Here is a 72,089-nt window from a genome sequence, read left to right as displayed (position 1 = left end):
AATGAGCTAGAGAAGGAAATGGCAAACCACTCTGATGTCTTTGCCAAGAAAACCCAAAAATGGGGTCACAAAGAGTTGGACATGACTGAAAAATGACTGACCAACACGTCCTCTGAAGTGAAGAGATACAGGGTCCCTCATCACGCAATCCCAGAAGCAGTCTCACCAAATACGTACATCTCTAGGCCAGTCCCTGGTCACACTAGGATTTCACATCTGATTAGATGTATGGAGAGAGTAGGAAGCGTCAATACATGTCAGACCTGCATCGTCCTAAGGGGGCGGGGGTACAGTCAAAAGAAATATGAAACAGGGAAGAGGAGTAGGTTGAGGGCATGAAGGGGGAGGAGAGATGATGAAGTCAGCTTTAGGCATTTAGGTTTGTCTAGAACAGATGGGGATAATCTAGATTCAATGAAGAGATTATTGCTGCAGGTAAAGATATGGGAGTCACCAGTCCTCATCAGAGGTCTGGGGTTGGAAGGAACTTTAGACATCGTTTGAGCCATCGATTAGCAGATGAGGATGGCCCAGAGAGGTAGGTGATCTGACTAAGGTCATAGAAGCAGTGAGTAGCATGGCTAGTTTTAAATCTGGGTCTGCTGACTCCAAACACGACTCTCCTTGCCCAGCACCTTGATGCCTTCGAGAGGGGAGTGAGGATGAGGTCAACCCTCTGTTTAAACAGAGGAGAAGCTTAGAGACCCATTCTAGGCAGTCCGGAAAACAGCCAGTCAGAGATGAATTGCCACAGAGCATAAGGTGGCATAACATGAATTTATACTGTTCCTAGAGCTCTCAACGGCTCAGGACTGCATCCAGTTCTGGAGGTAAAAATGTTCATTAAATAATTTTGTTGTTGAGTATTTCAGTTGTGTCCGACTCTTTGTGACTCCATTTGGAGTTTTCTTGGCAAAGACACTAGAGTGCTTTGCCATTTCTTTCTCCAGCTCATTTTATAGATGTGGAAACTGAGGCAAATAGGATTCAATGACTTACCCAGGGTCAAACAGCTAGTAAGAGCATCTGAGGCCCAATTTAAACTCAGGTCCTCTTGACTATGGGCCCGGCACCACTTGGCTGCCCCCATGAAATAATTACTGACATATATATGTTGTCTTAAAATTTGCAAAGTCCTTTAAATATATAATCCTACTTGAAAGTAGAAGCATCCCATTTTACACATGGTCTAGGGTTATCAAAAATGTAAAAGGATCAACCAAGGCCCCTAGGTGGTACAGTGGATGGAGCATTGGGCCCAGAGTAGAAAAAATCTGAATTCAAATCCCTGCTCAGATGCCTAGTTGTCTGACCTTGGGCAAGTCCCGCTGCTTGCCTCAGTTTCCCTATTTGTAAAATGGGGATACTAATTTCACCTACTCTGCCCCCCAGGGGTGTGGTAAGGATTGAATGAGATAAGAATTGTAAAGCGCTTAGCACAGTGCCTGGTACATAGTAAGTACTATAGGAAAGTTAGCTATCATTATTTACAGGTAATATTTTGTAAAACTACCACCATGTTGGCTCATATTTTGGCCTTATCTGCAATTTACCTCAGGAATATCTCCAAATATGGCTCAGGAATAGCTCACATCTCAGTTTCCATTCAGATTCTTACTTCCACCCTCACCCTGTATGACCCAGAAGAAAACACATTCACAAGATAGTTTTGAGTATCTTTTACTACAGGGAAGTAAATCACAGCATAGCCCTCCCAACCAGCAGCCATCCTCCATGGCAACACTATCAGGCCAAGCTCTACAGAGGCGATGCTCGCCGATGCAATATGGGGTAAGCTAACACATTTACTCTTCTTGAGGAACCACAGTGTCCCAGTAGAGGAAGGCTCTCATTTGTCTCCACCCCACGCTCCCACACCACCCCTAATCTCACAGTCATAGAGTAGAGAAAATACTCCCTCCCTCTCTTCCTTTCTCTCTCTTCCTCTGTTTCTCTTTCTCTGTCTCCATCTCTTTTCTTCTGTTTCTCCCTTTCTCTGTCTCTTTCTGTCTCTCTCCTCTGTCTCTGTCCTTCTTTCTCTGTCTCTGTCTCTCTCTTTGTCTGTTTCTCTCTGCCTCTGTCTCTTTCTATCTCTCTTTGTCTCTTTCTTTTTCTGTCTTTGTCTCTGTCTCTCTCTGTCTTTATCTTTCTTTCTCTGTCTCTCTCTTTTTCTGTCTCTCTTTCTTTGTCCCTGTCTCTCTTTTTCTGTCTGTCTGTCTCTCTTTCTCTGTCTCCATCTGTCTTTCTTTGTCTCTGTCTCTCTCTGTCTCTCTCTTTTTCTGTCTGTTTCTATGTCTCTTTCTGTCTGTCTCTCTGTTTCCCTCTTTGTCTTTCTTCCTCTGTCTCTGTCTCTCTTTTTCTGTCTCCGTCTATCTTTGTCTCTGTCTCTCTCTCTCTCTCTGCCTCTGTCTGTCTTTTTTTGTCTGTCTCTTTCTGTGTCTATCTGTTTCTCTCTCTTTTTCCATCTCTCTCCTATCTCTGTCTCTCTGTCTCTCACTCTTTCTCTTTCTCTCTCTCTTTCTCTCTGTCTCTGTCTCTCATTTGGTGGTTTGAGATAGAGACAAACAGTCCAGTCTGTCTTTTAAAAAAGCCCCACTCAGAACAACGATTTAGGATATTCCTGTCTCTTCCAGGTCTAGGCATTCCTCTTAATGTCCTTGTCCTGCTTCCCAATGATAATGATAAAACATATATGGTCCTTTAAGGTTTGCAAAGTGCTTTATGAACATCATCTCATTTGATCCCCACAGCAACCCTGGAAGGTAGGTGTTTATTGATTATCTCCATTTTGCAGATGAGCAAATTGAGGCACAGAGAAGTTAAGCAACTTTCCCAGAGTCACACAACTATTAAGCCTCAGAGGCAGAATTTGAATTTAGGACTTAATGACTCCAAATATATCACTATCCACTCTGCCACCTAGCTGCTAAGCCTAGTAAAAAGGAAGAAAGAGCAGCTGTTTGTGTGTGTGTGTGTGTGTGTGTGTCTGTGTGTGTGTGTGTCTGTGTCTGTGTGTGTGTCTGTGTGTGTATGTGTCTGTGTGCGTTTGCATGTACATGCATGCATTGTGCCCACCAATGGAAGGTTCTGTAGGACAAGGTCACTGCCTCCTTGTCATGACTACATTTCTCACCAAACATCCATCCACAACAAGGAGGATTCGTGGGGTCAAAATGTTCCTTTTCTTTATCTCAGATCAGAAATCTCCATCTTTTACCGTGAAGAGCTTCACAATAAGTAGGACGTTATCTAACCCCTAATTCCTCCTCCCCATCGTGTCTCCACATTTCCAGAAGGCAGATAGCAGGGGAATGCCTGAAAAACCCCTTCCCTTCACCAGGGACCAGTCTGCAGGTTCATAGGATCAAAGATCCAGAAATGGGATGGACCTCAAAGGCCATCTGCCTCTCCCTCCCTACTCTCCCCATTTTATAGCTGCATAAACTGAGACCCAGTAGGGTTAATGGCAAACCCAAGGTCACACAGAAAGTAGATGTCAGATGGGATTTGAATCCAGGACCTCTGAATATAGGAACAGTTAGAGGTATAGAGACACTAAAGCGACATTGCCGGGCAGATATAGACATGTAAGACCATGGTGACTCAGAAATGGAAGGGCTTTTAAGGATTATCTACAAATGCTTCTTAACCTGGAGACTGTGGACTTAGGTTTCTATTTAAAAAAAACAAACAAACCATATTTTGACAACTGGATTTCAATATAATTGTCTCCCCTTGTAATCCTAGGTATTTTGTTGTATGCATTTAAAAACACTATTCTGGGAAGGGGCCCAGGACACAAAAGATGGTTAAGGATTGTTGATCAAGTCTACACCACACCCCATCTTACAGAGAAGGAAACTGATGGCATTGACAAAACTTGCCCAGGAGCACACGGCTCTAACTGGTAAAGCTGGGAGCTGAGCCCAGGACCTCTAGCTCCAAATGCAATGCTTTATGCACTCATTTTGAGTCCACACATGATGGAGAACAGAATGGATATCTCCCAAAATTCAAACTCATTAGGAGCAATACTGAAAAACATGAGTTCAAATAGGATCAATCAATAAGCCCTTCCAGAGTGCCTACAAAGGGCCAGACTCCAGAGATTCAGACAAAAACAAAATGCTCCGCACCCTCAAGGAGCACACGTTCTCTTCAGGGAGATGGCATGGATATTTGCAAATATGTACGGAATATATACAAAACGAATACATGGCAATTTGGGGAGGGAGGAGCTGAGGGTATCATATGAGGAAAAAGCTCATGGAGAAGGTGACTCAGGACTTGGGTCATGAAGGAGGCTTGGCATTCTGTGGGGCAGGGGCGAGGGGGAACAAAGTAATGGAAATGGAAATGTTTACATTTATTTTGTCCTGTCTCCAGCATGTGAACTAATATCCCCAGAGAGGATAATTTAATTGATAATGATGAGGCTGACTTCTGCCTGGCAACAACGAGAGCCTTGCCTAGATTTAAACCTGCTCTATCTGTTGTCGAGAGAACCTTGCTATTTTCTGTGTACGTGACTAACCCCTATGGTTTGTGCCCACACCCTTAGGCATTGCCAGTTAAGTTTCCAGTTTTGTGACCACATCCCCAAACTGTTTTGTAAAGTACCCAACATGCCTGCTTCCCCTTTCTTGCCTCCCCTTACACACCTGCTTCTCCTTCCAGACAACCTTCTCTGTGGTTAACTGCCCAGGTAGGAGCATACCCCACTCCTTGCTGACTTGTGTACAAAAGCAAGCCCCTGCCTTTCCTCCAGTTGCTACTCCTCCCAGAGCTAGCCCACTGTTTCTGCGTTAATAAGCCCCTCTTGACTAGGAGAACCTCTGCCCCCTGAATTCTTTCCGGACAAGCTGACTCCGAACCTCATCTGCGTTGTCAATAAGAAATGCTTAATTAAGAGGAGTTTTTCTCCTCCAGAGTCATTCCTGTAGCTCCCTGTGGGTTAAGGAAGTAGAGGCGGTCACGAATGCCCAGATTTTATATATGGAAGAGCTAAGAGTTGGTGGTTTACTTAACCAAGCTCAGAGACAGAATTAGCACAGAACAAAAGGGGTTTTGTCCTAGGCAGTTTGTCCTGGAGTCTGGGGCACAGCTCTGCCTTCCACGCGGTGCTTCAAGGTTTCCTCCCCAAGGTAAACAAACAACTCTGTACCTCCTCTCCTGGCCCTCAGTGGTACGAGCAGCAGCCTGCACAGGACTCTGTGGTGGGAGGCAATTTTCTCCAGGAGGTGGGACTATCCTGTGGTCTGCTCTGATCCCTTAGTTGAGCCATCCCCCTGCCTCAGACCCCTCAACCCCTCCTCCGCACCACCTCCATCCTTGTCAGACCATCAACCGCACTGCCATACAACCTCTTCCCTCGATTGGATTTTTCCCAGACATGATGAACTTGAGCTAATTAAGGCTCTGCTAATTAAGGTCATTGGTTAAATAATGGTAATGCCAGTTCACATTTCTAAGGCATCTTAAATTTTACACAGAACTTTCCTCACAACGATCTCATGACTTTGGAAAACATGAGTGTTTATGTTCTCCATTTTATTATACAATAGGAAACAGTCCCAAAGAGGCGAGAATCCTACAGCTAGCAAGATTTGGACCCGGGTCCTCTGAGGTCCCCGCCGTTGTTCATTTCACTACTGCATGTGACCTCTTAGCAAATCAATCAGTCAACACGTATTCATTATGAACCTGCGGTGTGTGCCAGGCTCTGTGTAAAGCGCTGGGAATTACAAGGACAAAGAAACCATCCCTACTCACAATGAGCTTAGAGTCTGTTGAGGGAGACTGCAACAAGGATCTAGTTAATAAATGCAAATATGTACATGCTTGCATGCATACTAGTGAAATACAAGGCGGTTTGGGAATGGAGGGCACTAGCAGTTGGGGAGGGGGAGAAGGTTGGGGTCAGGGTCAGGAAAGGATTCATGCAGAAGATGGCAGCCGAGCTGTATCTCAGAGGAAAAAGAGGAACCGTGTAAGATAGAAATAAGGGAGGAGTGTGCTCTGGAAATGGAGAATGGCCTCAGAAAAGCCACAGAGAGAGCCGCCAAAATGATCTTCCTCCAACACAGATCTGACGAAGTCTCTCTCCCACTCAGTCAGCTCCTGTGGTTCCCTATTATTTCTAGGATAAATGACAACAAACTCTTCCATTTGACGTTCAGAGTCCTCAAAATCAGGCCACGGCCTGTCCTCCCCAGGCTCTTTGATAGTTTCTCTCTATCTTGCACTCTTCGATCCAGCTAAACTGACCTTTCTTCACTCTTCACACATTCAATCCCGTGTTTGTACCTTTGCCTCTGTGCTGGCCCTTCCCCAGCCTGGAATGTGATCCCTCAACTCCGACTCGCAGAATCGCCCTCTTCTTGGAAGATGAAGTTCAGGGACCCATCTATAGGATACCTTTCTTGGTCTTCCAACCCCTCATGCACTCCTTCCTAAATTACCTTGTAGTCAATTTCTTTGTTTTTATTGGTATTTATTCTCTTTATATTTATTCTGTATATGTATATAAATATATATGTGAGTATACACACATGTACATGTACACACATGCACACACATATTTATATACATTGTGAGAAATAAGTATTTTTCTCTTTTATTTAATAAAACATTATTATATTAGGACCAAGGTTTTTCCCCTTTTCTACTTCCTCATCCAGAAACCAACCAGTGTGAGAAATTTCTCTTAAAGATTTTCCCAGGCTAATCCGACAGTAAAAGGAACTCTTAAGTTTGGGCTAATGGGTGTATTCCTGCTCATTGTGTTTGCAAAGACAGGTCTGGGGAAGGGTTGACTCTCCCCATTATCAAGACAGGTTATAAGGAAATTAATGTCTCTTTGACTAAGATTTGAGTGACCTAAGTCACATACCCCAAGACCTTCATTTTAGTATAGCCTACACCTCCCATTATGTTAACCAGTCCGAGTTGATTGCCATCCCTCAGGAACACCTCCTCTTGGAAGGGCATATAAACTGTAACCCCACCACTACTGGGGTCTTTGGTCTAAGAGAGATGGCTGAATGACCATCCTTTTATTAATAATCTGCTGGCCTTATCAATAAAATGATTAAATTACCCAAAAGCTATGTCTTTTTTTTACTTTTTTTATTTAATATATTTAGTTTTCAGCATTGATTTTCACAAGAGTTTGAATTACAAATTTTCTCCCCATTTCTACCCTCCCCCCACTCCAAGATGGTGTATATTCTGGTTGCCCTGCTCCCCAGTCAGCCCCCCCTTCTGTCACCCCACTCCCTTCCCATCCCCTTTTCCCTTTCTTTCTTGTAGGGCAAGATAAATTTCTATGCCCCATTGCCTGTGTATCTTATTTTCTAGTTGCATGCAAAAACTTTTTTTTTGAACATCTGTTTTTAAAACTTTGAGTTTCAAATTCTCTCCCCTCTTCCCTTCCCACCCACCCTCCCTAAGAAGTCAAGCAATTCAACATAGGTCACATGCGTATCATCATGTATAACCCTTCCACAATACTCATATTGTAAAAGACTCACTATATTTTGCTCCTTCCTAACCTATCCCCCTTTATTGAATTGTCTCCCTTGACCCTGTCCGCTTTCGAAAGTGTTTGCTTTTGATTACCTCCACCCCCATCTTTCCTCCCTTCTATCATCTGTCCTTTTTTATCTTCTTCTTCCTCCTTTTTTCCTGTGGGGTAAGTTACCCAATTGGGTATGTATGATATTCCCTCCTCAGGTCAAGTCTGATGAGAGCAAGATTCACTCATTCCCCCTCACCTGACTTCTCTTCCCTTCCTACAGAACTGCTTTTTCTTGTCACTTTTACGTGAGATAATTTACCCCATTCTATCTCTGCCTATCTCCCTCTCTCAATATATTCCTCTCTCATCCCTTAATTTTATTTTATTTCTTTTAGATATCTTCCCTTCATCTTCACCTCACCCTGTGCCCCCCTCTCTCTCTCTAGATATATATATACATATATACACATACATATATACATACATACACACTCACATATACATATATATATACATAAACATATATATATATATATGCATATTCCTTTCAGCTACTATGATATTGAGGTCTCATGAATCATACACATCATCTTTCCATGTAGAAATGTAAACAAAACAGTTCAACTTTAGTAAGTCCCTTGCAATTTCTTTTGCTTGATTACCTTTTCATGCTTCTCTTGATTCTTGTGTTTGAAAGTCAAATTTTCTATTCAGCTCTGGTCTTTTCATCGAGAAAGCTTGAAAGTCCTCTATTTTATTGAAAATCCATATTTTGCCTTGGAGTATGATACTAGGTTTTGCTGGGTAGGTGATTCTTGGTTTTAATCCTAGCTCCATTGACCTCCGGAATATCGTATTCCAAGCCCTTCGATCTCTTAATGTAGAAGCTGCTAGATCTTGGATTATTCTGATTGTGTTTCCACAATACTCAAATTGTTTCTTTCTGGCTGCTTGCAATATTTTCTCCTTGATCTGGGAGCTCTGGAATTTGGCTACAATATTCCTAGGAAATTTCTTTTTGGGATCTATTTGAGGAGGCGATCGGTGGATTCTTTCAATTTCTATTTTGCCCTGTGGCTCTAGAATATGAGGGCAGTTCTCCTTGATAATTTCTTGAAAGATGATATCTAGGCTCTTTTTTTGATCATGGCTTTCAGGGAGTCCAATAATTTTTAAATTTTCTCTCCTGGATCTATTTTCCAGGTCAGTGGTTTTTCCAATGAGATATTCCACATTGTCTTCCATTTTTTTCATTCCTTTGGTTCTGTTTTACAATATCTTGATTTCTCATCAAGTCACTAGCTTCCATTTGCTCCAATCTAATTTTTAAGGTAGTATTTTCTTCAGTGGTCTTTTGGACCTCCTTTTCCATTTGGTTAATTCTGCCTTTCAAGGTATTTTTCTCCTCATTGGCTTTTTGGAGCTCTTTTGCCATTTGAGTTAGTCTGTTTTTTAAGGTGTTGTTTTCTTCAGTGTATTTTTCAGTATTTTTTTGGTATCTCCTTTAGCAAGTCATTGACTTGTTTTTCATGGTTTTCTCGCATTCTTCTCATTTCTCTTCCCAATTTTTCCTCTACTTCTCTAACTTGCTTTCCCAAATCCTTTTTGAGTTCTTCTATGGCCTGGGGCCAGTTCATGTTTTTCTTGGAGGCTTTTGTTGTAGGCTCTATGACTTTGTTGACTTCTTCTGCCTGTATGTTTTGGTCTTCTTTATCACCAAAGAAGGATTCCAGAGTCTGACACTGAATCTGGGTGCGTTTTCGCTGCCTGGCCATATTCCCAACCAACTAACTTGACCCTTGAGTTTTTCAGTGGGGTATGACTGCTTGTAGACTAGAGAGTTGTATGTTCCACGTTTGGTGGGGAGGTGCCAGCTCTGCCACACCAACACTCCTCCTTCCCCAAGAATCCCCAACCCGGACCGGGCTTAGATCTTCTGCAGGCTGTGCACTCCTGCTCTGATTCCCCACTTAATTCCTCCCACCAGGTGGGCCTGGGGCCGGAAGCAACTGCAGCTGTGGCTGCGCCACCTCCGCTGCCCCCTGGGCAGTAGCCAAACTGCGAACTCCTTCCACTCCCTCAGCTTTTTCCCACTAACCTTCTCTGTTGTCTTTGGTGTTTGTGGGTTGAGAAGTCTGGTAACTGTCGCAGCTCACTGATTCAGGGTGGTAGGGCACATTCCGCCCGGCTCCTGGTCTGGTTGGTCCGAGCAGCTCACACTGGGCTCTGCTCCTCTCTGCTCCCAGCTCCCAGCTCCCAGCTCCATGTAGGTTAGACCTCACCCAGAGACCATCCAGGCTGTCCTGGGCTGGCGCCCTGCTTCCCTCTGCTATTTTGTGGATTCTGCAGTTCTAGAATTGGTTCAGAGCCATTTTTTATAGGTTTTTGGAGGGACTCGGAGGGGAGCTTATGCTAGTTCCTGCTTTTCAGCTGCCATCTTGGCTCCGCCCCTCTGGAATTCCAGAAGCTATGTCTTGCAAAACCTTCTTAGTCATCTCAACATACACACACACACACACACACACACACACACACATAGACACACACACATCCACGTGCACACACATGCACACACCTGTACATATATACAACACATATATGCATATGCATATACACATATAGACATACATACACCAATGTGCACATATATAAATGCACAAATATGTACATATATACACACATACATAGACACACCTGTATGCACACGTATGCACACATGCACACGTATACACATATATACACATGGATACACCCATATGCACACATATACACACATGCACACATATGTGCATACATACATACCTATATATATACACACATACCCATATGCACACACATATGTACAGGCATACACACATATATCGACACACCTATATACACACATGCACACACATGTACACACACATATAGACATACCAATGCGCGCACACATATGTACATATATGCACACATATATGGACACACCCATATGCATACATATACACACATGTGTAAATATACGCATGCACGCACACACACATACACACACATATGCCCTCCCCTCCCCTGGAATGTAATGCAATCTTCTTGAGCGTAGGAACTACTTCATTCATTCCCTTTGTACAGCACAGCCTCTGACACATAGCAGACATTGGATAAATATCTGTGAGTTGATAGATTAATTGATCACAACATTTTCCTGAGCGAAGTTCCCACGGCCTGGGCTATGGCCCCAGTGCTATGGATGGGACTTTGGCTCCATTTGCACTTTGTTTTCCTTGTGTTGTATAAATCAGTGAGACTGTGGGAAGTAACCTGGGAAGCTTATTTGGTGTAAATATTTTCCAGATAAGGACAGCACTCTGTGGCTGGCCTTTTATTTCTGTACTTTTTTTTTAAGTGGGAGGGGAGAACAGTTAAGACACACTTGAGGTTCTTTATCATTGAGCCTGATACACAATGATGATAGCTCCCATCTTTAAAGGGCTCTAGTTAGGCAGCACAATGGATAGAGCTCTGACCCTGAAGTCAGAAATATCTGAGTTCAAATCCCAGCTCAGACAGTTACTAGCTGTTTGATCCTGGACAAGTCACTTAACCCTTATTTGCCTCAATTCCTCCTCTATAAAATGAAGATGTGCTGGAGGAGGAAATGGCAAACCACTCTAGTATCTTGCCAAGAAAACCCCATGAACTACATCCATGAAGAGTTACAGCTGAATGACAAGAAAATGACAACAACACCTTTTCTTGCAGCAGACCTACTTACTCAGAAGGGGTGGGGGCTCTAGGTCTGTTTGTGAAACTCTCGACTTGGGGAATTCTCTCCTTTTTCTCCCTTTGCAAAGAGTCCCAGAAGCTCAGGAACTTGTTGGTTCCCATACCACATCGGACAACGCCTCCCATCTTTATTCCCTTTTATCAACTTTGCAATTTTGCTGGGTGGGAGGTAAAACCTCAGAATAATTTTTATTTAAATTTTTCTGATTGTTAATGATTTGGAGTAATTTTTATGATTGCAAGTGAGTCAGGGAGGGAGACTTAAAGTGAAACCCAGGTATTGGTGAGAGACACAGAAGAGCCAAGGAGATGAAGGAGAATTCATGAGAAGCCATGTGGAGCTGAGAGAGAGGAAGAGTAGGCAAAGGCAGATGCCACATGGGACAGGACAAGACAGGAAGGAAGGAAAGGAAAGGAAGCACTTAAGAGGATATCTTTCACCTACACTGAAGTAAGGAAGAGATGGATGCCTCCATCAGGATTCCTCAGCAGACTGAGTATATATTGTTGTAGTAATTGTATAGATTGCCTTCCTGGTCCTACTTGTTTTTCTCTGAATCAGTTCTTATATATCGTTCCATGCTTCTCTGAAGTCTTAATATGCATTTCTTATGTTTCTTGTTTATCTATTCCACAAGCCACAGACACCTTTGCTTTCCATTCTTTACTAGCATGAAAAGTACTGCTGTGAATTTTTTGGTACGTATAGGACTTTTTTTTTTTTTGGTTTTCTGTCGTTGACCTCCTTGAGTTCTTTGCCTCACAGTGGGATCCATAGGTCAAAATTCAGAGATATTTTAGTAACTCTTTCAGCATAATTCCAAAGCGCATTTGAGAATGGTCGGACCAATTCATAGCTCTTCCAAAAGGGTATTACTGGGCCTCTCTTCTCACTGGCCCTCCACTACTGAATATTCTGACTTTTAGTTGTCTTTACATATTTGCAAGATATGATGTGAAGCCGTGTTATTTTGATTTATATTTCTCTTATTATTAGTAACTTGGGCAAGCTTTCACATAGTCATTAATACTATTGTTTTTCAAATGTTAAAAAAATTAAAAAATCGTTTTTACATGAGACTGGGAAATAAGATATACAGGAAATGGGGTTTAGAAATCTATCTTGCCCTACAAGAAAGTTAGGGGAAAAGGGATAGGGGGTGGAATGGGGTGATAGAAGGGAGGGCAGACCGGGGAAAGGGGCAATCAGAATACATTACATCTTGGGGTGGAGGGGGAGGGTAGAGATGGGGAGAAAATTTGTAACTCAAAATCTTGTGGAAATCAATGTTGAAAACTAAAACTAAATTTAAAAAATACTATAATTTTTCATTCTTTTGAAAATTATTTATTCATATCCTTTGACCACTTATTCATGGAGGGATGTATCTTGACCTTATATGTTTGTGTTAATTCCAAATATGTGTTCATACATATATACTATATATGTAAATATTGGATGTAAGAATAAAACTGGAGATAATAAATGTAAATAATTTTTCCCCCAAATAAATGGTTTCCCTTCATATCCTAACTGCATTGGCTGTATTTCTGTAAAACCTTTCAATTTCTCATAATGAAAATTATCTATGTTTATTTTTACCTGCCAACATCTCTCAGATCCATTCTCTTCTCTCTACCTACAAAGCTACTGGCCTAATTCAGGCCTTAATCACTTCTTACCTTAACGATTACAATAACCTGTTAATAATTCTTACTAACTACCTTAAGTCTCCCCCCACTTCAGTTCATCAATTCATCTTCCACATAGCTGCCCAAGTGATTTTCCTTAAGAGCAGTGTGATCTTTTTATTCTCCATCTCAATAAATTCTGGTGACTCCCCACTACCAGTAGGAAAAAAATGTAAATTTCTCCCTTTGGCACTTAAAAGCCCTAACAAACTAGCCCTGCCCTACCTTTCTAGACATATTATACCCCATTCATGCAGTCTACCATCTTGTCTGGCTCTTTTAATGGTTCCTCATCCATAACATTCCATTTTCTGTCTTCATGTTTTTTTCTCCAGCTTTCTCCCATGTACTCCTTCATCCTGGCATTCCTCATTCCTTTGAAGACTCAGCTCGAGCCTTTCCTGATCACCGCAACCATCTCTCCCCCCAGATCACCTCCTATCTCTTTTGATTCTTTTTTATAGCTCATCTCCAGTGATAGAATGCAAATTCTATGAGGGCAGGAAGTATTTTTGTTTTTTGTTTTTCTAACCCAGTGCCTGGCACAGGGTCTTGAGCATGGCAGATGCTTAATTAGTGCTTGCTGGATGATTGATAAGAGATGCAAAAGGCAACAGCATGAAAAGATGCTATGAATTCTCTATGACTGAAAACAACTCACCCTGAGGACAGGGTACACCTTAAGAATCATAGCTCCTCCAGAAAAGCATGGCAAATCAAGATACCATGTCACAAATTAAATCAATTATTCATGTGAGGGTTATTTGTCGTTGTCGATGATGATGATGATTTGGGTTTTGTTTTGCTTCATTTTAAGAAATTAAGATTGGCCTGTCAGGTAACAGAAAGAACAAGGAAGTACCATCAAGGGGGTAAAAAGGACACAGGGTAACTTCTACGACTATGCTGGGATTATTGTTGTTTGTCCTTCCTTCCTGAAGAGGACCAATGATATCACAAGGGTGATGCGTGGACTTTCCCATGATTGGATTTAAGCGGGGCAGAGCTAGGCAAAGCCATCAGCCTTGCTCTCTTCTTCAGAGTCATTGGAGTCCAGTGGCAAGACAAAAGTCAAGACAACTGTAGATGGCCAAGGACTGGGATTAGTCTTTTAGGTCTAAATTCAGTATTTTTATGTTTCATCCTTTCCTCATAGCTTTTGTTTCTTCATGGATATTCTCCATCATGGATTTTTCTTGTTCTATTCTGATAATGTATTTCTTTTTAATTCTGCATTGAAAACTCTAATTTCTGATCTATATGTATTCCTAATTTTTATTTTGGAGAATTGTATTTCCCTTTTGAAACATTCTAAAATTTCCCATTGTCGTTCAATGATTTCTGTGGTGTTCTAAGGATTCTGCCTTTCATCAGAAATTCTTGGTCCACTTTCATTCATATTATAATATTTGCAAATTGATCTATGGGTAGCTGGGTGGTACAGTGGACAGAGTGCTGGGCCTGGAGTCTGGAAGGCTCTTCTTCATGAGATCAAATCTGGCCTCAGACACTTACTAGCTGTGTGACTCTGGGCAAGTCACTTAACTTTTATTTGCCTTAATTCACTGGAAAAGGAAATGGCAAACTACTCCAGTATCTCTACCAAGAAAACTCCATGGACAGTCTGATCCACAGGGTCATGATCCGTACAACTAAATGACTAAACGACAACAAAGGGCATTTACAGGCACCCCCAAAGAAGAACAATGTAAGAGATCTGTAAAGATGACCGTAACAGAATGCTTTCAACAACAAGTGGGACCATGACCCTCGGACCCCTAACACCACAATCCCAAATGCGTTAATAAGAGAAGTAGAAATAGTATTAAAGAGATCAAGGAAAGGGGAAAGCCGCTGGATTAGACCAAGGGTAGAAAGAGGGGATCTGTGGTAGAGACACAGTTATGAGAGTCCTAAGGAGTAGATATACAAGGTATCTGAAGGAGGAGAAGATACCAAAGGAGCAGGGGGTAGGGAGCAGGTGGAATAAATCTCAGTTCCTTATTAATGCCCCAAAGAGGCAGCCGGGAAAATGCTGACGACTCCTAGCCTATACAAAATACACAACTACACATGAGTCAAGGACACATTCAAAAGAGATATTCAGCACTGTATCTTATCTTTACTGTCCTGCATTTGATCAAAAGATGTATAAGAATATAATAAGATCCAATTATATTAATTGCCAATTAGGGTGAAAATGTATTTGATTTGGTAGAGTAACACACCGCTTTAAAAACTCTTCTCCAACAAAGTTTCTCTTATTTATATGAAGCATCACTCAGGATTCCTTGGAAGATTTAACAACAGAAATAATCCTGTTCTATGACCGCTATAATCCTAAACATGGCGTGAGGCTTAGCACACCAAAGTTTGGGGTTCGCCACTGGGAGGGTGAAGGAGATTCAAAGCAGAGTCAATCCAGATTCAGGGTGAGCTGGAGAGGGTTTCTCTGTAGATGGTGAGGTTCTCCAGGGGCTCCGGTTTGCAGGTGACAAGGTGCTGGTTGCATCAAACCCTGGAATCAACCAATCAAACAATAATTATTCTTATGTGCCAGGCACTGGATTCGCAAGCACAGAGAATCTTGGTAATCTTTATAAGGACCTCACATTCTAATGGTGGAGATGAGTACACATATAAATATACACCCAGTAGTCTGCTTGTACCAAGCAGATTATTAAATGTTCGGTTTAAGCCTTTGAACCTTATAAATCAGTAAGCCCAAAAAAATTTGGCCTTGATTTATTGTTTTGCTGATTAACTAGACTTAACAAAGGGATGAGGAAAAATGTTAATAATGAAGATTAAATTTGAAAGTAAGTCACTTATAATTTTTTTTTGGTAGAGCTAGCTGTTAAACATCTACCAGCATACTCTTGAATACATACCACAAATATAAAGTGAATAAATACAACACACTCAAAATAATTAAATATAAAGTAATTTTGTGAAGGAGAGCACTAGCTGTTGAGGGGATTAAGTAAGACTCCATGTAAAAGACGGTGCTTGAAATGGAGGGGAATGTCCTGGAAAAGATTAATAAGCACTCAAAAAATGTTAAGTCTGGCCATCCACACAGGGAAGACTAAGTGGATGAAGAATGTTTTTGCCCAGAGTATGATATACATTTGAAGGAAAACTTGTAGGGCTTTTCTCCCTGTCTCTTTGTCTCTGTTTCTGTCTATCTGTTTCTGTCTCTCTCTCTCCACACACACAAACACACACACACACACACACACACACACACACACACACACACAATCTGTCTCTCTATATATCCATCTGTATATATATATATATACGCACACACACATATGTATGTGTATTTGTGTGTACATATACGTATATACATATATACATACACATGTGCATATGTGTATATGTGTATGTATATATGTGTGTGTATGTATGTATGTGTATATACATATATACATATATGTGTGTGTGTGTATATATATATATATATATAGAGAGAGAGAGAGAGAGAGAGAGAGAGAGGGAGAGAGAGAGAGAGAAAATCTGGAAAAGAGTACAGATGAACAACACATAGGATTGCAAGCCTTAGAACTGGAAGAGACATCCAGTCTGTACTAATTCCCTTATTTTATGGATACTGAAATGACCTGAGAGGTTAAAAGGTTGATTTAACATGTCAAAGACATCATTCACACTCTAGCCTTCTGATGCAGAGTCTGGCGGGGGGAAGGACCAGCTCGTGCTAACACGACCCCTTAATTTGTTCTATACTACCGGGTGGTCTTGATAACCCATTTTCACTGGCAGGTCTCAGTTATCTCTTTTGTAAAAAGGTGATTAGATAAGATGATCTCTAAGATCATTTGGTGCTCTAAACCTATATTCCAATCATCTTTGTTTTCTCCCATAGTGTCAGCCTGGAATAGAGCCTTTAGCATAAGTGACAAGGGGGCTCATGTGTGCCATAATTAGAATAGAGATAAACGGAGGGAAATGGAGAAAAGGTAGAATGAAGGTTTCTTTCTCCATCTGTCATCCTTGACTGTCTCTGCCACATTTCTACACCTTGCAAAACCAGAAAGTGAGGACTGAATAGAAGCGAAGAATTTTAATACGAAATAAACCTTGCTATTCACTTGTTTCAGTCATGTCTGACCCTTAGTGACCCCACTTGGGGTTTTCTTGACAAAGATACTGGGGTAGTTTGCTATTCCTTCTCCAGCTCATCTTACAGATGAGGAAACTGAGGCAAACAGGGTTAAGTGACTTGCCCAGGGTCACATAGCTAATAACTGTCTGAGGCCAGATTTGAACTCAGGAAGAAGAATCTTTCTGATTCCAGGCCCAGCACTCTCTCCACTGCACCCCCTAGCTGCCTCAAAATAAATCTTAGCTAGGAGTGGAAAAGGAATATAAAAACCTTCACTGTCACTAAATCTAAAAAGGAACGCCAAAGGGCATATTATTCAACTTGATTTGATCAGGCTTGAAGATAGCCCTGACAGTGGTCATCCAGCCTGAGACCTCTGGTGACCTGCAATGCATTCCCTGCTGAGGCATCCCATTCCCCATCAGTAAAAAGGGGCATCTGTACCTCCCAGGGTTACTGTAAAAATCAAATGACATTAAGTCTGTAAAATGCTTTGCTAAACTTAAAGTGCTCTGTGAAAGTGAGTTGTTAGTATTGTCATTAAAATTGTTATTGTTATAACAGTCTGTCTCCCTACGACTTCTAGTTTTGGTCTTGCATAGGTCAAGCAAAACTAGCCTAATCCCTCTTTGAAACAATAAGTCCTCAAATATTTGAAGCTAGCTATCGCTTGTCTACTAAGGCCCCTCTGAAAAGTGCCCCTGTTTCTGTTTCATCACAGTGTCCAATGCCCCAGGTTGTCTCTCTCCCGAATGTTTTCAACACGAGCTTGTTTCAGGGGATTTTCACATTCCTCCTCCTCCTCCTCCTCCTCCTCCTCCTCCTCCTCCTCCTCCTCTGCCCCTTCTAGCTCAGCCATTCTGCATTCTAAGGTCTCTCTCATCTGAGATGTTCTGTGCTCCAAAGTTCCCTCTCAGCTCTGAAAAACTGCGTTCTAAGCTTCCTCCTAGCTCTGACATTTTGCATTCTAAGGTCTCTCTTACCTTACAAGTTTTGTGTTCCTAGGCCCCTCTCAGCTCTGACATACTATGTTCTAAAGTTCTTTCCAGTTCTATAAATATGTTCTAAGGCTCCTCCTTTCTTCCTTTCTGAGTCTTCTTGTACAAAAATGACATATATGGAAATGTTTTATGTGATTGCACATGTATAACCTATATCCGATTGCTTATTGTCTCAGGGAAAGGTGAGAAGAGGGAAGGAAGGAGGGATAGAATTTGGAGCTCAAAACTTTGAAAAACATTAAAAATCGTTTTAACATGTAATTGGGGGAAAATAAAATATTACATATTGAAAAATGTGTGTTATCTCTTCCCAGTTATGAAATACAGCCAGGCAATTCTTTTCCTCCAGTCCATCCCCCTCTCAGATGCCAAAGTGGGTCAGATCAGGTTACTGCTCTCACTCAATAAACACCAGTGTCTCCTTATTAGCTCTAAGATCAAACCTAACATCCTCTGTTGGGCATTTGAAACTCTTACTACTTGGCCACTTTCTACCTTTCCAATCTTCTTATCACTACTGTCCATGAATTCTGTGATCCTGTAATCCTGGTCTGCTCTTGCTCTCACATACACAACACTCTTGTTTCCCACCTCCACATCTTTGCACCGTCTCCTTTTCTTGCGCCCAACACACTTGTTCTTTTCTCTCTCTCTGCCTCTTGAAATCGCTGGTTTTCTTCAAGATGAAGCTAGCGCATCCCTCCCAAAATTTCCTTGTATTCATTTTGTATTTCTTATACAAATATGTGTGTGTGGTTTTCCCCCTCCCCAAAGAATGGGAGCTCTCAAAGGCAGAAATAATTTCACTTTTGTATTTGACTCTTCATTTCTTAGTAAAGTGCCAGGCACGCAATAAGCCCTTAATAAATACTCTTAAATTTCCATCAGGGGCTGTGTTTGGTTTTGACTCTGCCAGCATCATGCCTCCCCCTGTATATGCTCATCACTTGAAATCTCATCTTGCTTTTCAGCATCCCTGTGGCCTCTCCCCTTTGACTGAAGGGCTGGAGAGTGAAGCAATAAACCCTTCCCAAAGCCTTCCTTTATAGAGGGCTCAGAACTTTGCAAGTAACTTCATTCAAGCATCTAGCCTTGGCCTGGGGAGCTGGACACCCCCTGGTCCTTCCCTTCCACCTTTTCAGCTCCCTTTTATTTATTGTCTCCCCTACTCCCAATTAGATTACAGCTCCTAGAAGGCAGAGATGGCCTTTCTTTGTTTTATTTGTATCTGAAGAGCTTAGCGCAGTGCCTGGCATATAGTAAATAATTAATGTTGATTGACTACTGACTACTGAATAAATGCTTTTTAACCAATGGCTTGCCAGATCTTGATACTGAAAATTTTTATTTTTGTTTTGTCTGAAAGCATGGGGTTTGGGGATTCACGGAATCCACCTTTCTCATTTTTCTACCTTCTTATTTCCATTCTGTAGGCATGTTTAATTTTAATATTTGTCTCTTCTGTAGGCGTGTTTAATTTTAATATTTGTCTCTTGCATAAACCTGATTGTTGGGTTTGTTTTCTTAACCCTTCTGTCTCTAGCTTGTTTTATTAGATTATTTGGAATCCTTTGACATTTAAAATTGCAATTGTCAGACATATTTATTTCTTCAGTATTTTTTTAAATCTCCTTCCCTTAAGTCTGTATTCTATGCCTGTCATTTGTTTTGGTTAAATTATTTTGATGCTAGTATAATCCCAGCGGTTCTCCTCCTCCCCACTCGTTTGCCTACCCTTCCTCTTTATTTAATGGTCCGTTTCCCCCGCTCTTATCTTTGCCCACTCAGTAAAGAGATCAGTTTAAAATCTTTTCCCACCAACTTATTTTTAATAATATTCTTCCAATGTTATAATACCTCTGTTTGACATTTAGAGCTCTGGGGTTCCCTCTCCTACCCCCACTCCCGCCCTGAAACATCACAGTCTTCTTACACCACACTCTCCCCAAGAAGACTGTTCTATGATTCAAGGATACTGGCCTCCTTGCTTTTCCTCACTTAAGACTCACCCAAGTCCCCAACTCTGACATTTTCCATGGCTGCGGCACTCTCTCCCTCATCTCTGACCCCTGGCTAACCCTGGGCTTCCTTCAGATCCCATGTAGAACCCCACCTTCTTCTACAAGAAGCCCTTTCAGATCCCTCTTTATTCTAATGCATTCCCTCTGCTGGTTGTCTCCTACTGATCCCGTATATACTTTGCTTGTACATGGTGGTTTGCTCTATAAGTGCTTGTTTTCTGCCTCCTTCCTCCCTCGAATACCCTCCCCATCGTATGGAAGGCAGGGATAATTTCATTTTTGTCTTCACATTCTCACTGTTTAGCACAGGGTCTGGCACACTTTTCATCAGGGACTGTGCTTGGTTTCAACTCCAGGAACATCACACCTCCTCCTGGAAAATCTCGTCACATTCAGACTATGAACTCTTTGAGGACAGGGATGGTCTTTTGCCTTTTTTTTTCTTTTTTTTTTTCATCCCCAGCACTTAGCACAGCGCCCAGCACATTTGTTGTTCAGTCGTTCAATCATGTCCGATTTTTCATAACTCTATGTGGGTTTTCTTTTTTTGTTTTGTTTTGTTTTGTTTTTGGAGGGGAGAAGACAGGGCCATTGAGGTTAAGTGACTTACCCAAGGTCACACAGCTAGTAAATGTGTCAGGTGTCTTGGGTTTTCCTTGGCAAAGATACTGAAATGGTTTGCCATTTCCTTCTCCAGTGAACTAAGGCAAACAGAGGTTAAGTGACCTGCCCAAAGTCACACAGCTAGTGAGTATCTGAACCTGGACTTGAACTCAGGCCTTCATGACTCCAGGCCCAGCTCTCTTTCTACTTAGCCATCTAGCTGCCTCTATAGCTGGCACATAGTAGGTGCTTACTAAATGTTTACTGACCGACAGATCCTTTTCTAAGAATTTTTTTCTTTGCTTCCTTTTCCTAATTATTTCTCTTCCTTTCCCAAAATAGTCTGAAATTTGCCTATCTTTTTTATCATTCCTTCTTTGTTATTTGTTTCCCTTGTGTGGATAAAGGACCAGACTTAAGCTCCCTCCTCTGATTTCTGTTTTTTGCCTTTATGAAGCTTGTCCCATGCTCCTTCACTTTTAGAGATATCCATTTGTGAAGGGAGCGATTTAGGATGGGAGCAGTGGAAGGGACTCTGCTCCCCAAATCCTGGAGCCCTGAGTCACTGCAGCTGCAGCGAGGGGGGCTGCCTTTGGCCTGAGCCTGGCACCTGCTGCTGGAGACACATGGTGGCTGGTGGGAGAGGGTCCCGAGTGAAAGTCTAGGTGTTAAAGTGTTCAGCTGAGTCAGAAATTGAGTTGACCTGTCTATAGGGGTTAATTAGAGGAGCAAGCTCCCCTGATAGGATTCCAGGGACTTGATGACTCAGTGTTAGGTTTTTAGGAGATGACCAATTTCCTGACTGTGTCTGGCCACTTTCAATCTAATTCAACACATCTATTAAGAACCTGCTTTGTGAAGGTTACTGTGTTGTGCATTAGGGGAGATATAAAATTTAGCTGAGACATACTTCTGCCCTCTCATAGCCTGTAGTCTTATATCTAATAATGCCTGGCATAGTTTACAAAGAGTTTTCCTTCTAGTATCTCATTGGATAAGAATTTCCCAGGGATGCTCCATGATTTTGAATCCCAGAATATCACATTTTAGGTAAACAAAACAAAAAATACAACCCCCTCCAAATAAGGATCAAAGGGCAATGGAAAGTCTTATTATTCTTGTTACTATTAATAGTAATAATAATACCAGCAAGCATTCATTTATATAACAGTTTCTATATGTCTCAAAGAAACACAAAACATAATCCAGGGAGAAGATCCTACATTGGCTCTCTGGAACTATGGGAAAGGCTTCCAGGACCCTGGGTAGCTCCTTTCCAGATTGATGGGATGGCACGGGTGAGAATTGCTTACTGAGAGGGGCATGGCACAGACAGGGTCTCAGAGGTCCCAGTTCTATCCCAACCTATCACAGTCCTATCCCAACCTATCACAGTCCAATCCTGAGGGTCACAAGAAAGCTTGCTGCAAATGCCATTGCCACCACTAGGACACTAGCACAGAGCCTGTGCCCACTCCCCAGTTTTTTGTAATTGCACAAATCCTCGGCACAGCAGGCAAGGTACCAGTTGTCACTGGTTCTTCCATGGAACTTGTCTATAAACGGGCACCTGATTGAACAATACTTGATCACGTTGTTGCTCTTCCCCTCTTCTTGGATGTTAAGAGGGAAAAGAAAAAAACAATTGAAAATCAGCCATAGGATCTCGCTATTTTCACACAGGACAACCAGTTGGCTTTGATTTCTAGAAAAGCTTTTCTGGGCTGCTTTCTAGTATAATGTTTCTGAATGGAGAGGCTAACAGGCTGCTGTATCTAAAATGTACCCCAGGGTGAGCACCGACAGACTCTAAGCACACCAGAGCTGGGAAAGGCTTTATGATATAGAATTTTAGAACATAGAAAGTCAGAACTAAGAAGGACCTTAGAATATAGACTGTCAGGGTTGAGAGGGACCTTAAAACAGACTCTCGGGGCTGAGAGGGGCCTTAGAACATAGACTGTCAGGGCTGAGAGGGACTTTATAAACTGTCAGGGCTGGGAGAGACCTGAGAACATAGACTGTCAGGGCTGGGAGAGACCTGAGAGCATAGACTGTCAGGGCTAGGAGAGACCTTCGAACATGGACTGTCAGGGCTTAAAGGGACCATAGAACAAAGAATGTTAAGGTGGAAGGGACCTTAGAACATAGATGACTGTCAGGGATGAGAGAGACCTTAGGACACAGAATGACAGGACTGGGAGGGACCTTAGAACATAGACTGTCAGGGCTGGGAGGGACCTTAGAACATGGACTGTCAGGGCTGGGAGGGACCTTAGAACACAGATGACTGTCAGGGCTGGGAGGAACCTTAATGCATAGATGCCTGTCAGAGTGGGGAAGGACTTTAGCTCATAGAACGCCAGAGTCACCAGGGACCATGGAACAGTCTGGAGACAGTCAGAGCTGGAAGTACTCTCAGAACACAAAGTACTAGACATATAGAAGTCTTTTGTTTGGGTTCCATGGATTCCAGACCTATGATTTCATTGGAGTGGGGAACTCCCAGTATGAGAATTCTTTTCACTGATGCAGACCAGTAACCTCCCTGCCTTAGAACTTTTACTCTAGAGAGTTGTCTTGGGGACTCAGAGGACAAATGACTTGCACACAGTTCCCCAGCTAGCAGATGGCAGAGACAAGACTCTACCAGTAGTTCTCTATTATCTACACTGAGCTGCTTTTCCCAGAAAGGCCCTTGAGTGCAGAAAGCTGGTGTTAGAGAGGATCTCAGAAATAATCTAGTCAGGTCCCTTCACTTGACAGCAATGGATATTGAGGCATAGAGAAGGAAAGAGACAAATCTAAGGTCCCACACTAGCTCGGGGGCAGGAGTCAGAGCTGAGTCTCCGGGTCCCGGGTCTCCCAGATCTGGGTTTTTCCGCTCTCTAGGCACAGCCTGCACATTATCGTCCTAAGCGACATCATTCCGTAGGAGCTTTGGTGATGACTCGGCCCCAAATTCCCCCATGAACTTGGGGACTAGTTCATCCTGTTCCCAACTCTGAGTGGCGGAAGGCAATGAGCCAGACCAAATAGAAATCAGTTATTGAACCTGCAGCTCCTACTGTAAAAGGGAAGAGAATTCTAGCTTGCCTGACCCCAGCCTGAAGCCCACTGCACTGTCCTCTCCTATTTTAAGATTACAAAATGTTTCCAGCTTGGAATGCATGACCTCAAAGACAATGTAAGGAGGTGCACTGATGGAATTGTGGGTGCTTGAGGAGCTACAGAAGCTGGAAGTGGAGAGGGAATGAGAGACAAGAAAGAGGGAAAGGGGAGAAGGAAAAGAGAAAGGGAGTAAGGGAGAGAAGAGAGGGGGTAGGAAGGAGGTAAGGAAAGGAAGAAAAGGAGGGAAGGAAAGGAAGAAAAGGAGGTAAGGAAGGAGGGAAAAGGTGGTGGAGGAAGGGAGGAAAGAAGGAAGGAAGGGAGGGAGGGAGGGAAGGAAAGAAAGAAGGAAGGAAGGAAGGAAGGAAGGAAGGAAGGAAGGAAGGAAGGAAGGAAGGAGAAAAAGATATGGAGGGAGGAAAGGAAAGAGGGAGGGAGGGAGGAAGGAAGGAAGAAAGAAAGACAGGAAAGGAAGGGTGAAAGGGAAGAAGGAGGGAAAGAAAGATGGAGGGAAGGAGAAAGGAAGGAAGGGAAAGAGGGAAGGAGAGAAGGAAGGGAAGGAAGAAAGGGAAGGAAGGAAAGAAAAGGAGGGAGGGAAGGAGGGAAGAAGCATGTGCCAAGTATGGCATTTAGCATTTGCAAATATCATCCCATTTAATCTTCACAACGACCCTGGGTGATAGATGCTATTAATTACCCCTATTTTGCAATTGAGGAAACTGAGTCAAGAAGCAGTTGAATGACTTACCAAGGGTCACACAGTCACTAAATGTCTGAGGCCGGATCTGAACCCATGTACTCTTGACTCCAGGCCCACTGGGAAGGACCTTAAAACAGAATGAACTCTATCCACTGTGCTACCTAGCTGCCTGAAGTTAGACTAGCCGGAGTCTGGGGTCCTAACCCTGAAATTCTCTCAGACTCTGACTCTAGAGGTGTAGAATTTTGGAACTGGAACTCACTGCCCTTGCCCCTCTAAGAGAGCATGTTTCTTCATCTGGCCAACAAGGAGGTCAGACTTCTTGATTAACCTTTTCAGTTCAGAAGTTCCATGGGATAAGGCACCTCATCTAAGCTTTTCTCTGCACACAGCGTTCTTCATAAATGGCATATGAATGAATGAGGAAAGGCAACAAGAATTTATCAAGTGCCTACTGTGTGCCAGGCACTGGGCTAGGTGCTTTTTACTAATATGATCTCATCTGTTCCTCACAACAACCCTGAGAGGTAGGAGCTATTATTATCCTCATTGTACAGACGAGGAAACTGAGGCAAGCCCAGGTTAAGTGACCTGTCCAGAGTCACAAAGCTAGGAAGTATCTGAGGCTGGATTCAAACTCAGGCCTTCCTGACTCCAGACCCAGTTCTCTATCCACTGAACGATGCATCAGCTGTCTGAATGAATGAATAAATCAATAAATCAATGAATGATTGAGAAAAGAAGGGAGGGATTCAGAGATCTTGGTTTGAGTCCTTGGGGGGTGACCTGGAACAAGTGGCTAAAACTCTAGGCCACTCAGTTTCCTCATCTTTAAAATGAAGGTAGATGATACGTCATCTCTAGGGACCCTCCTTTGCTGTCCTGACAGTCTATGACTCCCGTGAAGTGTCACCCAGCTCTTACGAGTGGACCTTCCACATACGTTTCCACGCCATCCCAGTACTCACCTACATGTGGTTTTGAATGCACACGTACTCACACGTTTCCCTATATGTTCAACCACTCTGGGTCTCAGTTTCCTTATTTGTAAAATGAAAGAGTCAGGCTAAATACTTCAGACACTCACTAGCTGTGTGATCTGGACAAATTCCTTCACCTCTGCTTGCCTCAGTCTCCTCCACTGTAAAATGGAGATCCTAATAGCACCTGTCTCACAGAGTTGCTGGGAGGATTGTATGAGATAAATATGTGTGAAGTGCTTAGCTTTGCGCAGTGCCTGGCACATAGTAGGTGCCATCTAAATGATTATTTCTCCCTCCCACCCCCACCCCATGACTTCTATGATCCTATGCCCTTGTCATAATGGAAAAAAGAACATTAGACTTGGAGTCTAGTTCTAAATCCCAGGTCTGAGTGACCTTGAGAAAGTCGCCGTCCTCTCTCTCTCTAGACCTCAGCTTCTTTCTATGTCTAATGATGTAGGACTAAAGAGATGATCTCCAATATCCCTCTCTACTCTGATGTTTTTACGTTCTGGGATTTAAGGTCACTTCCAGACAGTGATGTGCCAGAGCCAGCCCCTACCAACCCATGAGAGCTCATTGTTAGACGTCCAGTGTGGCTATTTACCCCTCAGAAATCAGCAAATGCTTACAAATCGACACTTGATTTATTGTTTTGTTGACTTCTAGACTTAAGAAAATTGTGGAGAAAATGTGAATAATGGAGATTAAACTGCAAAGTGTGTTGTGCATACACTCCCCACCACCACCACCCAGTGAGCCAGTTGTTAAATGTTTACAGCACATCACTGTTTCCAGGTCTAAAGCTCTGGTTTAATGTGAGATTTGGAGCTGGAAGGTATCTTAAGCCCCAGTGGTGTCAAATTCAAACAGAAATGGATTCCTGAAGGTCTCATATTGACTTCTTGTTCAGTCATATATGACTGTCGGTGTGACTCCTTGGGCTTTGTCCATGGGGCTTTCATGGCAAAGATACTGGAGTGGTTTACCATCTCCTTCTCCAGTGTGACCCCATTTTACAGGTGAGGAACTGAGGCAGATAGGGACTAAGTGGCTTGTGTGGGGTCACACAGCTAGTAAGTATCTGAGGCCAGATTTGAACTCCGATCTTCCTGACTCCAGACCTGGTGCTCTATCTACTGTACCACCTAGTGACCTCTCATATTGACTTTGAAAACCACAAATTCATATTATCTATGTTGTATTGTATTATTTTTGCTATCGTATATATCTTCATCATTGTACTATTTGTATTTATTTTGTTAAACCATTCCCAATTATATTTCAATGGTTCTGGCCTGATTTCGGCCCACAGGCTTCAAGCTTGACACCTCTGATCTAGTCCAACCCTTTTATTTTATAAGTGAGAAAACTGGAGTGCGCAGACATTATACGACTTCCGCAAGATCACCCAGTTGATAAGCGGTGGTGTGTGGACTCATCCCTGAAGCTTCCATTTTGCTATCACCCCTCCCTCTTCCCACTGGTCCACTTGCTTAAGGTTAAGCAGCCACTAGAAAATAAAACTGGGATTCAAACCCACACCTTCCCTGCCTCCCACTCCGAGTGCTGATTCAGAGTGTCATTAGCTATGAGTGTCAGCAGCACCACCACCACCACCACCATGAGGTGACCATTCACGACAAGGCTTGGGGATCTCCCTGGGAGCAGAGCATGCGCTTGTCTGCACAGACATGCCTGATGAAAGCCTTGACCTTGGTCAGGGATGGCATGGAGACAACCATGGACAGGAGGAGGGAGGGCCGAAGATGGAAAAAGGGGAAAGTCGTTACCAGTTTCGACAATCATGCAGAATTTTTCATCAGGGGCACAATTCTGCGGCGCTTGGCACTGGAAGGTGCCCATGCACACGTGACACCGGAGGAGCTCTATACCTGTGAAATGGGGACAGGAAGCAAGTGAGGAGCGTGGCCAGCAGAACGCCTGAGCCTCCTGCTAGCAGCTGGAAGCAACATCCCAATGTACCCATACCAATGACTCCAACACCCGTCCCTCCGCCAAAAGAACAAGGAGGGTGGCAGCTCTTGTTTCTATGATGACTGGCAGTTTACATGGTTTCCCCCACCTCAATCCCGTGAAGTGGGCAATGTGGTCGTGCCCGTTGTACAGATAAGGATAGTGAGGCTCAAATGAGTGCATTGCTCATGAATGTTCAGCTAGTGACTGTTAAAACAGGGAGCCACGTGACGATACAATGGAAAGGGCCTAGGATCTTAGGGGGTGGGGGCAGGAGAGGCAGGGGAGGGAAGGTGTTACAGGACCAGCATTTGAATTCTAAATTAGTTCTCTGTCACCCTATGTGACCTTGGACAAGTAAATCTCCCTCTCTGAGCCTTGTTCCCTTCGTTTATGAGGAGATGAGGTGAGGTGACCTCTACTGTCCCAGTTAGTCAATAAACATTTATTCAGTACTTACACCATGTTCCAGGCACGCCCTAAGTTCTGCGTAGAAAAAGGAAGGTAAATGCCCAGTCTCCGGCCTTGAAGTTCACCCAGTCTAGTTCAGATACAACATGCAAACAGCTATGTACAAATGAGCTCCATGCAGGATAAGTTGGAAATGATTAACGGAGGGAAGGCCCGTGAATGAGGCTTCCTTCAGAAGGTGGGATTTTAGCTGGGACTTGGAGAAAGCCAGAAGGCAGAGATGAGGAGGCAGGGCTTTCTAGTCATGTGGGGGGAAAGCAGAGAAAATGCCCAGAGATGAAAGGAATGTCTTGACCTAAATGTAGCATCCTGTGATCCCAGGTCTTCTGATTCTCCCAATTGGGGCTCTTTCTGGGATGCCACCGCGGCATCCCAGGTGAGGGACTGAGCCGCATTTGGCCAAAATATTGCAATTTTGTTGTTGGGGGGAGGTGGCAGAGATCCCTGGAAAGAGCATTATAGTTAGGGTCAGGAGCCCTGAAATGGAATCCTACCTCTGCCACTGACTGGTTATGTGATTTGATCAAGCCAGTTCTTTGCCTTGTGCCTCAGTTTTCCCTCTATAAAATGAGGGGGTTGAAACTTCTGGCAGAGGTATTTAAAGTTTCCTACCAAGCCCAGCTCTCCCCACAACTCCCTTGGGAATGGTAAGGAAAGGAACCAAGAAAGAAAAGAGTCTAGAAACCCAGAGAAACACTAGGAATGCCTTCCTCTCATTTAGGATTATACCTGGAGATAAGGCCCGAAGTCAGTTACCTTCCCAGGGTTCACAATGGAGCTTCCCTGGGAGACAGGCGTGAGATAGTGCATCTTCTTGGTTGGAGGCTAAATCAGGGGTTTGTGACCTGGTCCCAATTCTGGCTCCCAGGCTAGGATTACAGTGGGAGGCTAAAACCCAGAAATGCCCAAGATCCCACCTCTGCTACCATGCCCAGACTGTTAAAGGGAATGGGACACAGAGATGATTATTTAAAATAATTAATTAATTAATTTTTATTATTATTTGAAGCTCAACTAAACCAACCAGGATTCTTATCTGTGCCTTAGTGTTCCAGACTCAGTCTGCTAGAAGGGACAGAAAAATAATATGATCAGGTCTGCTTTAGGATAAAGACTGAGAGCTAGCTAATTGTGACTTCTTGCAGGCTTTTTTTCTAATGTGCGCTGAGCGTCAACTATTCTAGTAATTGCTAAGCCCAGACAACCTTGAAAGAAACAGCGAGACGTGATATTTCCAAGACAGTCCTAATGCAGAAGCTTAAGAAATTAGTAACTAGAAGAAAACTTCTTTATATGAAGAAAATACTATGGGTTAAGAGAATCCCAGGATAAAATCCCAGAAGAAACAATTCATTTCTCAATAATTACAAGCAGACCCCCACCTTAATTTTTTTTAAAAGTCAATGGATTAGCCACAAGGACTCCAAGAGTGACTGGGAGAAATGAAGGGAGAATTGAAACAAGAGATAAATGATGAAATTAGAGTTCTTAGAAGGAGAACAAACAGTTTAGAAAAGAAGGTGAAAAACCTTACTCAGATAGTGAACTCTGTGAGGAAAAAAAAAGGACAGAGCAACAGAACTCAAAAGTTCGATGAAACACACAAGAAACAGAACGAAATCAAAAGATCGAAAAAATAGAGGACTATGTAAAATTACAGAACAACACGAGTTGTTTCAAAACAACTGACTGGAAAGATGAGATGAGAGGACATAATTTAAACATTGGTAGAATACTTATAAACCATGACAAAGTTGAAAACTTACATATTGTATTCCAAGAAATCGTAAAAGAAAACTTCATAAAACTATTTGAATCAGAGGCTCAATGAAATTAGAAGAATACAGAGGTCATCTTTGAAAGAAACCCAACATGAAACACCCTCAGAAATGTGACTGTTGAACTCCAGAGATTGGAGTTCATAGAAAAAAAGTATTGTGAAAAACTAGGAAGAAAGCAACCAAATACAAAAGAATCTCAGTCACATCCACACAAAATTCTATAGCAATTATACCAAGGAAAAGGAAAACTTGAACTATGATATATCGAAAGGCCTAAGAAAATTCCTTACAATAAAGAATAATTCATTCTGCAAAGCTGAATATAATTATCCAATGGAAAATGAGGCAGCTAATAGAACAGACGATTTTAAAGTATTCTTGTCAAGAAAACTGATGCTGGGTGGAATCATTGAAATACAAGCACATGAGATGACAGAAACCTAGAAAGAAAAGTAAATTAGAGCAACTTGAAAGGGCTCGAATGCCTAAGACAGAAAAGGCTCTGGGTGTGATTTGCTCTTGCTGTCATTCTTGTTCTGTTTTTTTCTAAGACACAAAAGAAAATAGAGGAGAAAAGGAATACGCTAGGGAAGAGATAAGAAAGGAGAGGTAGGAACTTATTAATTTATATTGTTGAGGCACATCAGGTGAAGGGTATTTAAACATGAAGATGATATCAGGAAGAATGAGCATCTCATGAATTTCACTCTCGTCTGAACCTGGCAAAGAAAGGAAGAACACATTCTTACCCACATAAAAAGTAAAATGTAGGGATACGATAAGTAAACATGGAACAAGTCAGAGCCAAGTAGTGGGAAGAGGCAGGTTTTCAGAGAGAGGGTAGAGTAGGGGAGGGAAGAGTCACAGCAGAACAGACTCCAACCATGGAAGACTGATTTTAAAGGGATGAATAAAGGGAGAACATGGGAGGGATCTGGGTGATGACTTGGGTAAGGAAGGGGAGGACAGAAGAAAAGAATGATTCCATTCTATTGTCTGTCACTTAATACAGTTCTAGAAATTCTAGTTATGGCAATGATGAACAAAAAAAATTAATGGGATAAGCATGGGCAAAGAAGATATCATTTTTGTAGATGATGTGATAGCTTTCTTAGAGAACTTTAGAGCCAACTAAAAACCATTTACGGTTATTGAAACAATGACTTCAGTAAAGTAGAAGGATATAAGTAAATCCATGAAAATCATCACCCTTTTTGTACATTGCCAACAAAAACAAGTAGAAAGGAATAGAGGAAATTTGAGATAACTTAAGACTATGTAGCAAGACATACACAGGAATTATATGGATGTGTATGTATGTGTGTATGTGTACATATATATGAATAATAAATTAATACTCTTTATAGAAATAAAAGAAGATCTAAATGATTAAAGAGGTATTAATTGCTTGTGTTTGGGTCATGGCAATATAAAAATGTATTTTTGGTAAATATTACATAAATTAATTTACATACGCAGTGCTATATCAATCAAACTACCAACATTCTAGTTTAGTGCAAGAAAAAATTATAAAATTCAAACAAAAGGTCAAGAATCTCAAAGGAAACAATGGGAGGGAAGTGGAAAGGAAGAGGGCGTAAGCTCAGATTGCAAACATTACTCTAAAAGAATAATTATCAGAGCCAGTTCTGAACTGCCCCCTTGGTAGAGGGGGTGCAGTTTTGCACTGTAACTCACATGCAATGCATGTCAAGCCAGCTTGAGAGAAATTAAACTATGGGCACACGCACCCTAAAAAATAGAATAACTATCAAAACTGCTCTTTAATTAACAACAGAAATGTTGCTCAATGGAACAAATTAGGAAAACAAGAAGCAGCTGAGCATAGATCCTAGCGTTCAATAAAACCAAGGGCACCAACTACTAGGACTAGGAATCCCTATTCAAGAAAATACATCTGGAAAACTGGAAAGCAAAATGGAAGAATTAGATTTAGATCAACATCTTAAACCATGTACTGTAAGAATATCCAAAGAGGTACAAGACCTAAGCACAAAATGTCACGTAATTTTTTAAAAATAGAAAAGAATAGAAGAAGTTAGATTATATAATTGAGGTTAGAGGAAGACCTCTTAAGTAAATAAGAAATAGAGGTGATCGTAAAATTGAAATGGGCAATTTCAATTACATAAAATTGAGAAACTTTTTCCTGAACAAAACCAGTGTAATTAGAGTCATGAGAGAAGCATCGAATTGGAGAGGGGGGATTGTAGCAAATATCTTTGATAAAAATCTGATATCTAAGATACATGGAAATCGATACAAATATGTAAGAACAAGTCATTCCGCGATTAACAAGAGGTCCAATCAATCAAACAACAACTATAGGTGTTAGGAAATTAATGACAAAAATGAACAGCATTTACATAGTTTGTGTGTGTGTGTGTGTGTGTGTGTGTGTGTGTGCTCCAAAGGCACAGAAATGTGAGATAGAGTGTCATATGTGAGCAGAAAGATGAGCAGTTTTGCTGGAACATAAAGAATATGAAATGAGAGTGATGCGTAGACCAAGACTAAGAGAGGTTATCTGGGGCTCTGTTGTTAAGGCATTTAAAGGCCAATCAGGGAAGACCATGTCTGGTACTAAAAGTAATGGGAAGCCTCCAAAATTTGTTGAACAGAGATTATCCCACTTCTCATAGAAGAAACAAAATGGTCTATTTTTTCTCTTTAACTATCATAAAAATGAATTTTCAAGAAAAAGCAAAAAAGTAAACAAGGAACCACCTTGCTCTATCAGCAGGAGGAAAGTCATATGCTTCTAGCTCTGGTGATTATGTAGTTTCCTAAGAGCTGTAGTCCACAAGGAATTAAGGCATAGTGACATCCAAGATGAAATTACGTCCGTGTGGATTTCAGTGAATAAATGAAAACTGTTAGAAATCTTATTAGATTTGTCATTTGCCATATCAAAACATAAATATATTGGTAAAAAGTTTTCTTATGTGTTCAATCAATACATAATCATTTATTCTGCACCTACTGTGTGCTAGGTGCTGAGTGAGGTGTTTGGTATACACTCACACATTCTCTCTCTCTCTCTCTCTCTCTCTCTCTCTCACACACACACACACACACACACACACACTCAAATACTCACACACAAACAATATCCTTTCTCAAGATTACTCCTTGCTGTCTTAATAATAAGCAGTTGTCAAAAGAAGATATTCAAGCTGTCACAGCCATAAGAAAGAATGCTCCAAATCGCTGATAATAAGGAAAACAGCTCTAAGGTTTTACACCAAAATGGGCAAAGATGACAAAAGACAAAGAAGGCAAAAGCAAAGGCTGTGAAACAATGGGCAAACCACTGTACCATTTCCAAGAGCTGTGAATTGGTTCAACCATTCTGAAAAATAAAAGGCACAATTTGCGACTCTTGACAAAGACGGATGAGCTAAAGGGGAATCGATAAAATTTTATTAAGCACCTACTATGTGCTGAGTACTGTTCTAATCACTAGGGAGACAAAAAGAGGCAAAAGACAAGGAGCTTATGATCTAATGGAGGAGACAACATGCCAAAAAAAATACAAAGCAAGCCATACACAGGGTAAATAGGAAATATTTCAGAGGGAAGGCGCTGGAGCATGCATTTTTCAAACAAGCCCACTACATTGGTTTGCTTTGCTTAACTCTTTTATTCATTACAAGGGAGGCCTTTTATTTATTGTGAGGAGATGGAAGAGGTGGTAAGTTAGTGGGAAATTACAGAGAGGAAAAAAAATCAACCAAAAAATATGCAGAAGAAAACAAAAAGATAAGGTAATGTTGTTACTACCCTGTCAAATTTAATATACATTTTAAACACTGCATGCAATGGAAGTTCACAGTTACATATACAATCATCTTTTTGTTGTTCTTCATATAACAGAATATGTTTATTCGTTGGCAACAGCTAACAAAAAGAGAAAGATTTTAAAAATAAAATGGAGTCAGAATAGATGGACTGAAAGATCACTTTCCAACTTTAGTATCCTTTGTTCTGTGTTCTAATGTTCTTTTCACTTCTGACATCCAGTGACCCTGTAAGTCCATGAGTATGGTTGTTGTCCTTTGTTCTTGAAGAGGGCCAAAATGATACCACTATGTTGGAGTCAAGGCACAACGTGTCCCACCGGGGTTGTTCAAACCAATACAAGCTGGGTACAAACAGTACATGTGAACATTTAGAGTGGAGATGTTTCTAAATTTGTGCATCTCTCATTTCTTTTGAGCTACTGTGATTCCGCTTTGCTCATAGAGCACAGTGCCTTCTTTATTATGGGCACGCCATGCTAGCTAGTCCTTCGACAGGGTCTCTCATGTGATACAATCGATTCCAAAGTTCTTCAAAGAGACCTTGAGAGTGGCCTTATATCACTTCTTCTGACCTCTATATGAGCATGTGGCTTGTGTGAGTTCTCTGTAAAATAGTCTTTTAGGCAAATAGACATTTAGCATTCAAACAACATGATGGGCTAGTCAGAGTTGCGTTCTCTGTAGTAGATTTTGAAGGCTTTGTAGTTTAGCTCGTGAAAGGTTCTCGGTATCCAGTACCTTATCTTGCCAGGTGGTCTTCAGAACCTTCCTAAGACAATTCACATAGAATGTGGCTTCCTTGCATGGTGCTGATAGACTGTCCAGGTTTCACAATGAGGTCAGCACGGCAGCTCTGTAGACCTTCAGTTTGGTAGACAACTTCTTCTCTCCCATACTTTTCTGCAGAGCCTCCCAAACAGATGAGCCAGCTCTGGCAATGCATGCATCAGCCTCATCTATGTGTGCATCCCTGGAAAGTATATTGCTAAGGTAAGTGAACATATCCACAGCATTCAAAATTTCTCCATTTGTTGTAACCAATGGTTCTGCACATGGATGATGCAGTGCTAGCTTTGTTTTCTTGGTGTTAATTGTTAGGCCAAAATGAGCATAAGAAGCAGAGAATCGATCCATACTTCATTACATCTCAGCTTCAGAGTCTGTGCTGAGAGCACAATCCTCTGCGAACAAAAAACCATGCACCAGCTCTCCCTCCACTGTAGTCTTGGTTTGTAGCCTTTGGCATGAGCATAGAATCTCCAAGTGCAAAGATACCTTAGAGATCATCTGCTACAGCCTATATCCAAAAAAGAATATCCTCTGGAATAAACCTGTGAGGGTAAATCCACTGCATCCCCAGGCAGCTTGGTCTACTTTCAGAATGGCTCTAATTGTTAGGAAGCTCTTGGTTTTTGTTTTTTACACGAGGCCTAATTGTGTCTCTCTGCTGCTGCCATTCACTGCATCTAATATTATCCTCTGGAGGCCAAGCAGAGTAAAGCTGATGTCTCATACCCACCACAGTCCTTTGAATAATTGAATATAGCTAGCATGTCTCCCCTAAGTCTTCTCTTCTCTAGCCTAAGCAGCCCCAGTCACCTCAAGTAATCTTCGTGGGATATGGTACCAAGGTGTCCCACTACCCAGGCCATTGTTCTCTGTATGTCCTAAAGTTTGCCAGGGTCCCATTTAAAATGAATAGCTTAGAAAGAAAGACAATGCTCCAAGTGCAGTCTGACCAGGGTGTAGGACAGCCAGGCTGTCGCGACACCATTCCTCTCTTAACCTGTCCATCCAGCAAAAGACCATACTAATTTGGGGTGTGTGGGTATGTGTTTCTCTGCGTTGTCACGCTCTTGGCTCACACCAAGTCCACTAAAATGCCAAGATACTTTGGGTTTTTTTTCCTTCACAAAGAGACCCACAAAGGAGGTCACTGAAGTACAAACAATAAGATTCTTGGGGAGGGATGAATTCAGAATGTCTTTGGGCAGATGCCATATGACCATTTGTTGGGGATGTCGTAAGTCTGACTACAGGTTTTCAGATATGGGTGGGTACAAGATAGCCCCTGATGGACCTTCTGCTTCAGAGATTCTATGATTCTGAGGTGAGTGGTCTGAACCCTAGTGTTGACTGTGACCCTTACTTGCTAGATGTGTTATCCGGGACAAACAACACAGGGCTGTTTTCTGCTCCTGGTCCCTCTTCTCCCTTTGTATTATTTCCCTTGGTGATCTTGGCGACTCTGGTGGATCCTCTCTATGGAGACGACTCTCAGATCTATTTATCCAGCCCCAACCTCTCTCCTGGCCTCTAGTCTTGGATCTCCAACTGCTTAACGAACATTTCAAACTGGATGTCCCATAGACATTAAACTTAATCCGTTCGAAACTGAACTTATCTTTCCCCTGCAATCCTGCCCACTGTGAGGAGATGGGAGAGGTGGTAAGTTAGTGGGAAATTACAGAGGAAAAAAAAAGAAAATCAACAAAACATAAAAATGGTGCAGAAGAAAACAAAGAGATAAGGCAAGGTTGTTACTACCTTGTCAGATTTAATATACATCTTAAACACTGCATTCAAGTGTCATGAAAGATACGACCATTCATCTAGTCACGTAGCTCTCAACTGAGGTGTCATCCCTGACCCTTTACTCTCTCCTGCTCCCTCCCCACATACAATCTGTTGCCAAGTCCCACTGTTTATACCTTTATAACATCTCTCGTTTAGGCCCCTTCTCTCCTCTGATGCTGCCACCACCCTGGTGCATCTTTCATCATTTCATGCCTATATTCTTTCTTTTTTTAATTTATTTTTGTATGATATTGTATTTCCCGCATTATATGTTAAAAGATTTTTAACTTTTGAGTTCCAAATTCTATCCCTCCCTTCATCCCTGTCCTCTCCCCTTCACTGAGATAGTAAGCAATCTGATATAGGTTATACATGTGCAATCATGCAAAACATTTCCATATTGGTCATTTTGTACAAGAAGATTCAAATTAAAAAAAGAAGAAACAAAGAAAGGAAGAAGAAAAGAAAGAAAGAGAGAGAGAGAAAGAGAGAGACAGAAAGAGAGAAAGGAAGACAGAAAGAAGGAAAGAAAGAAAGAGAGAGAGAAAGAAATGAAGGAAGGAAGGAAAAAAAGGAAGAAAGAAAGAGAGAAGGAAAGAAAGGAAGAAAGGAAGGCAGGAAGGAGGGAAAGAAGGAAGAAAGGAGGGAAGGAAGGAGGGAAGGAAGGAAGAAAAAGAAAGAAAGAAGAAACAGAAAAGAAGGAAGGAAGGAAGGAAGGAAGGAAGAAAGGAATGAAGGAAGGAAGAAGGAAGGCAGGAAGGAGGGAAGGAAGGAAGAGAAAGAAAGAAAGAAAGAGAGAGAGAGAAAGAAAAAAAGAAAGAAAGAAAGGAAGGAAAGAAGGAAGGAAGGAGGGAAGGAAGGAGGGAAGGAAGGAAGGAAGAAAAAGAAAGAAAGGAAGGAAGAAAGAAAAGAAGGAAGGAAGGAAGGAGGAAAGAAGGAAGGAAGGAGTGAAGGAAGGAAGAGAAAGAAAGAAAGAAAGAATGAAGGAAAGAAAAAGAAAGAAAGAAAGGAGCAAAGAAAGAAAGAAAACATGTTTCAGTCATGCCTGGCTACTAGTTGGTCTGCCTGCAACAAGTCTCAGTCCATTCTCCACTCAGCTGTCAAACTGATCTTCCTAAAATATAAATCTGATCATGTCACCCACACACCTCCTCCATTCAGTCAATCTGTTGAGTCTTTATTGCCTGCAAGACCAAATCTTTCGCTTAGCTTTTAAACCACCACCACCCCCCATCATGCCCACTTCTTCTCTTCCTAGTCTTCTTACGCCTTACTCCCCCTCAGGTATTCTGTGATCCAGTGACACTGGCCTCATGGCTGTTACTTGCATAAGACACTCCATCTCTGGACTTTGGGCATTTTGACTGGCTGTCCCCCATATCTGCAATGTTTTCTCTCCTTATCTCTACTTCTTGGCTTCCTTCAGTTCTCAGCTAAAATCTCACCTTCTACAAGAAGACTTTATCCTCTTTAATCTTAGTGCCTTCCCTCTGAGATTATTTCCAATTACACACACACACACACACACACACACACACACACACACACACACACATATATATACATACACATATACATATTCATATATATTTTGTACAGCTATTTGTACATAGGTGTTTGCATGCCATCTGTCATCTTAGACTATAAGCTCCTTGAGGGCAGGGCACATCTTGCTTTTCTTTGTATTACCAATCCTTAGCACAGTATCTGGCACATAGTGCTCTTAAAACATGCTAGTTGATGGATTGATTCTGAAGAAGAGGATATTGGACTGATTATAAGATTGATATCTGACAGAAGACTTGCCGGACATCTGTTGAACCATTTATTTTTCAGAGAACATAACTGAGGCCCAGAGAAAGGGAGTTTGTTAGCTGTGCGACCTTGGGCAAGTCACTTAACCCCAACTGCCCTGCCTTCCCCCTCCAAAACAAAAAAAAAGAAAGGGAGTTTGTTATGATATGGCAGAGTTCATAAGAATGTAGAACCGGAAGGAAACTTAGAGGTCATTTAGTACAATCCCTGTCATTTTCCAAATGAAAAACCAAGGCTCAGAGAGGTTGCATGACTTACTTCAAGTCACACAGGTATTAGATATCAGAGTCAGGAGTCCTATGTCTCCAAATCCAGTGATCTTTCCAGCATATTCCGGTGCACCGCACCATTTTCCCATCCCTCCTCCAAGTTTCCTATTTCTGTTGAGGGCACCACAACCCTTCCTGTAACCCAAACTCGGAAGCCTGAAGTCCTCCTGGATATCTCCTCTCCACCCCCATTCCCCTTCCTCCCTCCATATGCAATCAGTTCATCAGAAGTGCTGTGAGGAAAGAGGGTTCCAACTAGCTGCAAATTGCCCCAGAGCACCCAGAGTTGTGTCCTGTGGACCTCTCCTTCTTGCCTTCCATGGGCTGAATAGCCCAGGCCTGTACTTGCCAGTTTCAAAGTCCATCCCAGGTTGATCTGACCTGAAGACGTTGTAGTTTCAGGTTCTGCCACATTCGTCACTTTGGTAACATTGGTATTGTTCAAAGCAGATGGTACATTCCCATTAAACTCAGGCACACAGTCAGTACAGAAGATGGCCAACACTATAATACTCAGTAGAGTCTTCATTTTTCTTGTATCTCAGCCTGTGAAGAAAGACCAGATCAGCCTGGATCACCATGTTTTGCAGTTGCAAAAGTCACAGGCATTTGCCATTTTTTTTTAAAGAAGAAATAGCCATTGAATGGGATCATAGAATCACAGGCTGTTAGACACCTACTATGTACCAGGTACTGTGCGAAGTACTTTATAAATTTAATTTCATTTGATCCTTACAACACCCCTGGGAGGCAGGTACTGTTATTATCCCCATTTCTGCAGTGGAGGAAACTGAGGCAGACAAATTAAGTGACTTGCCCAGGGTCATGCAGTGAGAAAAGGTGTGAGGCTGGATTTGAACTCAGGTCTTCCTGACTCCTTAACAAGTGCTCCTTGGTACACTAAACATTGAGGTTCACAGCATAGCCAGAAAGGATGGAAACTTCTGCCTTTGACTGTAATGAAAGTTCCACATAGTTCTCAGAATTTCTAGCAAGACGCCCAGAGCACATACCCTCTGAGAACCATGGTACTATAGGAAAGGACAAAGGACAGGAACTGTCTTTCCTGTTTTATAGATGATAAAACTTCCCTTATGGTGGCTTTGTGCATTAAAATACTTTAAGAATATTTATTGAAATTAACTTACTCTTGGTCATGCCATGAGTCAATGATTAGAACCCAAATCTCTGACTATCCACAACTGGGAATCTTTCAACTGCAGTAAACCCCGTGTCTCTTTCTAGGGGACTATGAGACGTCCTCAAAGATGCACTGAGGAAGGAAATGTAATGTAGTGAATGTTGGATTTGGGCTCAGAGGTCAGAGGGCCACATCTCCTGCCTCCTACTTTAGCTGTAGGACCCTGGGCAAGTCTTTTCCCTTCTCTGGGCCTCAGTTTCTCCCTCTGTAAAATGAGGTGGTTGGACTAGAGAATCTCTAATAGGATTCCCAGCTCTAAACCTCAGGGCCCCAGGAAGATCTTGGCCATCCCCTTCCCCTTCCTTAGGCCTGGCCAGAGTCCATAATACACTCGGTCCAGCAGTGCTGCCAGAGTCAGAAACGGTCCAACCATACCTGAACACCGTGTTCTGCCTGGTCCCCTGGCACCCTCAATCTCAGTACCGCTCCCTGGGATCCTCCCCGACAGCTCAGCTTTCTGCAGCCAGAAGAGGCAGCTGGTCCTGGGAACGGTTACCCCACCCCACTCCCCTTAGTCTGAGCACATGGAGAGCTAGAGAAAGTCAGTTGGAAGTGCCCTTACCCAGGATAGCCTGTGGAGTGGGGGTGGGGTCAGAACCAGAGGGCCCTGAGAACCAGAGGATGCAGCCAGGAACTTAGAGCAGAGAGTGTCAGGTTTGGAAGAGACCTTGGAGCAGAGAATATCAGAGCTGGGAGGGACCTTAGAACATGGAACATCTAAGCTGGGAGGAATCTTAGAATTTAGGATATAAACTGTCATAAGTGAACAGGGATCTCAAAGCCCACTTGGTTTCAAAGTATTTATTTTAAATGTGATACCTGACATTTCTAGATACAGTCCTGGAAGGACTGTATCTTTAAGTTCCTTTATTTAATAAAGATGATCTATAGGAAAAAGCAGAGAAAATAGACCCATCACCCCTACCCAAACTTAACTTTAAAAACACACATTCCTCTATGGGTATTCTATTCACACTGAACTCTATTATAAACTTGAGGGACTTGAGTATTAGGGAATTTTTGTGGAAAACATATTTTTTCCCACCCTTGTGGTTTTTTTCTGTGTAAATGTGCACCTCCAGTAGAGGCTTCCTCCATTGACACATCATGCTATGAAATTGACCCTGGCTCCTACTATGTGACAAGGCACATAGTAGGTACTTAAAAAGTGTTTATTGAATTGAATCAAAATGTCAAGAGAACTAGAGGAAGACTATCAGCTTGTTAAGTGGACTTCCCATGAAGAATTGTAGAATCATAAACCTGAATCTGGGAGTGCTCACCTTGGCAAGGTCACAAATCCTTGAAGCATTGCCATGTAAGCACACTACCCTACCGTGCTTAGGTAAATCTGTGACCTCTTTAATGTGGGTGTTCCCTTGGGTGATACAGATGGAAACCCATCTAAGCCCTCTCATTCTGCATGACTTTGTTCTGTGATCTGTAATTCTTCATCAGGAATCTACCCAACATGCCTTTTGTCAATTCGGTTCAATTCAATAAAGACTCATGAAGCGCCTACTGTGTGCCAGGCACCATCTGTCAGTTATTCACCGTTCTCACTCCATGACCAGCTCGCCTTTTTCCCAATCAAACTTCCTTGTTCTGCTTCTCTTGTACCTTGTTCGACTGTTAATGTTGCAGATTCATACCCATCATACACTTCTCCATTGCCCTTTGGGCGACCACTCTTGAGATTCCCTGACTAGCAGCCAGGCAACATCACTGGAAGGGCAGAGTTGTTTAGAGAAACCTTTGTTTCAGGGGGAGACTCGAGGTCATTGAAAACTCGGCTCAGTTTCCCAAAGGAAATCCACCTTGCTTTGCTTTCCCTATTTGGTGTTGGGTCCCTTAACAGCATCTGTCTAAGATGTAGGTGCTGATGGACAAACTATGGGTTGTCCCTCCAATTGCTTATCAAGTCTGGAGAACAGGCATTCTTCATTCACTTGTGTGTTTTTTAATGTGAATAGTTATGCTAAGCTCTTGAGTAACTCTATTTCTTGCTTAGTAAACTTATAATTTCTTTGGGTGGTTTTTTTAATATTTTATTGCTGTCTCGCTTTTTCTGATGTTTTCTTTTGCTGGATTTTTTTATTTGATTGGTTTTTTATTTGTTTTTTAGAATGACTTTCTAACCACTAATTGACACAGGAGCTTTGATCTCTAAACTGGCAAGAAGTTTGATATATTGGTGCAGGACTTTGGGCAGAGATTTACCTGATTGGCTTAAGCTGATGCAGCTCAGAATTCCTGAGCTCCAGTAATCTACCAGCTTCAGCCTTCCTGGCAACAGAGATCACAGACATGTGCCACCACACCTGGTTATAGCTTCCTTTCATCTTCTATCATTTCCTGCCATTTCCCTAGATTAAACCCTGTGACAAAAACACACACACACACATACACACACACGCATGCACAGACATGTGCACGCACACACACATGCACTCATGCACGCACACGTGCATGCATGCATGCCCAATACTTCAGGTTTAAATGGTGATACAAAAGGCTGTAGACAAGCCTAGCCCTCCCAAATAATGCCCGGCAAGCATCTGAAAAGGACTCCAAACAGACCAATGATTTGTTGCTGTACAGTCATTTCAGTTGTGCCCAACTCTATGACCCCATTTGGGGTTTTCTTGACAAAGATACTATAGTGTTTGTTATTTCTTTCTCTATCTCATTTTACAGATGAGGAAACTGAGGCAAACCGGGTTAAGTGACTTGCCTCAGGTCACACAGCCTGTAAGTGTCTGAGGTCAGATTTGAACTCATGATAGTGGGAAAAAAAACACAACTAAACTTCTCATTCCATTCCAGAAATACATGAAAGATGAGCAGGAGTCTGCAGGGATGGGGAAAGAAGAAATGCTGGAGAAGCCTGAGCATTTCAGGTAAATGAGGTGAAGAGATGTGTGAGCTCCAGTGAATGGACCTAAACCCAGTCAGGACTCTGAACAGCCAATGAAAGCTATTAATTGAGGATCCAAAGTTAGATCCTGATCCTGGAATTTTAGAACAGAAGTAGCTCCCAAAGGTAACCGCACCGGGAGAGAGGGTCTGGCTATATACTGCTCAGAGCACTAGGAGCCACTGCAGGAGATAGAACCAGGTGGATGCACAGAGAGGTTGCATAGTACACCTTGAGATCAGCCTGATTTCTAACATCCAACCAAGGATCATCCTGGTCACAGTATTGAATGGAACTAACTCCAAACTGGAGATTATGCAAGGGAAAGGCAGAGTCTGGCCAGTGGAACAGCAGGAGATGCAAATAGAAGGCAGAGACTGCGGCAGACAGTAGAGCCCCAAACCAGGCTCTAGATTGACAAAGTCAATGGCATCCATGCTATAGATTCTTAGGATGATTTTGAAGTTAAAATTTTGAATAGAAGCCCAGAATTCTGGGGTTGGAAGAGATCTTAAAGACCACTTAGTCAAAACTTTGCCTAAACTGAGTAAACCAAAATCCAATTAACTGGGTATTTCCAAATCCGAGTTGTCAATGTGTTTCCATAAACATAACATCCAGACTTGGACCCAATACTCTAGCTGTGGCCTGCCCAGGAAAGAGAGGAGTGGAACTATTAGAGAATCAGAGAACGAGAGAGGCTCAGATTGATAAAGAACTTCAGAGGTCAAATATCTGCCCAAGAATTCCCTCTATCATCTGCCCACCAAATGATCCACTAGCCTTCCTCTAAAGATCTCAGGGGTCCGAACCAGGAACATACTCCTTCCCAAGGCATCCCATTCCACCTTGGATAATCCTACAATTATTAGGATTTTTTTTTCCTTACACATATTCTAGATCTGCCTCCGTAACTTCAAGTCATCGCTCCATGTGCTGCTTTATGACACCTTACCAAAAAAACCTGTTTTCTACATATTCCCTTCAAATATTTGAAGAGAGCTGTTATGTCCTTTGAAGTATTTTCTTCCCCAGGCTAAGCATCCTCAGTTCCAATGCTAGTAGAACATGTTCTAATCCACCTCGTTTGCCAGCCTGATGAACACTCTACTTTGTCCATGTCCTTCCTAAGTGATGGCATGTAAGTGACAGAGCTGATGGTTGTAGTTCAGGCCAGTACCCAAACTCATCGCCCTCTTCCAAGGAAGCACAGGATGGATCCCTGGTCTCATGATGGTATGACTGATTCTCAGGGACATTGCAGTGTTCTTACTTGAGTTGGACAGCCTCTCAAGACCCTTTCTGCTCTGAGAATATAGGGTTCTGTGAATTTAGAATCCAGTATGGTTGTGAAAGGGCCAGGGATCTGACCATCCCTTAGAAAACTACAAATTAACATCATCTAAGTTTTTTGGTATTTTTTAAAATTCATTTTATTAGATATCTCCCAAGGGTTCTATGTACATGTGTAGTGGTAAGAAGGGTAGGACTTTTTTATACTATTTTCTCTTTTGGAATGCTAAGGTAATCAAGTACCTTTGAGTCTTGCCTTTCAAATGTAATGGCAAGCAAAGTGAGACTTCCTGCTGTTTTTTGTTTGAGTGCTTCTCAGCACTGAAGTAATCAAGTGCCTTTGATGAGTCTTGCCTTTGTTTCTTTGATTGAATCAAAAATCTTTGATGACTTGCCTAAAAAACAAGAAAGCCTAGTTCACATAGGTTTGAGTTGCACGGTTGTAGCACCCTCTGACTGTGAGAAGGGTATATAGGATCTGAGGTTGGCATTTTGTTTTGGGGCTCTCACTCTCTGGAAGATTGTCCTGTGATTTGACCAGATGAGACTCTGGGTATCCCTCACAGAGCCCCCTGGCTTTGAAAACCCAGATGTTGATCCTTCTCTCTCTGGTAATTGTATGCATTGCTATAGATATATGGTTAGAAGCCTGTCTACTGGTTTGTGCTTATTTGCTCTGTTTATATAGTGTATGCTTGTAATTTCTGTTTGTATACTCTTTGAAGTTCAGGGTGTTGGCTTTTTCCCCTAAACTAAGTGAATGATATATGTATGTTTAATTAAAGTAAGATTGTAAACTCCTTAGAGTTTCTTTCCTTAGAAAAGCAGATCAAAGGACCTGTGTGAGCAGCCCTCCTGTGTGCTGGTGTTACTGGTCTTACACAGCCACAATAGCTGCAAGTAACATTGTTGTTACAACACAGGCCAAGGCAGCATATTTGACACGTTTACTAAAGAACACGGATGCCTTTGCCTATGAAATTAGGATGCGGCACTTTGAACTCCAGCTCTGCCAAGGACTTTCTGCAAGACCTTGGACAAGTCTCTCTGTGCTTCTATTCCCTCATCTACAAAATTGGGAAAATAATGCTTGGACTGAAAGCTAGTGCTAGTTATTATGGGGAGAGAACGTTGAAAACCTAAAAGCATTACACCAACATTGGGACAATGTCTTGATCATTCAGACAGTCAACAAACAGGTGCCCACACTGCTTCAAGTCATGGTTTTGGTTACAGAAAAGGCACAAATGGAAGTGAAATTGGGCCCCTGCCCTCAGGACTTCATAACCTTGTGGAGGTGCTGGAAAGGTAAAGGGAAGAAAAAGGAGATGTGGACAAATAGGCAGCGATGTTCTAAAATTATTCAACAAATTGGAGGATCATAGCCAGAAATTTTGGCTTGGAATCCTGGATTTGTCACTGAAGGAATTGTGTAATCTTAGACAAGTCATTGACCTTTCTGGGCCCTGGTTTTCTCCCTTATAGTGTTGAAGATTAGACTAGGCAAAGTGGAAGGTCCCTTATAGCTCGAATAGTCATTAATTTTATGATTTTTTAATGTAATGAGATCCAATGATCTAAAGTTTGTAAAGTACTTAGCATAGTGCCTAGAACATAGTAGGGGCTTACTCAATACTTCTCTTTTCTCCCAACTTTCCCTTATTCCCCATCTAGAATGGCTTGTATCTGCACAGACTTTTGGAATTAGGAGGTGTGGGGTTCTTCTGCTGAGGCAAGGATATATCCCATGGTTTGGGGCTGAGACAAGTCTCAAAGGAAAGACCAGAGAGCCAGAGAGGAGGGAGGTGACTGGTACATCCCCTCAGCCACATAGAGTGCCAGCATGTCAGCTCTGGCTGTGACAAGCGTTACTACTCTTCAAAGCCACCTCTCCTCCTGGCACATGGGAGAGGTGAAAGCTAGAGGGGAATGTGGAAAGGGCTGCTATGGTGAGGTGGGAGATATCTCCTCCCTCATGGGAAGTCTCCTAACCAAGGCTGATCAAGTATATTATTGTGAGCATACTGATCCCAAAATGGATTGGTCTGGATGGCTACTGAGGTTCCTTCCAACTTAGAAATTCTGAGGTTCTGTGTCAATCTAATGACTCCTCTGATGCAGTGAAAAGAGTTCTAGCTACCTCCCCTGTTATCATCAGGCACTACCACTTCCCCCATTATTAACTTGGACCTTCAACATTCAATATGAAACACATTGATTAAGTGCCTAATGTGTACTGAACCCTATTCTTCTTGCTGCTGAAGAAGTAGAATTAATTAAGACACTGGGCCCTGCCCTCAAGGAGCTCATGGTCTAGCCAGAGATAGCTTTAGTAACTGACAGAGTGTGCCAAGGGACACAAGTGGTACAGCCAGCATGTGCCAGGTGAGGTGGGAAGGAGGACTTGGGGAAGGAGCCCTCCATGAGAAATTAGTGCTTATGTTGCAGCTTCTGAGCAACATGTATCTCTCAGCCTCAATTTCTTTTCTTTCAAATAAGTGGCTTGGACTATACGGCCTTTCAGGTTCCTCCTAGATCTGTTACTCAAGAGTGTCCCAATAGAAAGGCTTTGACATTGGCAGGAACGGGAGGCTGGTGAGGCGTAATTGTAGCATAACCTAGGTGGATGTCTGGAGCTTTTGCATGAGTCTCTCCTCACTGGGGCAGAGAAGGATGATTTAATGCCTACATAAGACACAGAGCGGAGAGGAGGGAACCCCCTGTGTCCTCTCTCAATGCCGGAAGGAAGAAGAAAATTTCTCCTCTCCCAAGTTCTCAGATCAACTCTGCCCCCTCACAGACATACAGCATCCAGGGATCATTGTCTCCACCAATGAAGAAACTTGATGCAAATGTTCCTGGCTTTTACCTGAATTACATTTGGACCATAAGACTTAAAATGGAAAAAGGGCCATGAAACTGTGAGCCCCCCAAAGGTGAAGGTAGGGACAAAGGAAATGTTCCAGGATCCTTAGAGGTAAACCTGGAAGGGACCTTAAAAGACAAAGGGCTAGAACAGAAGAATGGGAAGACCCGAGAAATTACTTGATCCAACCCTCCCCACCCCCCATCCCCAGCATAGAGGTGATAAGTGATCTCAGAGATGTCACTGAAGAAGCAATTAGCCCAGAGATAAAAAGGCTAGGAAATGCAAGAACCATGATCAGAAGCCAGTTTGTTTTTTATTTCAAGTTCCACACAGTCAAATGCTAAGAGGTTGGGAGACTCAGTCCAGGTTAGGTGACAAGGGATGGGACTGTACTTACTGAGGCAAAGCTACGAGGTTAATCAAGGATACGGATGGTAAAGAGTGGGAAGGATTTTGGGTGAAGGACGAAGCGATAAATCAAGTTCAGGTTGTCCTTACATAAAGTCTCCACCTGGAAATTTTTCAAGATCTGAAACAGATAAATGAATTTCAAATAAATTGTCCCATTCACTCCCAGATCCTGGCTCCCAGAATCCTGGGGGTCTTCCCCTCGTCTGTTAAGGAGTCTGCTCCTTTCCTCCGGCCCCTACTAGCTCCCCAGTTTTCTCCTGGATGGGGTCACAGTCCACTCTTCTCCTACACCATCCCTCTATGGGACTTCCTTAGAGCTTCCCAGAGACACCCCCTGACCCTACTCCTCCTAAATATCTAGTAATGTTTGTCTTGGAGAATAGACCAAAGGGGCATGTGAGTACTGACTTTTCATTTCTGAAGGGATAATGGGCATGCACAAAAGAGGGTTTGTACCTGTTTTGCTTGATCCTAAACAATAAGACTTTGACCAATGAGTAGAAATCATAGGGAAGAACATTTTAGCTCAATAGAAAGACTTTTGTAAGAAACAGAGGTATCCTACAGCAAAATGGAGTACCTCAGGCTGGGTGGTGAGCTCCCTGAGCCTTCAGATATCCAATCAAAAACTGGACAATCATATGAGTTGGAGATTCAGGTTGGGGCTGAACTAATTTGACCTCTGAAAGTCCCTTCCAGCTCTAAAATTCTTGTATTATCTCCAAACCCTGCCCTCCCCAAACCCTCCCCCCATCTGGTAGAGTGTCCTCCACTCTGTCCACTCACATGGTGCAAGAAGAGGAGCATTTCTGTCTCAGCTAGCCTGCGGCCAATGCACTGGCGAACCCCAAAGCCAAAGAACAAGAAGCGGAAGTTGGAGACCTGATTATTGGGAGCCAACCAGCGAGAGGGGTCATAGTGTTCAGGCCTGGCCCACACCTCTGGGCTGCGGCCCATGGCATAGAGGAAGATCTGGATCAGGGTCTGTAAGGTGGACAGGATGTTCAGGCCCTGGGCTGGGGTGTGATGACATAGGTTGGGAGTGGGAGGAATGGCTGGTAAGAAGATGATAGAGTGGGGAGGGGTAGGATTGGGTGGATTTCTCTCCCTCGTGGTCCTCAGGGGTCCTCTTGGAGGCTTTAGGAGTAGGGCAGTGTGTAAGCAGCAAAGGCAAAGAATGGTGAACGAATTCTAGGGCAAAGACAGGAAGTGGTGTATGAAGAACCATGTGCTAGTCAGGACCACAGAGAGTCAAGATTCTTAGGTTCTAGCCACATTTCTGCTTTCTTGGAAACTAAGGTCAAATCGTTTCTTTCTAACCCTCAGTAAAATGAGGACCTGGAACTAGACATAGTGTAAGGTGCCTCCCAGCTCCAATAATCTATGTTTCTAGGCTCCTTCCAGTTCTCTGTTCTATGGATTAAAGTCCTTTCCCTCAATAGAATGTAAGCTCCTTGAAGGGAGGAAATTTTTCCTCTTTAAAATACAGGTTTTCACCTTATCCCTAGTATCTGGCACTGTGCTATGCCCAAAGTAGGTGCTTAATAAATGTTTGTTGATTGAATTTCCAATCTGATCTATGTTCTATGTTAAGTTCTTTCTAGCTCTATTATTCCATATTCTGAGTTCTAAGGTGGCTTCCAGGTGTGATGCTCTGGGACTCTAAGTCAGGATTCTGAGAGTGAATGGAGGGTTGTGTCCTGGAAGTTGATCTAGAAGGACAGAGAAGGTGGGGCCAGAGTGGTGTTGACTCACGCCAGCACGGACACTGTAATTCTGCAGGACCGTGTCCTTGGCCAGGTAGCGATGTATGACCGGGGCAACTGGATAAAGCCTGAAGAGGGGAGCAAGGAAGGGGGATCAAACTTACCCCTGCACCCAGCCAGGGGTGGCCTTTGGCCCATCATATGCTTCCCAGGCCAGGGAAAGGAAAGGGAAGTGGGCATAGAGATAAAGTCACTCCCTTCTTTCCAGTTTGGCCACAGGGAGACACTGACTCTAGGCTTTATAACCAATCCCCCTCATTCCTCTACCTCCCTGCTCTCTACCCACACCCTACAAACCTCAGGGTCTCTTTGATGGTAGCACGAAGCAGGGGCAGTTCCTTGACCAATAGTTGTGGAGTCTCTTGGAGCCGTGCCCCCACCTCCTTACTCTCTGCCCTCAAAGCACTCTGCAGATCTTGGTTCCGGGCCAGCTCAAAGAGGGTTGATATCAGGGGGAATGCGGTCTGTGAAAGGAATAGGGCTCAGGTCAAGAGAAAGAGACCTATGGAGTCAGGAGTTGGCATCTCCCCCTCAGACCAGACTGTTCTCTGAGGTGAGGGACCATGCCTTCCCTTTAGGACAAGGGGCTTCCTTGAGCCCATCACAGTCATTTCTCTCGAGGCCATTAGAGCAACACTATAAAGACTGTGAGAGGGATGGAAGGGGAGACATAATGGCTCAGGAAGCAGACATTCTGACAGACAGACAGGTAGGCAGTCAGGAATTACAGAAGGAAGATAAGCAGGCAGGTGATGGGCAGACAGATGAGATAGACAAGTAGGCAAGCAAACAAGCAGACAGACAGAAAGGCAATCAGACAAACAGGAAGACAAGAGAGAGAGAGAGAGAGAATAAAATGGATGGATGGATGGTTGGGGAGAGAGACAGAGACAGAGAGACAGAGAGAGAGAGACAGAGAAAGTGTGACAGAGAGAGATGAATGGAGAGAGAGAGAGAGAGAGAGAGAGAGAGAGAGAGAGAGAGAGAGAGAGAGAAAGATGGACAGAAGGAAGGAAGAGATGGATAAGGAGACAGAGAGACAGAATACAGATAAGTCAAACGCTTAAGTACTCACTGTGTTTCGAGCATTGTGCTCATGCTGGAGATATAAATACAAGACAGTCCCTGTCCTTAAGGAACTTACATTCTAGTGGAGGAAGACATTCCACAAAGGGCGGGGCTAGAAAGGGGGGCTGGAGGGAGAAAAGTATACAAGCAGGGTCAATGAGGGAGGTCAGAGTGGACATGAGAGAAGATGCTGAGAATTTGATAGTCATTGGAGGGGGCACTTAGCATCTGAGGGGGCACTATGTGTCTAAATGGCTAGGAGCAGTGAGTGAACAGTTCTGTGATATTGCTACCCAGTTGAGCCCTAACCGTTTCCACGCTTCCAGCAGTGAGTTCCGTTACGTTGGCTTTGATGGCATCTAGAGAGAGGTCACCCCTTGCCAGCAGTTCAGCCATGATACCTGAGTATTGGGATGAGCCATTCAAACACATCTCCTGGTAGATTCTCTGAATGCACTTTTCAGCTAGAGGGAAATGGAGGGAGATTAGAATAAAGAGACTGAAGGGATACCAGAACTGAGCCCTTTTCTCATGACCCTGGGCAATCCACACTCCCAAGAAGGGTGCTTCTCCTTCTCCCTATTAATATAAGACTCTAGTCTCCTACCCCTCCCATTACCACAACCTCTTTCCCTCATCCTCTCTTCATTCTTCTATTTCTCCAATTTAAATAGCCCTTTGAGGTAGGTAATACAAGTATTATTTCCATCATTTTACAAATGGGAAAACTGAGATTCCAAGAGATTAATTTAGCCAATTTCACAGCAAAAAAGTACTAGCATTGGAACCCAATATTTAGATCTGTGTTCTCTATTGTGAGGCTCCTCCCAGCTTTAACATTCTATGCCATGATATGCACCAGCCATGCTCCATAGTCTCATTTTCCCTCTTATTAGAAAAAATAATATATGTTCTATGTTCTAAAACACACCAGCACTAACACTTCTTTCCCCCAGGTCTCCATCTTCCCACTTCTTTCCTCAGGCCCAGGGCGGGGACCAAAAGGGGCTCTCCTCACCATACTGGAAAACAACATCCCAAGAGGCTAAGTGTAGTTTCCATAACCTGGAGTTGATCAGTTGGCTCAGGGCAAAGGGTGTGTAGATGAGTAGAGGTGTAGAAGATAGTATGGTGTTCATGGCCTGGATAAACTTCAAACCATCAGGGTCTGGGTCATCACTTAGCAATCCCAGTCGTTCTCCATACAAGACATAGGTACCAGCTATAAGACGGAGGTGGGGAAAGAGAGAAGGCTGAGTGATGCCCCTCCCTGGCTACTCAGGTACCCAGCCACTCCTCTGCCCCTTCCCACCCTTGACAACTTTGGTAGTTCTTCTGTTCAAGAGAAAAGGATGCTACTGTCCGTGCCTTCTCTATGTACTCTCTCCTTCCTCGGCTTAGGGATTGCTACTCTATCTAGCATGCTCATTCTCAATCTCTTCTCTTGACTGTCTGTGTCCTGCCCTCTCACTATATTGACCCCTAAGCTTCCATCCTGCTTTCTCACTATATTGTCCCCTAAGCTTCCATCCTGCTTTCTCACTATATTGACCCCTAAGCTTCCATCCTGCTTTCTCACTATATTGACCCCTAAGCTTCCATCCTTTCTCACTATATTATCCCCTAAGCATCCATCCTGCTTTCTCACTATATTGTCCCCTAAGCTTCCATCCTGCTTTCTCACTATATTGTCCCCTAAGCTTCCATCCTGCTTTCTCACTATATTGTCCCCTAAGCTTCCATCCTGCTTTCTCACTATATTGACCCCTAAGCTTCCATCCTGCTTTCTCACTATATTGTCCCCTAAGCTTCCATCCTGCTTTCTCACTATATTGACCCCTAAGCTTCCATCCTGCCCTCTCACTATATTGTCCCCTAAGCTCCCATCTTGCTTTGTCACAATATTGTCCCCTAAGCTTCCATCCGGCTTTCTCACTATATTGTCCCCTAAGCTTCCATCCTGCTTTCTCACTATATTGTCCCCTAAGCTTCCATCCTGCTTTCTCACTATATTGTCCCCTAAACTTCCATCCTGCTTTCTCACTATATTGTCCCCTAAGCTTCCATCCTGCTTTCTCACTATATTGACCCCTAAGCTTCCATCCTGCTTTCTCACAATATTGTCCCCTAAGCTTCCATCCTGCTTTCTCACTATATTGACCCCTAAGCTTCCATCCTGCTTTCTCACAATATTGTCCCCTAAGCTTCCATCCTGCTTTCTCACTATATTGACCCCTAAGCTTCCATCCTGCTTTCTCACTATATTGTCCCCTAAGCTTCCATCCTGCTTTCTCACTATATTGACCCCTAAGCTTCCATCCTGCCCTCTCACTATATTGTCCCCTAAGCTCCCATCTTGCTTTGTCACAATATTGTCCCCTAAGCTTCCATCCGGCTTTCTCACTATATTGTCCCCTAAGCTTCCATCCTGCTTTCTCACTATATTGTCCCCTAAGCTTCCATCCTGCTTTCTCACTATATTGTCCCCTAAACTTCCATCCTGCTTTCTCACTGTATTGTCCCCTAAGCTTCCATCCTGCTTTCTCACTATATTGACCCCTAAGCTTCCATCCTGCTTTCTCACAATATTGTCCCCTAAGCTTCCATCCTGCTTTCTCACTATATTGACCCCTAAGCTTCCATCCTGCTTTCTCACAATATTGTCCCCTAAGCTTCCATCCTGCTTTCTCACTATATTGACCCCTAAGCTTCCATCCTACTTTCTCACTATATTGACCCCTAAGCTTCCATCCTGCTTTCTCACAATATTGTCCCCTAAGCTTCGATCCTGCTTTCTCACAATATTGTCCCCTAAGCTTCCATCCTGCCCTCTCACTATATTGTCCCCTAAGCTTCCATCCTGCTTTCTCACTATATTGACCCCTAAGCTTCCATCCTGCTTTCTCACTATATTGTCCCCTAAGCTCCCATCCTGCTTTCTCACAATATTGTCCCCTAAGCTTCCATCCTGCTTTCTCACTATATTGTCCCCTAAGCTTCCATCCGGCTTTCTCACTATATTGTCCCCTAAGCTTCCATCCTGCTTTCTCACAATATTGTCCCCTAAGCTTCCATCCTGCTTTCTCACAATATTGTCCCCTAAGCTTCGATCCTGCTTTCTCACTATATTGACCCCTAAGCTTCCATCCTGCCCTCTCACTATATTGTCCCCTAAGCTTCCATCCTGCTTTCTCACTATATTGACCCCTAAGCTTCCATCCTGCCCTCTCACTATATTGTCCCCTAAGCTTCCATCCTGCTTTCTCACAATATTGTCCCCTAAGCTTCCTTCCTGCTTTCTCACTATATTGTCCCCTAAGCTTCCATCCTGCTTTCTCACTATATTGTCCCCTAAACTTCCATCCTGCTTTCTCACAATATTGTCCCCTAAGCTTCCATCCTGCTTTCTCACTATATTGTCCCCTAAGCTTCCATCCTGCTTTCTCACAATATTGTCCCCTAAGCTTCCATCCTGCTTTCTCACAATATTGTCCCCTAAGCTTCCATCCTGCTTTCTCACTATATTGTCCCCTAAGCTTCCATCCTGCTTTCTCACTATATTGTCCCCTAAGCTTCCATCCTGCTTTCTCACTATATTGTCCCCTAAGCTTCTATCTTCTGCCCTCTTTGCTTCTCTCTCTGCACCTTCTCTCAGCTCCCTTGATTTAAGTGGGTTTTCTATACAAATAACTCCCAAGTTTATGTGCCTGTCCTGTTCTTTCTACTGGGCTCTAGTGCCATAGAACCAACTTATAGCTGGCTGGCTATCCCCACCTCGGTGTCCCGTTGGCATCTCAGACTCAACATGAACAAAATAGAACTTACTACCTCTGATGCTAAGCCTGTTCCATCTCCAAATTTCCCTGTTTCTGTAGAGGGCACCATTTTTCCTTCCAGACAACCAGGCTTGTGACCTTGGAGTTATCCTCACATGTACATTTCCTTCATCCCTGACATAATCAATTGATCAATCCTGTCATTTCTCTCTCCTAACTTGGCTATTCACACCAATTGGATGAGATGGAAGTCACCATTGCTGTTCTGGTGAGGCGGAGAAACACCAGGCTTTACCATCTGTCCTATTCCTACCTATTCATGTTTTTCAGGCCCTGCCATGTGCCTTACCTTTTTGGTCCCTGGACCCCTAGCACCAGTATCTAACTCATCTAGCCAACCTGAGGGCCCCGAGTCTCGCAATCTGCCCCTGCCCTGAGACTTGTGGGTTTTCCATTCTCTCAGCAGCCAAACTTTCTTTTCTGTAATAACTTCCCCAATTAGAGCATGAGCTCCTTGAAAGCAGGGACTATTTCCATTTTTTCTATTAGCATCTCCATTGTTTATCACAATGTTTATTACATAATAAGTTCTTTTGTTTCTTTTTTCGAGGCAATTGGGCTTAAGTGATTTGCCCAGGGCCTCACAGCTAATAAGTGTCTTAGGCTAGATATGAACTCAGATCCTCTTGACTCCAAGGGCTGGTGCTCTATCCACTGTGCCACTTAGCTACCCTATAAGGTCTTAGCTAACGTGTTTTTTATTCATTTATTCACTTGTGACAATGAGCTCTTCTAGATCTTCTACCTACACAGTCAATCCTTCTCTGTCTCCTCCACTGGTTCCTTTTCCTGAAATGTCAGCTGGAAAGCTAAAGTCATTCTCTCCCTTCCCCGTCTTGTGCCCTCCTGGTGTTAAGGCTAACTCTGACCCACCTCCAGACCTGATGTCAACTCAGGCATCTTCCTTGACTTCACATCCTGCACCTCCTTAGTCAGAAGATGCTAATATCTCTCCTACATTAGGTCATCTCAAATAACCTCAATTCTGTCACCCCTCTCTTTCCTTCCCTTCACCCCACCCAAACACATACCAGTTAGTTACATGGGTGACCTCATTTCTCAGAATGCCAAACTAGCAAGCATCTTCCAAATTTCAGTGTCTTGTAGTTCATACCTTATTTGGTTCAGTTGAGACCTTCAGTCCTCTTGGGATCACTTTGTACCCGCTTCCATCTAGTTCAAAATCCTGCTCTGAGCTCCCTTTCTCAAGGAAGTCTCCCAAGATCATCCCCCCCAAATGGACACCTCCCCACCCCACACTTAACCCTACCTCATACCTTCCAAAGTGAATCTTAATACATGGGGGCAGATGCTGAAGGTGATAGACTTTCGAACATTCCTCTGGATTTGATTATTCAAGTGTTGGACAAAATCTTGGCAGACAGAATTCACCAAGGGTATGAACTGAGTAGTACTCTTCAGGGAAAGCACTTCCTGGTTCAACTTCATACGGTCATCCAACCATTCTCTCCCATTCCTGGAATTAAGGGTTCAGGGTAACAGGAAGTTATCCCTTCTCCCCAACCCCAGGCCCAACCAGGCCAGGCCTTTCTCTGCCTCCATATGTGTGTTTAGTAACCCTCCTTACCTCCCTTCCTTCTTCCTTTTGTCTTAGTCCCTGCCTCTTCATAGAACTGGTGAATCTCCAGCCTAGAAGAGAACCTAGAGCACAGGTAGCCCCAATCATATCTAAGTGGGAAACCTCACTATAACACCTCCTGTGACATCCAATCTCTCCTTGAAGACCTACAGTATAGATCTTGGAGACCCACGGTGATACCTATTTCCTGCACAGGCACTCCATTCCACTTTGACATGATTCTCATTGTTGAGACTCCTTTACATACACTGAATTTCAACTTGGCTTTCTGTTCTGTCTGTGTTTTTATGTTTCTGTCTCTCCCTCTCCTTGTGGCTCCAGGCCCCTGTCTCTATTTGTGTCTTTTTCTTAAATGTAAGGGTCTCTTTCTTTGTTCATCTTTTATCTTGTCTCTCCTTCTGATGATATTCCTCTCTGACTCTGCCTAAGAGTTCCACAATCTTGCTGTATATGACCACCTTACTGCCACAGCTCATCCACTTCCTCTGCTTCAGCATATGCCCTGTAGAAACAAGTGGGGTATAGTAGAGAGAGTTCTGCAATTTGGAGTTGAGATGCTCACTAGGAATTTGGTGATGTGAGCCTGAAGAGAAGTTAAGTCTGGATAAAGAGGTCTGAGTGTCATCTAGCTAGAGATGTTAAGAGAACCTCTGGGAGTTGATAAGATCATCACGCAAGGCAGTGGAGAAGAAGGGAAGAAAAGAGGGTCCAGGACAGATCTATGAGGGACACCCATAGTACTTCACATGCAGTAAAGCGTTTAGTAAATGCTCATTGCTCAACCAACTGACTAAATGACCTAGGATTGGCCTAATCTATGATTTTGTGATGCAATGGCAGTTTGATTCCAGGATGATAGCTTAAAATATGGAAATGCATGCTTTACGGTCAGGAATGTAGTGCACCTTGCTAGCTTTGGACATTTTGAAAGGAATGCACCCATTGTGGATAATAGACAAAATGAACTTAGAGCTCCTGTACAGATAGGAAAATTTCTTCTGATGGGTTTTATCAAGATCTCATTGTATGGGACTCTTGGCTGAAATGTGACCCTGGAAGGGTATGTTGTTGTTCAGTCATTTCTGTCAAGTCCAATTCTTTGAGACTCTATTTAGGGTTTTCTTGCCAAAGATACTGGAGTAGTTTACCATTTCCTTCTCCAGCTCATTTTATAGGTGAGGAAACTGAGACAAACAGGGTTAAGGGACTTGTCCAGGGTCACACAGCTAGTAAGTGTCCAAGGCTGGATTTGAACTCAGGAAGATGATTATTCCTGACTCTAGCACTGGTGTTCTATCTACTGTGACACCTAGATTCCCTTGAAGAGTATATCTCAGTTAAAAACAAATAAATGCAGAATAAATATAAGGGGGGAAGGGAGTAGCATGTGTACTAAGCAGATCTATGCTTGTGAAGAAATCATGGACTTGAGAGGCCACTGAGGGAAATGAAACAGTGAAATGATTGTGGGAGCAGGAGCAGGAGCAGGAAGGAGTCCAGGAGGCAGGAAGACAGATCTTCACAGCAAGGATTAATATTCTAATAACTGGTGACTTTAGTTATTTTCATCTCCACTTTTAACATCATTTCGTGCTTTCTCTCTTTCTCGCTGCCAAAATCAAAGGAGCAGAAAAATTCACAATTTGCCTTAATGATTAAATCCATCCTTCTAAAGGTAGAGGCAGTGACAAGAGGAATTTCAGCTGGGCATTTGAATCTGACCAGCAAGGAGAGAAAGTGGCTGGACCCTGACCTGGTCCAACTGTGTTTGGAGCGTGGACTTGTTGGTGTAACGTTTTAGAAAGTAAAAGGACTGAGTGTGTGGGGTGGGGAGGGGTCAATCACATGATACTTGATAGATGGACTTGGGAATGCTTAGCCTGGAGAAGGGAATTCTTTGGGAGGGGGCAGTGGGACAGAACAACAATAACAATAACCATAAAGCAACATTTGTTATGGGCCAGAAACAGTGCTAAGCACTTTGCAAATATTTTCTCATTTGATGCTCAAAACAACCCTAGATGCTGTTATTGACCCAGACAGAGGGGAAGTGACTTACCTAGGATCACACAGCTAGGACTTGTCAGAGGCTAGATTTGAACTCGGATCCTCCTGACTCCTAACTACAGCTCCACCCAGCTTCCAGAAGGTGATAGGTTCCCACCCATTGGAAGTTTTCAAGTGGAGCTGTATGTCTACTTTATGGTGCTAATGCAGACCCATTCTCGCTCAGTATAGATAAGGGTTATAGCAAATGGCTTCTCTGCTCTCTTCCTTACCAACCAACCAAGAAGTTGAAGAACCTACTATGTGCAAAACACAGGGGATCTAAATGTAAGGCAACTAGGTGGAGTGTTGAACTGAGGCATGAGGTCCAATCCTGCCTCAAACACATATCAGCCGAGCGACGATGGGCAAGACATTGAACTTCTCCGAGCCTCAGTTTCCCTCTCTGCAAAAAAGGAGATGATGATAGCCCTCGCCTCATAGGGTTGTATAAAAATCAAATGAGATAATATTTGTAATGTTCTTGGCAGACCTGAAGGGGTTATGGGAATGCCAGCTCTCATTAAGGACAAAGAATCAAAACACTTCTGAGATTTGTAAGAATCAGAGAAGTTGAGTCTCAAAGGTAGATGTCCGGGAAGTGAGGAAATTCAGTGACTTCAGCCTAAATGATTCAATTGACCTTGAGAGACAGCCAAATTAAGTTCAGGTAAGAGCATAGACTTAAGAAAGTCTCAGGTAAGACCTTTTCACTTTTCTCTCACTGACTGTTTCCTTTTCTTCCAGCCTCCATGCTTCTGCCTTTGGGTCTCTGCCTGGATATCTCTATACATCAAATGCCCTGAACCCATTTGGTTCCATTGCGACAATTCTCCCCTCTGTGGGGTTGATTCCCACATCAGACCAAAGCACCACATCTACTTCTGCACACCTCCTAAAGTGTCCAAAAACGAGCTCACTGGGCCTTCCCTCCATCCTCCCTCCTTGACTGGCACTCCATCCCAAGTGGGTGGGAGGTCTCACATCTCCCTCTTAGACAAGGGATTCTCTGGGATAGGACACTTTGTACCTTCTGTAACTCTCTGAGTCATTCCAGCTGAGAAGTGTGGTAGCCCCTGGCTATCTCTGTCCGCTCAGGCCTCCTTCCTTCCCTGGAGACTCTGTGCTGCTCTCCAGCCCTACCCAGGTACTCACAGGAGAAAGATGCCACGCTTGAGCTTGCGGCTCTGTCTGTGAGCCACCCAGGGCATCACCAGACTCCTCTGGGGTAATGATCCTTCAGCCTTCAGCACCTTCTCCACATCCTGGGGCAACATCAAATTCACTGTGCTTACAGTGCCCACCTTTTCCCTGCAGTTTGGGCAAAAAGACCAGGTAGGATTAAGGCTCCCCATTCACCCCAGCCATCCTCCACTTCCCAGATGACCAGCGCTGGTAGCTTCTTAGAGGGTGGGGACTGTTTTCTCAATGTAGGAATCTCTTGAGGTTGGGGTCCATGAAGGGATCTCTAATGTGGTGCCCCTGCTGAGTTCTTCTCCAACCTTCAAAGTCCAACTCAAATGCTACCCCCTCTAGGAAGGCTTTCCTGATCCAGCCCAGTATATTCCTTCCTCATTTTACACTTTCTTTCATTTGCATCTCTCTAAAGCAGACGTAGTGTAATGTTGTATAGTACAATTTTCTGTGTTTCTTTCTTAACCCCTCCTTCTGGAGTCAAGGTTTCATCATAGCAGAGACCACAGCTAGCAGAAGCTTTGTACCATCATAGAAAACTACAGACACTTAAGAAATGTTTGTTGAATCAACAAAAAAAAAAAACAATCAACAAGCATTTATTCAGCATTTACTCTAATGCCAGGCACTGAGGGAATGCTTCTTTTACTCATTAGCTCTGGATGGCCAGCCAGGTTATCCTTCTGTCTAACCTAAATCCTTCTCGGTAGAGCTTAAGTGCTCTGATTAGGATCTGGCTAGAAAAGAAGCCCAGCACACACTGCCTGACTGCCTACCTGCCTGCATAGAATGAAAAGCTCTCAAGCTTCCTTTCCAAAGATGTTATTTCAATGTTTTCACCTCCAGTCATGGTGTCCGAACTGCTTTCCCATGGGTGGAATGGTAGACTGAGCTACCAACGTTCCCATCCCATTTTCTGTAACCCACAGTTTGTCTTTATGAGAACTTAGCTGGGCCAGGTTGGTGTTAGGACTCAGTCTATAGGCAGGCTTAGAGACCAATCTCTTAACTAGGATCAGGGCTCACTCTACACTCAGGATTAGAGTTTATTCACTCTGGGGCCCATAGAAAGAACAGTGGTCAGTAAGATTAACTGAGTATTACCTGTAGATGGGTCCCAACTTCTGAAAGTTCTGCTGGGTCTCTAAGTGTAAGTTCTCATAGCCTTTGTCCTTCCATATTCGCAGCAGTTTGGTCCAGGGGTTGCCTTTGCTCTGGGGAATGGCCTCAAAGGGCCTCACAGAAACAGATGGGGGCTCCAGCTCCCTGAGGGGCTCCTGGAGAGCCCTTGAGCACAGTCTCCGGCATCCTCCCAGCCTCCACATCAGGGTCTGTAGCAGCTGTGACCCTAACTCTTGCTTCATCTCCCACTGTCTGAGGCTTGGTCTGTGCCTGAGCCCAAGCCCATCCCATAAATAGTCCATAGGCTATTTAAAAAGGAGATGTCTCAAATTCAAGGTCAAGGCCAGACCTACATCATGAGGACAGGGCCCAGGGCCATGTAGGAACATGGGGTGTGGGGAGGGAGAGGAAGTATGATAATAGAAATAGAGAGGACATCCTATTAGATGACTCAGAAAGGACCTTAAAAATCATCATAGGTCCCATTTTTCACAAATCACAAGGGAAGCGATTTGCCCAGGGTCATGGAAGCAGTAAGTGCCTGACCTGGGATTCACATTCATGTCTCCTAGCTCCTGATTCATACTTTCCATTGCATCACTGACTTAGGAAGGACTGCACCAGAGGTAAGGAAAAGCCCTAATGGGTACCTGTTCCTCTGAATGTGCCTGTGTATATTTGTGAGCATGTGTATGTGTTCACATATGCCCATACATGTTTGTGCTTGTGTTTATGTGTGCGCTGTGCACTGGCCACCATTCATGTTTGTAGGTGCATGGATATCTGTTCCAAAGTCACAGAATGTGACTTGAAAAAAAACCTAAAAGTCTGAGATTCTGTGACTTGCTAGGCTAGAATATTAAAAAATGTTGGAGAATGCTCTACCTCATGTGAAATGTCTGTTAGGTATTTGAACCACTACAAGGCTGAGAGAAATAAAGAGAGAAACAGGTGTGATCTGGAGGCTTCAGGGAGAAGCAGGTGCCTGCAATTCTGTCTTAGGGCTGGTATTGGATTTTTGGTGGTTGGGAAACTGGCCTTGGGTTAAGGGCCAAATAGCTAAGAGGAGTATAATTAAAAAGAAGAAGAGGTGAAGAAAAAAGAAGGGAAGGAGAGAGAAGGAAGATGTTGAGAAGGTGTTGCAACAATTCAGCTAGCAGCTGCTGTGGGGGTGAAAGACCAACACAAGCCCAACAACAAGAATGCTGCCAGCACAGGTTCTTTTGATCTGCTTTACTAAGGAAAGTAACATTAAGGGATTAACAATCTTATTTTAATCCAACATATACATATAAACTTACTTAGTTCAGGAGGAAAAGCCAACAACCTGAACTTCAGAGCAAATACAAATACAAACATACATTAGAAACAGACCAAATCACAATTCATTATTACCAAAAAGCATCAACATCTGAGTTCACGAGCCCGGCTGGCCCAGAGTCACATGCCACTCCACCTGTGGCTCAGAGCACCAAGGGCGAACGCCAACTTCTGGGTTTATATATCTTGTTCAGGATCAAAGGTGAGTCACACATACGACTCATCCATGTGACCTAAAAGCATCACAAAAATTCGACTTAAACCCACGTGTTCTAAAAGCCTCTGATGTTACAAAAAGGTCACTCAAACCCATGTGAACTAGGCTTTCCCTTGAGGCAAGGAGGTCATCAAGGACTCCTAATTTCATCAAGGAAACAAAGGCCAAATTCTTCAAAGGCACTTGATTGAATAAGTGCTAAAAGCCCATCTTAATTACCAATACAGAAGGGAGGAAAGAAAGGAGAAGAAAAGAGGAAAAGGAAGGAAGGAGGAGAAAGAGGAAAAAAGAAGTGGTGAAGGAATACAGGGAAGAAGAGAAGATAGAAGGAGAAGGGAGAAAAGAGGAAAGAGAAAGGAAGAAGAGTTGGTGAGTTTATTTTGATAAGATTGTCAAGTGAGAAAAGAATGTATTTGAGAGCCAGGTGGCCCAGTGGATTGAGCACTGAGCCTCAAGTCAGGAACACTTGAGTTCAAATCCAGCCTGACTCTAGCTGTGTGACCCTGGGCAAGTCAGATAACCCTGTTTGCCTCAGTTTCCTCATCTGTAAAATGAGCTAGAAAAGAAAAAAGGCAAACCACTCCACTATCTTTGCCAAGAAACTCAAAACGGAGTCAGGAAGAGCCAGACATGACTGAAACAACTGAACAACTTATTTGAGTAAGTAACATATCTCTCGAGAGTGAATTCACAGTGAAGGTGGTTTCAGAGGCTGTGTTTAAAATGGTGTGAGGGTAAATGAGTTAATGCCTGTCAGGACAAGCCTGGAGTTTGGGAAGCCCCCTGCTTCCCAGTGACACAGATGTTAGAAAGACCAAGTTACCCATGGTAAGACTGTAACCTGGCCATAGATCTCAGCAGCCTGCCCCACCTCCACGTAGCAGCTCCCATCAGGTCAGGGCCATGCTGACAAAAACAGTTTAATGATCTAATTAATCCTAATGCCACGTTGTCAGATTCTGGGCTCCTCCTAACCCAGGACATCTTCAATAGTTTTGGTTTCCTGGACCTCTTTGGTGGTCTGGCAAAGCCTCTGGACCCTTTCTCAGAATAATGTTTGCCACCGACACTGGCGATTGTGGGGCTGGTTGGCGGGGCGGGGGGGGGGAGGGAATAATCATAACTGATCAATACACTGCAAAATTCCTTAAACATTTGAAGTGTGTCACTCCTGTGGACCTCCTACCTTTACAAAGAAGAGGGTTGGCAATTTCTTCCCCATATCTTTTCTTAAGAACTATGCTTGCTTTTTCTAATTTTGCAACATTGACTTTTAATTGATGTGTGTGTGTGTGTGTGTGTTGTTTTTATTTACCTCATCATGTTTATTGTATATATTTATTTTCTTGGCTCTACTAATTTCACTCTGCATCAGCTCATGTGGATCTTTACATGCTTCTCTGTAGTCATTACATTCATCATTTCTTACATTATAGTAATACTCTACTATACTCATGTACCACAATTTGTTTAGCCATTCTTCTATTGTGGAGCATCTACTTTGTTTCCAATTCTTTGCCATCACACACACAAAAAAATGCTGCTATAAATATTTTGGTGTGTAGGGAGACTTTCTTCTTATCAGTGACCTGCATGGAATATAAGCCTAGCAATGCAACCTCTGGGTCAAATAGTACGGACATTTCAGTTTCTTTATTTGCACAATTCCGCATTACTTTCCAAAATGATTGTACTGATTCCCAGCTCCCTCAACAATGCGCTAATGTGCATTCTGTCTTCTCAACTCCTCTAACATCGACCCTTGCCATTTTTTATCTTTGCCAATTCGCAAGGTATGCAGTGGGATCACTGGGTTTCTTTGATTTGCATTTTTTCTCTTATTGGTGATTTGCAGCATTTTTTCATATGGTTATTAATACTTTGCAATTCTCCTTTTGAGAATTGTTCATTCATAATATTGACCATTTGACTGTTGACCATCATTTTGACCATTTATCTTTTGGGACATGGCAGACAGCTGGGTACATCTGATGATTGTTTATGTAGTTTGGATACCAAATTCTTATCAGAGAAATTTGATACAAAGATTTTTTTTCACATTCCCCCCACTTCCCTTCTTATCCTAGGTACATTAATATTGTTTTGCAGAAGCTTTTCTGTTTCAAATCAAAGTTAGCTATTTTATCTTTTCCAATTGCCTTTATCCCTTGTTTTCTTAAGAATATATTGCCCACCCACAGATGTGAGAGGTTTGTGATCAGCTTCTCTTCTATTTTTTTCATAGTCTAATCTTTAATAATAAGGCCATGAATCTAGTAAATATTTTGTGGAACATGGTTTTAAACAAGTATTGGTTTAAGCTTAATTTCTGCTAGATTGCTCTCCAGTTTTCCCAGCAATTTTCACCAAATAAAGGGTTTTTCAATGTTAAGCCACCCTTGTATCCCAGGTATAACTCCGACTTAGTCACAGTGAATGATTTTTTTTGCTGAATCAATGTAATCTGTTTGGCAGGATTTTATTTATCATTTTTGAATCAGTTTTCGTTCATGATATTGATAGTTCCCCTGCATTTTTCTCTTAACTGAACTAGGCATTAGAATTATATTTGTCTGATAAAAGTATTCTGGTAGTGTGTTTTTTTCTCAGTTATTGAGAATAAGTTGTGTACTATTTGGGTATTCACTGATTTACTAGATGGGTACTAACTGTTCTTTTTTTTTTGGAGGGGGGAAGGCAGAGCAATTGGTATTAAGTGACTTGCCCAAGGTCACACAGCTAGGAAGTGTGTCAAGTGTCTGAGGCTGGATTTAAACTCAGGTCCTCCTGATTCCAGGGCTGGGGCTCTACTCACTGCACCATCTAGCTGCCCCGGGTACTAACTGTTCTTTAAAAGTTTAGTATAATTCTCCTGAATCATTGAGATCAGTTGTTTTCCCTCCATTTGGTTATTCCTTCCATATAGGGCTATTTACTTTTCTGAGACTCAGTTATTTAAAGTCTTTATTTGGTCTTCTGCCAGTCTGAGTATTTTAAATGTTTGAAGATTTTCCTCTAATTTTTTTTGTGTTCTCCATTTCATTAGCATGTAATGGGACATGATATGTTCTGATTATTCTTTTTCTATCTTCTGGTTTTGTTTTGATTTTATCTCACTCATTTGCTGTTTTATGGTTAATTTAACATTCTATTCTCTTCTTTTTCATCAGATTGGGTCAAGGTTTATCAGTTCTTATTAGTTATTTTTAAAGAACAGACTTTGAGTTGTATATATAATTTCTTTAGAGATTTTTTGGTTTCCAGTTTATTTCTCCTCCAACTGTTAAGATTTCTTCTTTTGTGCTTATTTTAGGTTTCTTTCTTTATTGTCTTGGGCAGCTAGGTGGCACCATGGCTAGAGTGTGAGGCCTGGGGCAGAAAGAGTCATTTCCCTGAATTAAATCTGGCCTCAGACACTTAATAGCTGTGTGACCCTGAGCAAGTCGCTTAACCCTGTTTGCCTCAGTTTCCTCGTCTGTAAAATGAGCTAGAGAAGGAAATGGCGAACCATGGCAATATCATTGCCAAGAAAACCCTAAATGGGGTCACAAAGAGTCAGACACAACTGAAACAACTCAACAAGTTTGTTGGCTTTCTCATTTTTACATGAGACCTCATTTTTACATCAATCTTTTTTTCCCAAAAGTGTATTCATAGAGATATGGCGTTCTCCAACCCCACCCCCCAGGACTGCTTTAGCTGCAGCCCCCAAATTTTAGCATATTGTTTCATCATGATCATTTTCTTTCACATCATTATTCATTTTTAATGGTTTATTCCTTGACCGCTCACTATTTAGAATTAAGTCTCCATTTGGTCTTTTGTCTGTGGTCCCTGAACTGTTTCTTTTTTTATTGCATTTTAGGCTATAAAAGATTTATTTACTGTTTCTTCCTTTTTGCATTTGTTTACAATATCTCTGTGCCCTCGCACAATGCCAGTATTTGTAAAAGTTTCATTTGGTGCTAAGCTCTTTGTAGGGAGATCTCAGAAGAAAAATATTTTGACCCATACCTGAAAGAGTTCCTCCTACCATCTTGCCAGACTTCTCATGGGCAGCAAATTCAATGGAACCCTAATATTCTCCTAGCACAGCTCAACGGCTATGAATCATAGAACACCACGTCCTTTGAAGACTCTAAATTGCGAACCTGAATTGCGAAGCTGTAGTATATTCCCAGGAATGGCTTTCTGTGTGAGAAGGGGTATAGGAACCCTCTGTGCATGACTGGAAGAGGTAGGGTGATCATGCAAGAGATTCAGATGGGCAGCCTGGGTTGCTGCTATCCTTGCATCCAGTAAACCTTAAGAGAATCAGACAAAAACCACCAGGGCATGGAGAAGATCCTTTATGGGGCATAAGCAGGATGGGAAGCTATGCACAAAAGTCATACAGGCCTTGAAGGATATCCATACCCAGATAACGAGGTATATCTGTACCGATATTGAGTGGATCCCAGGGTTACTGAAGTATTATTGTCATTATGGTTATTTCTTGGCAGAAATGGACACTGAGTCTGTGAGAAGAGAAGCGACTGACCCACAACATCACTGATAGACCCATGACTCAGATTTAGGAATCTGTCCAGGTCCATTTCCCCTCTGCCCCATGACCTCCTTCTCCTCCTGCCCTTTAGTCTGGTAGATTAGGTTTCTGAGACACCTACTATGTGCCAGTTTGGTTCTGCAGTAGTAAAAGAGAAGCAGAGATTAACATCCCTCCCTCCCTTTCCCTCTCCCTTAGCTCATATGGCCTCCCTCCCACTGTTCACGTAAATGCTGTCCTTGTCACAATCAAATTTATAATGTATGTCCTTGGACTACTGAGTTATAGCCATACCCAGGGGCTCTAGTGTTGGGCTCGGGGTGGCAGGGGAATGGAGGAGGTAGCTTCATGCCATGATCCTCAGATGAGTCCCTGTCATAGCCCACACTCCAGAGGCCCAGGAGCATGCAGAAGACCAGTCTTTCAGGGTCTGCCAGGAAAGGTGGAAGCAGATGATCCAAGATGAATTATTAGTCTGCCACTAATAGCCAGGCAATGAGTCCAGAGTCCAGTCTGAGACTTAGGGGTTACTGACTTCTGCTCGGGTCCCCAGGATACTGGCTCTTCTTCCCAGAGCCTGTCTAAAGGACCTGCCTTCAGGCCTCAGATTTTCTAACCTCCTTCTATTCACTAAGACTTTCTGAGATATGAACCCCAGCCTAAGGCCCCAATCCCACATCCCTGGCTCCTGAGCCATGCTACTGTGGCTGACTCCCAAATCACCTGTCCCTTTTTTCCTGCCACCTCTACTGTCACTGTCTTCACATACCTATATGTAGATGTGACAGAGACTCTAAAAAGCTAATAGCTTCTTAGACTGCATTAACTGAGGTACAGGATCCAGAACCAGAGAGGTGATGAGATGTTGATCAGGCCACTTTCAATTCCAGGTGACACATTTTAGAAAGGACGTCAGGAAGAGGAGAGAGGGGAGGTTGTTCAATTCAACAAACATGGATTAAGCACCAACTATTTGCAAAGTACTTCGCTGGGCGGGGAAAGATATCCTCTGCCCTCAAAGATCTTATTTTTGCTTGGGTGATAAAACCAAGTCCAAAGTAATTTCAAAGTGGAGGAAGTGAAGTGAACAAGGGACATCAGTTCAGGCCTGGAGCACAAGGCAGCGATGGATCCGGGCTCTGAAAGGGGTTAGGACTCTATGAGGTGATGATATCAGATATAAGAGGGGCCACATGGGCGAAGGCATGGAGGTGAGAGATGCCTTGCCATGGATGGTGAATAACCAGTAGGCCAGATAGAAGGTGAGAAAGTGATATGAAATGAGACTGAGGTCATGGGGCAGAGGGGAAATGGACTTGGACAGATTCCTAAATCTGAGTCATGGGTCTATCAGTGATATTGTGGGTCAGTCGCTTCTCTTCTCACAGACTCAGTGTCCATTTCTGCCAAGAAATAATCATAATGACAATAATACTTCAGTAGCCCTGGGATCACCTCGATATCAGTACAGATATACCTCATTATCTGGATATGGATATCCTTCAAGGCCTGTATGACTTTTGTGCATAGGGCTGAAAGGGCAGCCTTCCCATGAGAGGAATTCATCCTCCTCTTTGTGTTCCCAGAGAGCCGAACAAGGACCAGTATGAGAGATGAAGCATTGGAACAACAGTAATGGAATCCATGACCTAGTGCTCCAAATTCGAAGTTTGTAGGACCAGTTTTTAGTAATTAAAGGGCTAGTAGGACGAGTCCTTTAACTACACCTATAGTAGCTATAGTCTGATCTTGAGATCTTGTCCAAAGTCATTCCCTTTGTCTCATACTCCTCACAGTTTCCTCTGAGAATCTCAGCATTTAACTTGTTCTATCCCTAGAGACCACCACCACCACCATCATCATCATCGACAACAACAGCAATATAATGGCTAGCATTTGTAATAACACTTTAAGGCTTGCAAAGCACTTTACACACAGTATTTCATTTTATACTTACAACAACCCTGAGAGGGAGTTGGTATTGTTAACCCGATTGAAGAGATGGGAAAACTGAGGCAGGTGGATGGTTCAGTGACTTGACCAGGATCACACAGCTAGTAAGTACCTGAGGTCACATTTGAACTCAGGTCTTCCAGCCTCCAAGTTCAGTGTCCTAGCTCCAACGCCACCCACCTGCCACCCCTCCCACCTCCAGAGGCAGTCCATTCTATGGCTGGGGAGACCAGATTGTTGGAAAGTTTCTCCTAACTCTAAAGGCAAAGCTTACCTTTTTACGTCATCCATCCATTACACTTAATGACAGGCACGGGTGACGCAGTAGATTGGGCACTGGGCCCGGAGTCAGGAATACCTGAGTTCAAAACCCACCTCCTATAGTTACTAACTGTACAACCCTGGATGGGTCACTTAACTTTTGTCTGCCTCGGTTTTCTCAACTATAAAATGGGGGTGATAACAGCACCTATCTTACAGGGTTTTCAGGAGGCTCAACAGAGATAATATTTGTAAAGCTGTTAGCATAGTACCCAGCGCATAGTAAATGCTTCTTTTAAAATGCTTCTTTCCTTCCTGATGGGATGGGACGAGCAAGAAAAAAAAATCAAAACTCCTCTTCCTTGCCACTGACAGTCCTGAAAATGCCTGAGGATGCTGTTATGCACTCTCACCCCACTCCCAACAAGCACCCACTTCCTTCAACTCATTGTCCTATAGCATGAACTTCTTAAGACCCTTCAGCCTCCTGGTCCCAGGTGTTCTCCACCTTATTAATGTCCTTCCTAAAAGATGATGCCCAGAATATGCCAGAAGAGGACAGTAAAGTAAGTTGCTAGTATACTAGACCTGGACAATAGTTGTTTCTTAAAACAGCCAAAGATTACATCTGTTTTCTCTGTCTCCCTTTTACCTCATTGACTCACCTTGAGCCTGAGGTCACCGAAGACCCCTATAATCCATTCAGATAAGCTTGCGCCCTGGCTGTGATTCTCCTGTTAGTATTTTTAAATTGATTTTTTGAACCTCAGTGTAAATTTTTTTTATTTGTCCCTCTTGATTTTCTTTTTCATTAGATTAGACTCAGCGTTCTAACCTCTAAAGGTCTTTGTGAATCCTGACTACCATGATTTTGTTCATGATCTAGGCCTAGTTCATGATCCGTCCGAGCTTTGGGGAGCATGGGATCCATGCCTTCATCCAAGTCATTGATAAAAGTGTTATTATTACCTGTGTTAGTCCAGCAAACCTCCCTTTCTCTCTGGGCCCAATCTTTCTTTCTTGTGATGTGCTGTTATGGTTCCAAACATGCATGCCCTCTACTTGGGACTCCACCTCTGGAATTTTCTTCAATAGGAATTTTCCAGGATAGAAACTTCAATGCCCAATGATTTACTCCTGGTGCTTCCTTTCCTGTAGCATTAGCTATGGAAAACCAATTAGGAGAGAGAGAGAGAGAGAGAGAGAGAGAGAGCGCTCCAGCAGGAGCCTATCCAGCCTTAATAAAACTCCAGACCCTTATCTTTGTTAATGAATTTCTTTGATGTGAGGAGGACAAAAGACCCAGGCATCCTCCATCCTGAAAAAACAGGAACAGTAAGAATTTGGCATATTGCAATACCTATGCCAGGTACAGAAGGCATCACCTCCCAGGATCACTGCCTCCCTTCTTCTTCTTGCCATAGCTTGAAGAACATTGTACCAGGTACCTGCTTCCTGAGTTTATTCTGCATTGGCTTTTCCCCTTGAATGTTCCCTTGATTTCCCCCTTCTTACCCCTCTAGCTCCTGTTGGGGGCACCATGCTCTCCATAAACATTAAAATGCATTAATAAAGGTCTATTGCTTTTAACCTCCGTGACTGGGCTTCTTTTTCCATGAAAGTCTCAATGTTTCAAAAATGGCTGGAAGTGACAGGGAGGAACACCAAGCACCAACCCCTGGGCCTCTCTACTGGAGACCTCATGAGAAATTGATGTCAAGGTGTTACTACTCAACCAGGTGCAAATCCACTCATCTTATTATCTAGTTCACATTTCTCCAACCTTTCTCACGAGTCATATGAGATTTATGAGTTTTATCTGATGCTTCCCCAAGACATAGGTAAATTGTATCTATAAGTTCCACCTGATATATGAGTTAAGCAATACTGTTAGAAGAGGAAATAAGATTAGTCAGGCATGACTTGTTCTTGTAATCATTGTCTCCTTTTCGTTAAACATCTCAAATAAAATATAATTTTTCTAAGAACAGAAGACCAAACTCTAAAAAATTCTTTTATCTTTTCCCCACCTTTAAAAAACAAAAATTGGACATCCTGCTAAAACGTACTATAGACAATGAAGTAATCATTACTAAACATATATGCACCAAGCGGTATAACATTCAAATTCTTAGAAGAGAAGACAAGGGAATTACAGGAAGAAATAGATAATAAAACTATACTAGTGGGGGACCTCAACCTCCCCCTCTCAGAACTAGATAAATCTAACTACAAAATAAACAAGAAAGAAGTTAAGGAGATGAATAGAATTTTAGAAAAGTTAGATATGGTTGACCTCTGGAGAAAGTTGAATGCGGATAGAAAGGAATATCCCTTTTTCTTGGCAGTACATGGCACCTACACAAAAATTGACCTAGGGCATAAAAACCTCACAATCTAATGCAGAAAGGCAGAATTATAAATGCATTCTTTTCAGATTACGATGTAATAAAAATTACATGTAATAAAGGGCCATGGCAAGATAGACTAAAAATTAATTGGAAACTAAATAATCTAATCCTAAAGAACAAGTAGGTCAAACAACAAATCATAGAAACAATCAATAATTTCATCCAAGAGAATGACAATAATAAAACAACATACCAAGATTCATGGGATGCTGCAAAATCAGTCTTTAGGGGAAGTTTTATATCTCTAAATGCTTATGTGAATAAAATAGAGAAAGAAGAGATCAATGAATTGGTCATGCAGCTAAAAAAGCTAGAAAAAGAACAAATTAAAGATACTCAATTAAATACCAAATTAGAAATACTGAAAACCAAAGGAGATATTAATAAAATTGAAATTAATTAAATTATTGGACTAAAAATTAAAACTAAGAGCAGGTTTTGTGAAAAACCCAACAAAATGGATAAACTTTTGGTTAATTTGATTAAAACAAAAACAAAAACAGGATGCTTGCCTTTCTCCAAGCATATGTGAACATGCTAATCTTTTAGAGAGATCACTGCCATTGTCTCAGCAATCATGTCTATCAGGTTGATTGGTTTATTTGTTTTTTTCAGTACCCTATGATAGAACTCTTCAGGGCCAAGGGACTTCAATCTTGTCATCCCACATCTATAAAATTGAGACTATCATAATGAAAGACCTTGAAATTGTCTTAGATGGAAATCAATTGAAGGAAGTAGGGATGTTTAACATAGAGAATAGAAGAGGGGGGCAGACAAGGGAATATGATAGCTATTTTCAAGTATTGGAAGAACATGAAAAGATTGGACCATCAAGTAGATGAGAAAACCTGGATGTTGCTATCCACCATTTCCATGACTTAAGTTAACTTCATGTCTGATGGGAAAAGATAACCTAAAATCAAATAACCCCAAGTTTAAGATTCTCTTTGCAGGGAGCCCAAGAATTTTAGGATAGAACAATGAATCTGCATGATAACATGAGTTCCAAGGAGATGTTGCAGGCTAGACAAAAAGTGAGGACTTTGACTCTCCAGCAAGTATGGAATTTGAAGTACAGAATTGCCTACCATAGGTACCTTTTAACTGTTGGGGCATCATTAATCATCTGGAGGATGATGTCGGTCCCTAGGGGAGTTTGGGGGTATCCAGCCGATAAAGAATCATTCCCTCCATCAACCTTACATCCTTTCCAAGGAATTTAAACCACTCTTAGATTGCTGTTTTCTCTGCAAAAGAGGATAATCTTTGCACTGGAGATGATTAGCCAAAAATGATAAATAGGGAGTTGATACCCAAAATAAGGAAGAAGGTAAAGAGAGAGCACCTAGTTACCCTTAATGAACCACCTGGTCCAGACGAACACATGCTCAAGTCCTGAAAGAATTGGCAGATGTTCTTGCTGAGTCACTGTTGGTGATATTTGAAAGATCATGGAAAACAAGGGAGATGTCACAAAATTGGAGGAAGGCAAATGTCCCAATTTTCATAAAAGTAAAAAGAACAGAGTCTACAAGCTACAGGCTTGTAAACTTTACTTTAGTTCCTAGGAAAATTCTAGGATGGACCATCAAAGAGATGGTTGGATTCTAGAAAAGGGAGATACAATTAAAAAGAGCCAGCCTGGCTTTATCAAGAGCAGGTCATGCCAGACTAACTTTATTTCCTTTTTTTGACAGAATTTGACAGTAAATTAGCATCTACTAGATGAAGACAATATTGAGGATATAGTTTACCTAAATTTTAGGAAAGTTTTTGATAAAGTATGTCATGCTATTCTTTTGTTGAAGATGGAGAGAGAGGGAGAT

At 42.7% G+C, this 72,089-nt stretch overlaps 2 protein-coding genes across 2 annotated transcripts; both read right to left on the bottom strand.

The window, feature by feature from the left end:
- Positions 1-22,113: 22,113 nt before the first annotated feature.
- On the bottom strand, positions 22,114-38,758 carry LOC118833883 (lymphocyte antigen 6D-like). The gene is made up of 3 exons (XM_036741304.1): positions 38,611-38,758; positions 27,309-27,404; positions 22,114-22,334 (listed from the first exon to the last, which is right to left on the bottom strand). Exons 1-3 carry the CDS (start codon positions 38,756-38,758, stop codon positions 22,114-22,116), a joined length of 465 nt encoding a protein of 154 aa, XP_036597199.1.
- An 8,166-nt stretch (positions 38,759-46,924) lies between these two features.
- LOC118833874 (cytochrome P450 11B1, mitochondrial-like) lies at positions 46,925-59,854 on the bottom strand. Its single transcript, XM_036741293.1, has 9 exons — positions 59,535-59,854; positions 58,392-58,547; positions 54,868-55,067; positions 50,773-50,976; positions 50,064-50,218; positions 48,984-49,150; positions 48,676-48,754; positions 47,707-47,904; positions 46,925-47,038 (listed from the first exon to the last, which is right to left on the bottom strand). The coding sequence occupies exons 1-9, from the start codon at positions 59,852-59,854 to the stop codon at positions 46,925-46,927; spliced, it is 1,593 nt and encodes a 530-aa protein (XP_036597188.1).
- Positions 59,855-72,089: the final 12,235 nt, after the last annotated feature.

This window comes from Trichosurus vulpecula, chromosome 1 (genome assembly GCF_011100635.1).
Source record: "Trichosurus vulpecula isolate mTriVul1 chromosome 1, mTriVul1.pri, whole genome shotgun sequence".
Classification (NCBI taxonomy): domain Eukaryota; kingdom Metazoa; phylum Chordata; class Mammalia; order Diprotodontia; family Phalangeridae; genus Trichosurus; species Trichosurus vulpecula.
This window is presented reverse-complemented; position numbering and strand designations above follow the sequence as displayed.

Excerpts from the sequence above, each read along its gene's own strand:
- LOC118833874 (XM_036741293.1), bottom strand. The coding sequence starts at position 59,854 with ATGGACTATTTATGGGATGGGCTTGGGCTCAGGCACAGACCAAGCCTC. Across the intron at positions 58,548-59,534 it reads AAGTTGGGACCCATCTACAG|GGAAAAGGTGGGCACTGTAA; the intron begins GTAATACTCAGT and ends CCCAAACTGCAG. Across the intron at positions 47,039-47,706 it reads TGCTCCTCTTCTTGCACCAT|ATCTTGAAAAATTTCCAGGT; the intron begins GTGAGTGGACAG and ends TATCTGTTTCAG.
- LOC118833883 (XM_036741304.1), bottom strand. The coding sequence starts at position 38,758 with ATGAAGACTCTACTGAGTATTATAGTGTTGGCCATCTTCTGTACTGAC. Across the intron at positions 27,405-38,610 it reads TGAAACTACAACGTCTTCAG|AGCTCCTCCGGTGTCACGTG; the intron begins GTCAGATCAACC and ends TCACAGGTATAG. Across the intron at positions 22,335-27,308 it reads CTGCATGATTGTCGAAACTG|AGGGGAAGAGCAACAACGTG; the intron begins GTAACGACTTTC and ends ACATCCAAGAAG.